The sequence below is a fragment of the Atractosteus spatula genome, chromosome 7 (assembly GCF_055471065.1).
Source record: "Atractosteus spatula isolate fAtrSpa1 chromosome 7, fAtrSpa1.hap1, whole genome shotgun sequence".
Lineage (NCBI taxonomy): Eukaryota > Metazoa > Chordata > Actinopteri > Semionotiformes > Lepisosteidae > Atractosteus > Atractosteus spatula.
In genome coordinates, this window is record NC_142712.1 from 31,137,053 (window position 1) to 31,209,141 (window position 72,089).

The 72,089-nt window shown below is 37.0% G+C and overlaps 2 protein-coding genes across 3 annotated transcripts in view; both read right to left on the reverse strand.

Annotated features, from left to right (window-relative positions):
- The window catches only part of LOC148830779 (uncharacterized), an 8,554-nt gene extending 4,367 nt beyond the window's left edge, over nucleotides 1–4,187 (reverse strand). Inside the window, exons 1-2 of the mRNA XM_088921323.1 lie at nucleotides 3,852–4,187; nucleotides 1–338 (exon numbers count right to left, since the gene is read on the reverse strand). The exon at nucleotides 1–338 is cut by the window's left edge and continues 276 nt beyond it. Of these exons, the coding sequence (XP_088777449.1) occupies nucleotides 1–338; nucleotides 3,852–4,127 (614 nt within the window). The 5' untranslated portion in view covers nucleotides 4,128–4,187. The remainder of the gene's footprint in view (nucleotides 339–3,851) is intronic.
- A 5,307-nt stretch (nucleotides 4,188–9,494) lies between these two features.
- Nucleotides 9,495–57,905, reverse strand: LOC148830780 (immunoglobulin-like and fibronectin type III domain-containing protein 1). 2 transcript variants are annotated; one of them, XM_088922215.1, is made up of 25 exons: nucleotides 57,749–57,905; nucleotides 43,345–43,428; nucleotides 42,222–42,272; nucleotides 41,299–41,421; nucleotides 38,644–38,783; nucleotides 38,374–38,473; nucleotides 36,807–36,848; nucleotides 34,948–34,996; nucleotides 33,745–33,925; nucleotides 30,712–30,825; nucleotides 27,766–27,934; nucleotides 26,667–26,939; nucleotides 25,049–26,014; nucleotides 24,353–24,477; nucleotides 23,616–23,757; nucleotides 22,434–22,727; nucleotides 20,838–21,137; nucleotides 19,572–19,745; nucleotides 18,996–19,124; nucleotides 17,413–17,715; nucleotides 17,043–17,131; nucleotides 15,874–16,066; nucleotides 13,708–14,004; nucleotides 12,667–12,993; nucleotides 9,495–11,858 (listed from the first exon to the last, which is right to left on the reverse strand). In XM_088922215.1, exons 2-25 carry the CDS (start codon nucleotides 43,385–43,387, stop codon nucleotides 11,854–11,856), a joined length of 4,629 nt encoding a protein of 1,542 aa, XP_088778341.1. In that variant the 5' UTR covers nucleotides 43,388–43,428; nucleotides 57,749–57,905; the 3' UTR covers nucleotides 9,495–11,853. The 2 variants fall into 2 exon arrangements, with proteins under 2 accessions (XP_088778341.1, XP_088778342.1); XM_088922216.1 differs by lacking the exon at nucleotides 57,749–57,905 and adding an exon at nucleotides 44,392–46,647.
- Between the last annotated feature and the right edge of the window lie 14,184 nt (nucleotides 57,906–72,089).

Below are 72,089 nucleotides of genomic sequence, written 5' to 3' on the forward strand. Positions count from 1 at the left end.
TAATCTGTGACAGAATCTGAGAGGGATTTCAGTTTTTCTCCCTGCTGAGAGCTTGTGTTAATGACAATAGTGACCTGTTGCTTTAGCAAATCCAACTCTTTGGTCGTAACCTCCAATAGGCTCTGGAGTTCAATCATCTCATCTCTTGGGATCATGGTCTCCTGTAAGGCAGTTAGTCTAGTATTCATCTGTGTATGAAGTGTAGATACTCTGGCAGCTAGTTCAGAGGTTCTCAGCTCTTCAATAGTGGTGACTGACTTTTCAACATGCTTCTGCAACAGCCTGTGTTCTTCTTCCAGACTGAAGAGTCTCTGCTCATATCCCTCGGAGCTGTAAAGCTGTACAGAAATGTGCAAAGATACTGAAAGGTAAAATTTGGACTTCTGTCATTCATAATTTTTTACAGAATAGTAGCATCTATAGGGGGTTAAAGAGAACCCCACTGGTAAGAAAGGCCTCAAGCATGAATGCCTTTTAATGTATAAAATGGACTTTTTAACCAAAAATGCAAAGAGGGCTGATATACTATAAAACACAGACAAAAATACTTTATTACGTGTGAAGAGGCCCTTTCTGTCATATAACACTATTTTTTCCCATGTGAATTCACCTGAAGCATTTTTACTGGCTCCTAATGTGAATTATGTAACAAATTTATTTGCCAACACATTAAATATTTAATTTAATGCAAATTAAATATATACTGTATGCTGTATAGTATGTATAAAGTGAATACAAAGCAAAAGCATTCAGTACACGTGCAACAACAGTACAAACACAGCTAAATTAATGCATAGCACATGAAGTGTTTAACTGTAATTTTGTTTTTTTTTATTTTACCGTCTTCGTTCTGAGGTGCGTTTAATATTGTTTCTAATATAGTACTAACACTACAAGATAGGAAGAATTTAATTAAAAGGCGAAAGAATTAGTCATTTTTTAGCCTGACAAGACAAGCAAATTGGATTCAAGACCTCCTGTTCAATTTACTGTTAGTTTATTCACTTTTACAGTACTTCTTGTTCTTCCTACACCTCTTTTCTCACCTCATATAGCATTTGTTTTAAGGATGCTAGGCAAGCTACAGTAACAGCATTAGGCAGACTCCAAAGACTTCCTCTTGCAAAACTATTTTTATCTTGGGCAAGGAATAATTCTGATGCCCATGGTAAGGCTTTGATGCTCCTCTGCAGACATGCCGTAGCCTAAGGGTGTTAATGTCACAAATATATCATGCAACTTACAGTAGCTATACTTTACCTCATAGTAATGCTAGTGCTCATATCTCCAATAGTAACTCTCCTAGAGCAGTTCTAGTCTTGTATTCTCCCTCTATTCAATGGCTATCATTGTTTCTGTGTACATTTTATTAAACTTAAACAAGGTAGGTGCCATGCCCTAAGTGATATTACTCTGTATCAATGATTCATAATGTGAATGCATGCTGTTCAGTGAATAATTCAACGCATGGAGTAAACAATTCGTATTCACAATGTTCACAGCAAGCTGTTTTTTTAATCTATTGATTATAGATTATGTGCCGATAAAAATGAAAATAAATCTCTTAGTGTTCTGAGCATTTGAAAAGCTGAAGATTAAAAATGCTGCCTAACAGTTTACTTAGACAATTAAACCTCACTTGCACAGATCCTTGTTGTACTGTACATTATTATTCTAGGGGGCTGCAATACTGGAAAATGTCGGAATGTACAGAACAACAGTATGATAAATACTAGCACTCAAAGGCAGTCTAGCATGTTTAACAAACTGAATTAACTATGCAGTAAAAGGCTTGAAGGTTTGTTGCCTAACCAGGTACTTCCAGGTAGCTGTAAAGCTCTGAAGGCCAGTCTTTCTTTAGTTCTTTTCTCACTGTGTTCTTATGGGTTTCCTCTGAGCACTCTAGTCTGCTTCCACCTTCCAAGGACACACTGACCAGGTTAATTTGGAAGTCCCGAAACTGGGTGTGTATGGGTCTGCATGCTCATGTGTTTACGCATGCATACATGTCCATGCCATCCACAGTGGAATCCCGCCTTGTACCTGTGCTGACAGGATACTCTGGGACACCAGTGCTGTGCTTAATTACCGCCAGGCTGAGAATGGTACATTGGAAGGATCAGCTATATAGAGGGGAAATAATTTGCTTCAATATAGAGATATATTGTATATGTATCTGCTATGCAATATAAAGTAGGTGTAGCAATTGTTTTTTTAATTCTTTAAACAATAAAGGCATACATAGTCTGTAAACTGCACTGCATATTATTTACAAAGTGAAAGGTGTATTGCATTTAATCTATTTAGTACCTGACAATAGACACTAGCACTGTTTACAGTATATAACATTTGTAAGTAATCGTCAGTACTCTGAAAGCTCAGGTGAGGTTGAGGTAGGGCATGTTTCTAGGGAAGTTCAACTAGGGATGAACTGAGGAAGGCTCCACAGTCGAAACGTAGTGTCTCTTTTCTTTTCACATGGAATAAACCTTTACGTCTTTCTAGGAAGCCTAATAGCCACTTGGTAGTAAAGGTGGTGTTATAAAACCATTGTTTGACCCCCTAAAACTGTTGCTGGATTAGACTTACAGTTAGTCTTTGTGAGCACAAATAGCCTCTGTAAACGTGTTGCAGGTTCCTATTTTTGAATAGGGTGCCAGAGGTCACTATTTACAAAAGCATAGCTGTGGTCTATATTTAATGATCTCTGACCTGACAAGTGGTTTAAAGTTTCAGTTATTACAGATGCAGGGCACTATGAATAGCAAAGAAAATACTCCATTAAACCAATTCTGTATCATAGGGGAATGAATAATAAAACTATTTAAATTACATTGTATACTCTATACAGTATATTCCCTTTGCTGATTTTACTTACATTATATTGAACTTACCCAGAGATAAAGTAGCCCATATTCTGCACATGAACTTTCATGTATTGAAAAGGGTTCAATACGTTTAAATAATATGGTTGCAGCAAAAAACTTTATTTCATGTATTTTTTAATCTCTTGAATTTCATGCATATAATAAATACATTTAAGGATCTGAAAGGAATTGACTTGCTTTTAGATTCTGATTTTTTGGTAAAATCAAGTGACAATAACAGTTGTGACTGTGAGTTATCACTCACAGGATTTTACAGGAGCTTTAATTTAGCAACTGAATAATATTAGAATTATGCAGTTACTTGCTAAAACTGTTATACATTATATATAGTTTATATAACATACTGTATAGTTAGGGCAGGGCAGATGCATATTATGTAAATGTATAGTTTATATGAAAGTAAATACAAGTATCCTTTCTAATGTTTAAATAATATCTATACAGGGTATGTACTATTGAATACAGTAGGTTGTACTAGCCCTTGTGAGGATAAGGCTTAAAAATATTGGTATTGATAAGATACTGTTATTGGACTGCATAAAGTTAACAGAGCAGATCATAAGCTATGCTTTACAGTAACACCTCCACCCTGACACACCACCAAAAGGGTACAGAAATCCTAGATGTCTTTCAAGTTGTAATTACTGTAAAATACGATACCAGAAATTGGCCCCGTTGTTAAAATAATTGCGCTATTGACCCGATGACAAATTCAAGGATCCTCCAAGCTGTGATCTCTGATTTTAAAAATGGAAAAGCCGAGTTCATGCTGGTCAAACGATTCGCAAAATTCTAAGGAACTTTTTGACAGCCATTTTGAAATCCACCGTTATCTAAAAAATAATAACAATAACATATCTTTATGTTCCGATTTGCACTTTTATTTTTGGGCTAAATATTAATATGTATCCGGCACTGTAAATGTATGCTCACTGTCACTGATCATAAAAAAAGTCATCATACCTTTGCATTAACCTTTTGGACTTCCTCCTGGAGGGTTTGTAGCTGCGCTATTTTCAACTGCACGTCCCTGAGGTTGTCAGTCAGGTAACCTATGGTCTGGAGTTGCTGGGTGAAAAACCAGGCGGAGGTGACAACCCCGACTACAATCAGGAAGAATAAAATGATCACTGATGTATTATACTTTCCATTTCTTGGTCCCCGCTCGAAAGAGTCGTGCTTAAAAGAGTTCTCTTCCTGCCTGTGGTTAATTTTCCCCTTCCGATGCTTAGCTGTCATTTCTAGAAAATATATATTCACCCACTATGAACTTTTAATTGAAAGCGATGACAACAATCAAAATTGACTAGACGTATTTCCAATCCACACACTACTAGCTTTTGGAAATTTAATTTCTTAATTACATAACTTAATTGTCTGAACTTTTTTTTTTCCCTACACAGTCCAATGAGTACATTTGCCATTCATCTTACACCAGCAACCCGTGGCAGGTGGGACAGGCTGGAACACGAATAAAGAAGGGGCGGGTTTATCAAAACCAATTGGAGGAACGCAGTCAGGCTAGTTAGGGCGTTAAGAGATTGGACCCTGCCAATCGCGGTGTCCCGTTTGTACAGTGTTATCTAAGGAAGAAGACGCGTGCATGCTGGAGTTGTGTTTATTTTTGGAGTCCTGCGGTATATTTTTAAGCAGTGCTGGTGGGAGCTACTTGTTTATTGTTTCGTGGAGTGTCTCTAAGCTTGTATTCGACAGGGTTGCAAAACACGTACTGTACGAATGTTTATCTTTCTGTATACTGTATCTTTCAATAGGACGTTCTTGCAGTGAACATGACAGCTGACAGTACAGTTTGGTTCCAGTCGTGCTTTGCCATACTGTATATACAGTATACATACCTTAAGCGAAAATGATATATGGTCAAAAGCAGCAATCACCTCTCTTAAGCAGTAGCCGGGTCACATTCTTAATAATTGTGATCCAGCTACATTGTGCTCTACATATTTTGACATGTTACCACCTGACTTTTGTCTATTCTCTAATTTACCCAGTTATTATTTCAAATATATGGTTTTCATAACACAATGGTGTTGTTATTCTCTTGGTGGGTTTTTGTCTCATCACCATTTGGTCACATTTAAAGAGTAGATAGCCATTAACCTCACCAGAATTATATTATTGTCTGCAGGAGAATGAGGTATAATAAAGGAAAACACATGAACTGATTTCTTGAAGATAAAAAGGTTTCTTGGAGAAAAAGCAGAGTGTGGACTAGTAACAGATAGTACAGGGAAGTGGTGAAAAGAAGATAATTTGGGGGATTTGTCAAAAAGTAGGAAGTGTATGCATTTTTTGAGAGACAAAAGTAGTATGTGAACCACAGAAAGATGTTTAATGCAGGTGCAAGAAACCTGCTGTATAATAAAAAGATTTAGTGAGAAAATAATGAATAATTTTTGTGAGTTCCGCTAGAGAAAATCAGAGCATCAACAGAAATGTATCACTCTTTTTATACATCATGTATGTTCTATAAATATGAAAGATACAGACTTTGAATATTGATTAAATATTTATTTGCCATTTTAAGTATTGGATTATTCAAGGTGGACTTTGGTGATACTCGCAGGTGAGGTTGTTGCAAAAGCAGTGGTGAATTTCTGACAAACATTCCCATTCTTGTTCTTGAAGACTGATTCTGCTGCACTTTGTAATGGAAAGTTACCGAAGAAAAGTGTTTTATCCTAAAAATGTCGTTTACAGCTGTGTTGTAAAAGCAGGTGGATTCTGTGAACAAAGTGTGATTGTACCCAGCAAGTCAAGGGCACGGGATGTTCTAAGAATATGTTTATCTCTGCCCCAGCAAAAAAAGTAGATACAAAACTGCACCTAGCTGTCTTCTCTGTCCTTCAAGGCTAAGACCTATAAGGACTGTAAAATTACTGTCTTGTCTGTCTTTGTATTACTAACCAACCATAATGAAGTAAACAAGTTGAGGCGTTGCATCAGCTAAGTGTATAAAATAAGAGACTTTTCTCTATTTTACTTTGGAAATCAGCTCGCACTTGCTGCACAGACTGGTGGTTGCTGTCTTTCCCTATTGCGCAATATGAATAAATGCCTTACTGAGTGAATGAGAACACCTGTCCTGGCTCTTCTTTGATAAAGATTCCACAACAACTTCGCTCTTGCCTATTGAATGGGCAAACTGCATTCCTTGACAGTAAGTTTTAGAAGTAAGGTTCTGGCTTCACTGATATGCAAGCAGTACCTGGTGCACTGGATTATCCACAACATCTATTTGCTACAGCTACTGTGGGACACAACCTCAGTTACCTCTTGGGCTTTATTTGCAGGTGTGTCCTTGAGAGTTGTCTGCATGGCTGCTACTGTATGTGGTCTTCTCCTTCCACATTCATGTCCATCCTTCAGAACCAGAACACTGCTCAGGCTCAGCTCAGGCTGTCACATGCCCTGCAGCTAGTCCCATTGGTGAAGACTGTATTCCATAACAAAGGGAATATCCTTGTGTTTTCACAACTTTTGCTTCCTGAAAAGGAATGCAGACATTACACTTTTTTTCCCGCATAGCTGACCTATCTACTCTTCAACTAGAAATAACAACACCCAAGAATGAAGCATATTGAAAAGTTTATGGGGTGATTTAGTTACAGTACAATTTGTTTTAGTCCACTTGGCTGAGGGCTGACTGCTTGGCCATAGGACAAGGAGGCTAGGACCTGCATGCAGATTGAGTGACCAAGGGGCAGCTGCAAAGGTGGAAATGGGGTGGAGATGGGATGCAAAAGAGTATGCGAGGGAAAGAAGGGGAATTATGTGTATTATATATAGTACAGTATATTTTTAATGTTTTAGGTGAGGAAATGATGTCAGGAGTGATTAAATTATTCACAGCTGAGGCTGTTTGAACTTGACTTTTGTCATCCCTCCCAAACTTTCATTATAAACTCCATGTAAAAGAGCACAGCATAGTCCCTGTCATCATGATTTTAGGAGCCTGGAATATCTTCCCAGGATGGTATAGCTGGGAGCCTGCCTGGTATTTGTCTCAGTACTGAGTCAGTGATGTTATCACTTTTCCATTGGTAATGACTGCATTCCTTTTTAGGGAACCAAGATTATAGTAACAGTTGGAAATTCCCTGCTTTGGGGTTAGCGATATTTCGTAGGTTGGTGGCTCCTCTTTGGAAAGAAGAAGAACAGGAAGCATTTTTTTTCTTCAAACTCTTCCCCACAGTTTTTGCTGAGTTTTATGAACCTGAATGTTCCTTCCTAATTCTAGTCTTACATAGTATTCTAAACCCTACTAGAAACCAGTGATCGAGGGTAATAATACCACATTTCCTATTATAGGGAGCCGTGTGACTGTACAGTATGTACAGTATGGTATTGTTCGAATTAGGGAAGTTGTTACATAATAAAAATATGTTAATGTTTCCTGAGAGGAAGTCTGAGTTTGTGGGAACAAAATGCTAATGGGTAATTACACAAATACGTAGTGTGTGAGTTGGTAGAATTTAACTATACATTGAAATATTTTGGGATTACCAGCAAATCACAGTGTTCACAACCTCCTTCCAGGTGGCGAACTGTGGAATGTTTTCCTGATTAAGCTTTTGTCCAGGTATAATTATTTATGACAGTTACATTTTCTGGTTTAGCTAGCCTCTCTGAATAAAGTGGGAATAAATATGCTTTTAATAATGTGTCCTTTTTTTCCAAAATTGTGCTAATGCAAAAAATGAATAATATTTTTATCTGTGTATTAAATATATAATAAAAACTATCCTCAAAATCGCATTGTGCAGAAGATTGAGGTATTTAAATAGATACAGTACAAATGATAGCAGGACTTCAGTTCCAACTTCTCAAACCGGTTATTAAATCTCGGTAACAAAATAAATCCAATAACATTCAATTTTTTTCTACAGTTTTCTAATTAAGCACAAACTCTTGTGAAAGTACTGAAAGTTGCTATGTTGTCGAAAGCTCACATTCTAGTTCCCATGAATTGCAACCTGATGCAGCTCCTTCTTGTTCACTAGTCACTGTAATGACTCATGTAATGTGACTTATGAGCGGATAAGTACAGGTTGTGCAGCAGACATTTCACCTCAGAAATGTTCCAACGTGATCTGTGTAGCGACAATGCTTATTACTAAGACAGAATTAGGTGTGCTGCGCTTTCCTAAATTAGGCCCCCATTTCTCTTCCTCATGTACTTTCTGATTTAAAGTGTTTTCTTTCCAATATGGAGCAGCTCCCAAATGGGGATGTGCCCAGCCATGACTATCATGATCAATGGCCATTCCTGGCGCCTATCTGTCTGTGAGATTCTTGGGAACATCTGGATTGCAGTCCTAGATGCCAGAGGTCATTGTTACTCAACTCTCACCTTGATCAACCAATCGCGAACCTGCAGGGTGTGGTAACCCCACATGGGTCTCAAATGCCCGCCAAACTCTCAACCAATCATTGCCCATCTTTGTTCTGGATAAAAAGACAGTGCACAGCTCAGAACCTTGCTTCTCTGGCCATTTTCGCACACCCTCAGAGACAATCAAATTACTGCCAGTGTTGTCTGTATAGGGACTGGAACCTTCAGCAAAGCGTCGGCCTGGGGAAAGCCTGTACGTAAGAATTCTGATTCCAATTCTGCTGGAACAATCAGCCACCAGGAAGGCATTATCAGCGCACATGCGTTTGCCTGGGGAGAGCTCTCTAAGGCAAGAGTCAGGTAGAAGAGGCTGTAAGATGTCCATCAGGCCGATAGGCCTTCACTGCTAGGGAATAGGTGTGAGTCTATAACGCGCAGTGGAAGAAGGTGCAGTCCCCAAAACTCTCTGCATCCTGGCAATACCCCTGCACTGTGCTTGGTCAAATATCAGATTTGGTTTACCAGGTGAGGACCAGGCACCTTCGCTGGGTGGTGGTGCCCTGACTGGCCCCCCGTAGAAAGCACGAGGACTCAATACCAGCCAGTGGCTAGGACCCAGACAGGCCAGAGGATCCTGGCCCGAGCAGTCCCACACAGAACCTTCCAACAAATGGACCCTCTGTGGCTGCTGAGGTTCCACTTGGGCATCTGACATGCACCGGAAGGCCCCCAAGCCACTTAGGATTGAGTATAGCTTTGTGAGACTGTTTGGGGCCGACAGGGACATCTGGTCTTAGATGGGGGGCAGTGTGACACCTAGCGGCCTTGGGGTGAATCAGCAGACAGTGATACTAAGAAACTGACAAATACTAAGAAACTAAAATACAAAGAAATATTACACTTTCAGGTACATTGAAAGCTAATTCAGATCATAAAAAGCTAAAGCCTGACCTATTAAATTATTTTAACTGGAATTTGTCATTGAAGGTCTTAATTTCATTCACAGAGTTTGTGGTGTAAAATCTTGAACAGCATTTACTGCACAGACTTAATCAAAGTCAACAAAAAAAGACTATAAAGTTTCCAATATATTTTTTAGTTTTGGTCATGTTATATACAGTACTTTGCTTATACAGTATACTGTACTATTTATTATATTATTATAATATACTGTATATTATATTATATTTATTATATTATTCAAGTGCACTTATTCTTCTAAAATGATGCACTGGAATCGTTGGCTATCCTTTTAGATTTTATTAAAATTTCATAACAGAACAAATAGCATCACATTTCTTGTTCAAACAAACATAACAAAGTAACAAAACATTTTTGTCTTTATAATGCATTCAGAATATAAATTTGGCCACTGAAGCCTGTCGCAGTTCTCTGGTTTATCTCAGGCACTTATGCTCATTAATATAGTAGTTACATATTTTAGGACACCTCTGAAAAGTATCCAAATTTTGCTCACATGTTATTTCTTTTCATGTCAAAATGTATCACAATATAAAAAACATGATTAAAAATGCATTCTCTTTTGTGTCAGGGTAGTTTTGCTGCACTCATATAATTTGTTAGAGATTGTAATTTATTAAAGATTATGTCAAATAATGTTTCTGCTTTGGTTTTGAAAGTCACCATCCCATGTGATTCATTTTCATAGTGTGCTCTGCCCTTGGAAATAAAAAATAAAACTTTTGCTAAATCTTCAAAACTTCAGGTACCAGAGATAAAACTTCATATTCTCCTTGGTTCAGAACACAAGTTTTCAGCCCTAGAGGATATGCAAAACTATTTGAACAACAATCAGAAATGAAATAAATCAGCATTTAAAGTTAGAAATAAGATTGGTTAGTAACTATATTAAGATGTAACATAAATGTGATTACATAGAACACAATTAGTGGAGTTAATAAAAGATAGTCTGCCTGACTGCGGGAAGTCAGGATAACACAAGAACGAAAATCAGTTCCCAACCCAGCTAGTCCAAACACCACAAGCTGTTTTTTTTATTTTAGAAAACAATGAATGTATAGTGAAAGTACTGCTGAGATAGCATAAGTATCATGCAGGGTAAACTAAACAAATACGATTTATCTGCAGATTTAAATGCATTAATATTTATAATGAGTATACTTTTGATTGCATAGGCATACCATTTAAAAGAACAGAAAAAGTAATTGTAATTGTATTCTCCATATAATTATGATATTTATTATCTGCTTTTGAGATGTTATAAAATCTGGAAACCCTACTTATAATGTGTCTTGCAATGACTGAAATTGCTCATTGCTTCACAATTTATGTAGAGCTCATTTTATTTCCAGCCAGGAACTCTGAGATCTACAATACTAAGTAAATTTATGTCAACTTCCTAGGTTGGATTGTGATCTTGTACAGTATATTTTAGACTTAAAAGATAATTGGGGTGGCATGGTGACACAGTGGTTAGCATTGCTTCTCCATTTTCTCCATTTGTTCTGTTTTCCTCCCATAGTCGAAAGACATGCTTGTAGGTTTAGTGGCCTCTTGGAAAATTGGCCCTGGTGTCACTATGCGTGTGTCTTTGTGTGCCCCGTGATGGACTGGCGTTCCATCCAGGATGTATTTTGCCTTGTGCTCGTTAACAATTACAATTACAAGAATTACAAGGAGTTACCACTAGTTACTGAATCTCAGAGTTCATATTTTTACAAAAGCTTATTTGGTTTTGAATTATTTTGTTAATCAAAATCCAGATATATCTTATATATTTGTATTATGGATTCCATCAGGTTATCTTCATATTTTGTTAAGACTTTCATGAAGATTTAATTGTGTTTGATGTCTAAAATATATGAAAATGTGGACCAAATTAGGAGGCTGACAAAATTTTTCTTGTCACTGCCTATAAGATAAGATCATTTTATTAGCCCTATACAATTTCGTGCATTAGGAATTTGTATTTTTGCATACCCCAGCTTGCTCTCCATGAGACACACAGACAGGGAGAGAGAAGCCTAGGTTTTAGAGTGCAGGGTCAGCCATTGTACAGTGCCCCTGGAGCAATGGGGGTTAAGGGCCTTGCTCGGGATTAGAGTAGGATTCCTCTGCCAGTCATGGGATTTAAACCAGCAACCTTCCAGCCACAGGCACAGATCCTTAGCCACAGTACCACCACTCTACCCTATGATATTGTATGTTAATCAAATTTGTGAAAAGATTTTTAGATTTACATTTTTTTTATTGTGTTTTTGTATCTAATGTTGGAAGCTGCAGAAAAGCTGGAGACATTGGAATAAGGTCCTAGCAGAAAATAATGTCTTGGAATCATCAGCTGACTTTGAATACCCTAACAAACTGACTCAATCACAGACACTGCACATCTCATGCACTGCAGGCCGGGAGTCTACTGATTTCCTGACATCCACTAGGTACTGTACATGCACTACTGGGAAAATAAAATTCATTCTTTAGCCTGTAGCATAAGTTATTGCTTTTGCTCATACAAATTATACTTAAGAATTTTTACACAAAACTCAAACCAACTTGAGAGGAATTCCAGGAAATGATAAATTGGAAAATAACAGAGGCAATCTGTGACATCTGCTTGCTTTCCTTTCCACTTTATTCTGCAAAAGAAAGGAAAGAATGACAGTTTAGGAGAAAGACAGCAAATAATTTTACTGTAAGACCTTTACTTGGGTTCTATCAATTTGTCAAAGAAAAGGTAACACAGGATTACAGATTCTGTGATTCTTGATCAAAAATGTTAAAATTCCTGAATTTTAGAACATGTACTAGCCAGAATTGTTTTTATTTTTGGATGCTCATAAATGTTAATTGCTGTTTTATATAAATCTAACAAAAGCCAGTTTGTAATTATTAATTTTGTAACAAATATGATCTTTTTAGTGGGATCAGGATTAAAAATGAAAAAACAACAGAAATCAGCCAGTATTCAATATGCAGGCTAGGAGCTCCAATGGTAAAAGAAACATGGTGTTACCCTAGGAAAATTAGTTTAAGCCCTCTTCCCCACTTTTTGTTACCCTGCCAAATTGTTTTTAACCCCCTTGTTTTGTCCCTTACAAGAGACATAAAGTGAAGGTCATACAAGTTATTTTACACCTGGTTGCTGAAAAACCAGTACCATGCTGAAAAACCGATGAAGCTGTTCTAATGGGAATAATTTTTGATAAGACAACTCAGAATTGTTATTCAAAAGCATAGCAGCAGCATTCGTTCTCTGGGATTCCACACTGTCAGTCACTCTGCTCTCTGCTGATTGCTTTATCTATCAATCAAATGCTAGTTTAGTTTCTGTTCTACCAACCTTCATAAACATGTTTTGGCTGTAATTTACTTGAACAATTTCTGTTTCAAAACTCTTATGCTTATTTCTTAAGGATATCGATTCCAGCCACCAGAGGCCTGTACCTCTGACTGTGAGTCTGGTGGAGCACTCTGCCCTTCCCAGGCTGTTCTCTGCGACGACAGTGTAGTCCCCGCTGTCTCTGGGGCTGACTCCTATGATGAACAATGACCAGACGCCATGCACGTTGGACACCAGGTAGTGGGCATTGTGGTTGAGGCTGATGTTGTTGTGATACCAGGTGACGTGTGGCTTAGGGGTTCCCCTCACGGCGCAGCTCATGTGACATTCGTATCCACGGGGAACAAAATGCGTCTTTAAAGGAACGATGAAATACGGTGCTTGTCTGTGGTCTTTTTCCTTATAGCTGGGCACATTCACTGTGAGCTTATCTGAAAAAAGGGAGAGTATGTTCTCTTAAGAACCCATAAGAAAGATCTCCTTAGAAATCTTGTTACTGTTTTTTTTTAAAGTAACCTCCTATCTTTTTTGCTGGATTAGGTAATCAAGGTAGTCAAAGAGATTAGTGTTGTTTATATTTAGAATGGCTAACAGCTGATGGATGGGCTGTGTTTAGTACTGTATTTTTATAAGTAGCATGTCTAAATTTGTCAGGTCTACCTGCAGAACTAGATGATAAAAACATTTTATGTTCTAAAATTAACATAATGTACAGTGCTATTTTGTTGGTTTTCCCAATCATAGGGTTTTCATTGTTTAGCTCAGAACATTCAGAATGATAATTGCTCTTGGGTCATTTCATAGAGGTTTTAGTTCCAGCAAATGGTCAAAAAGAAAAGGTAAACTCTCAAGTATCTCTACTTGGTTTTTGCTTAATTATTTTAATTAAATAAGTGCTGTGAAGATGAGCCACTGCAGCTAAGTTCAGTCCAAGCACTGAAGTAAATGAACCACAATATAACAAAACTTTAGCAAATTAATTCTCAGACCTTTTTTTTCAGTGTACCCACATTATATATCATGAAAAACATAATTTGTTGGTATATTATTTTAAGAATAAACACCTTTAATTCTATTTATTATGGGATGCTAAATGCTTATGGGCTTCTCTTCTCAAAAGGTTTCTGTTTTGTGATTTTGCTAACCTTTCTTTTTGCCTATCTCCCAGGCTGAAGATTCAGAGGGCGCACTGAGGCCCATGTCGTTCTTGGCATACACCCGGAAGTAGTATGAGCGGCCAGCGACAATGTTGATAGCAGTGAACTTGTTGTTGAAGATGCCGTCTGCTACTGTATGCCAGGACAGCTTGCTGGAATCTCGTGTCATCACCATGTAGTGTAGCCTGTTGTCCCGTTTTTCATCCGGTGAAGGTTCCCAGGACACCGTCACTGTTCCAGACACATTCTCCTCCAGCTGCACTGGTCCTGGTGGCTTGGGCTCATCTGAGATCCAGAAATGAGAAACATTTTCATGACATAAAATGCGGTGACTTTCAAAAGTCACCTCTCCTTCCCAGCACAATTGCTCTTTACTCTGTGTAAAAATCTATATAGATACAAAGAGACAAAGTAGGAGTGGGGAAGATACATTCATAATTTATTCATTTAAGAGAGTTTTGGAATAGTAAGTATGATTTAATGGTGACAGTGGACAATTGCATCGAAGCACAAATTTTGGAAGCCCTTTTGTCAGTTACAGCTTTGAGTTGTTTTTTATTTTTCCATTAATTTCCCTTTTTGTCTTATATCACTGAATAACAAACTATTTTAGCTCAAAAATGCAAAATAGAGGTTTTTAAGTTCCTAATATTTTTAGAATTCAGTTTCTCCTATAAGATGCTTTAGAGAGGTTGCTCTTGACTGTTCTTTTCAAGTTCACTAGTGTTTTTTAAGATTCAAGCAATGTTCTGCTGAGTACTGCAGATATGGGTGAAGGTTTCTGAGGCTGCTATAAGAGTCCTAATGTTTGTGAAATCTCAGCTTGAATATTTCTACATAAGACAAGATCACCTTATTAGCCCCATACAATTTCTTGCATTAGGAATTCATTTTTTTGCTTACCTCAGCCTGCTCTCCATGAGACACAGAGAGAAGCTTAGGGTCAGCCATTGTACAGCACCCCTGGAGCAGCTTGGGTTAAGGGCCTTGCTCAGGGGCCTTACAGAGTAGAATTCCTCTGCCAGCTGTGGGATTTGAACCAGCAGTCTTCCAGCCATAGGCACAGATCCTTAGCCACAGTGCCACCATGTTGGGTATCTCACAGTTTACATTTTTAAAATGACTACATTGATTATTTTCAAGTGCACATTTTTGCAACTTTTAAAACAGATTGGGATGAGATCTTTTGATAAGCTTTCACACTTCAAACTTATCAGAAGTAGCCCCTGATTTAAAGGAAATGTCCAAAAAGCTGGACACCTTTTAGCCTGGAAGTTGGTGCAGCAGACATCTTCTTTTAGCATCACCCCAGAACATAGATCTCCAGCCCTGGTCCTGAAGAGCCCCAAGCCACTTAGTCTTATAGGTCACTTACTTCTAAAGATTGGGAACTTTCTTTAGAGCATTGATGATAGTTAGCGTTACTTAATTGATAACTGATCACAGTAAGATAGTTCCTTCAAAATTTGACCTGTAATATCTGCTGGATTGGAGCTCTCCAGGACCAGGGCTGGAGACCCTTGGTCTATGGTGTAAATTATGATAAATGTTTTATATTTGTCCAGGTATAGATTCATGTAGTGTATACAGTGTATACTTCTAGATTTTAGTTAATGAGTGTTTGAAGTATCGATTTAATGTTTGAGCTCATGTACATCAAAAGTCCATGTCATATTTATGGTTTTTATTTTGTTTAATGCATTCTTGTGTTAAAAAAACTGTTGTTTATTTATCAATAAATAGAAAAGTAAAAGATACCTTGTGACTTAATTTGGTATTTCTGACCTTTGGAATTAAAATATTATTATACTTTTATTATTTAATGACTGACTATTCTCATCTCCTGACATAACAGTAAGAAAAAAACATCAATTAAAGCCAGTATTAAACAAAATCCATGTATTTATCCAAGTTGACACATTTTCATTATTAGAAGTGTCTGTGGATATTTATTTAGAGGTATTTGGAATAGCAACCTTCATATTTACCTATTGTTGAAGCCATGAAGGCAGAAAAAACTTCAATTTGTCACTCCTAGGAAGATATTATTAGTATAAAATATTTATTTTTTTCTGAATTGCATGAGGCTTACACCTAAAATCCTGTTGCTGTCTGGGACAAGTGTTACCCACTGCAATTTTGAGACATGATTACCTGTGACTCTGATCTCAACACTGAATGATTCCTGACCAATGCAGTTCTTGACATTTATGGTGTAGATTCCTGAGTCAGAGTGTTCAGAGGAGGGGATGAGTAGCTGGGACACCCCATCAGAGTTGGTAATAGTGGCCCGTTTGGACACAGGAATGCCATCCTTCAGCCAGACAATTTCTGGTATAGGAGAAGCCTGTGGAATACAGATAGATGATCATGGTCAACACATACAGTATAAGATATTATGCATCACATACTATACTATATGTGTGATTTCAGTAAGCAGAGCACTTTGCTATGGCTGTCAGAGGCAGACGTTAGCACTTACTAAACAATGTTAAGAGAGCAGGCTTTCATGACAGTGGTGAAAAGTATGGTATGAATGTTTTATGATAATTATGCAGAAATGTTGAATTTTGATGGCATTGGCAGCAGTATTATTTAAATATTTATAGGGTCCGATGCAAATTGAAACAAGATTATGGAACAATTGAGGCATCAAATAAAAATTGTTTTTTATGTGTTTGTAAGCATGGAACATGACATTTTAGACTTATGACTTTTATCCTCTCCTGAGAGAGCAATTTAGGGTATTATCTAGTATTGTGAAGAGTTTGTGGATAACAAGGTTATAGGTAGAAATTATTACATAACACTCTGTAGTGTCCTACTTATAGAAATCAGTTCAGAATGTTAATGCTTCTGAGAGCTATACTTTTAAATTGGACAAATTGAAACTCATGTAAAACTTGGTTAATGCCATTATGCTATCAAATATTGTCAACAAATTTTAACTGCATATAATTTGTAGAATTTTTTTGAATCCCTGAGAGATCTTTTTTTAAAATATTTTTTGTTTATGGCTGCCATTTGATTCACATATATACACTTTTGCACTGATTTTTTTTACATGGTTTACTTATATAGTGGTTTATTATTAAAATTATTTATATTATACAATTAATATAAAATTGTACAGTATATTCTATTCTTTGGCACCATGTAAATGCTGTTTCTTCTGTTTGATTCTTAGTAGTTCATTGAATTTACTTTCCCAATTTTGGTGCATTTGCGTGTGTCAATTCAAATAATCCAATACTATGTTATTGACAAGACAGACACTCCAGAGTGGGGAGATATTAAATTCCCTGTGTGGTGGGACTCCTCACCTCAAAGTTCATGTTGACTCGGACTGTGTTTCCAGCTTTCACTACAATAAAACTCTTAAATTTGGAATCAATGAGGAAATGAGGCCTCACTATAAAAAAAGCAAAGAGGAATGTATAGGTTAAAAAGATCTTTCTAAGTAGTGCCAAGAAAAATAATTAGTACTTACATACAGTATTTTATTCAAACTTTATTAAAACATGCCATGATTTAACTGTAATTCAGAATTTCACAGAGAGACTCCTTTATTTCTTTTCACAATCTTTTTTAGATTGTGGCCTCTTTGTAAGGAGCAGCTGCTAAGATTGTAAGCGAAGAGAGACATACTGTAACAAGTTTGTGAGGAAACCTCCAAGGACTACCAGTGCTCACCTGGAGGGGGCATGGCGAGTACGTAGTTGTCCAGCTCTTGTGGTTCCCCGTCACCCCCGTTGTTGCTGGCGACCACCCTTACAAAGTACATGGCCATGGATTTGAGGCCCTTAATCGTGTAGGAGCTCATGCTGAGCGGGGCTGTGTTGCAACGTTCCCAAGCTTGGCCATCAGCTGGCTTCACCTCCACGTAGTACCCTTTGGCCACATCTCCATCATCCTCGCTGGGTTTAGCCCAGGAGAGGGACAAAGAGTTATACGTAGAGTCTGTCACCTTCAGGTCTTTAACTTTGCCAGGTGGCTCTGAAATTCCACACCGTGAGAGTTAGAACCTGAGCTTTTTTCAGCGTCCTAGTCAATAGTTCAGATTTAGAAATTCAACAGGATAAGGAAACACCAAGCAATTAGCCCCAAGACCTGGTCCAGGGAATACATATAGCTAAACACCTAGAAAATTATTTCCTTTCTCAGGATAAATTGTTTGTCTATATAAGCTTCACTTGTAATACTATGCAAGCAACTTTTGTACAGCAAAAAAGGAAATGTACAAACAGGTAATTCTCTGTGGAAACTAATCGAGAGGTCTAGAGACACTCCTATGGAGTTGCAGCCATTTTAAGTTGGGATGTTACAGTATGTTGATTGCAGAAAGGTTTTCAGGAAATATGAATGGAAGAATATATAAAGTTCTGTAATTAAAAACATGAATAATATGTTTTTTTTTATTTCAGTAATTGGAGGTAAATGTTTACTTTGGGATAATGTTTATTTTATTTAAAGGGAGTGAAGGCCCTCCTTTTATTTTTATGATTACCTAAGAAAATGTACAAACAAGGGGGGGGGGGGTATTTTGCTAATGTACCCCATTTGGTAGTTACTGTAGGAATTAGTCTGTCATATGCAGCTGCTGCAGGTACAGTAGTATAAGCAGGGGCATGTTTGTGTGAGATAAATCCAAGAGCAGGAAGAGAAACACTAGCTAACAGGCAAGCAGCAGTGTGAGCTGGTAGCACTGTGTTTACAATGGACTAGACTGGAGCAGCAAGGTGAGCATAGGCAATCGTGGTACAGGGCGTAATCCAACTCAAGATGGGTAAGCACAGCACAAAGAGAAATCCAAACTCAGAGCCAAGGGAAACAAGCAGCATCAGTAAACTAACAGACACAGTACAAAAGCACGAGAGGAGAATCCAATGAACGTCATTAGGACGAAGCGATGGCCTAGAATCCAGGAAACACACAGTGAGAAATAAGAACTCAGGGCAAAGCTGGAAGTGCAACAAACTCAGACAGAATTGCATAGCACTGCCGGATCACATCTTATGTAGCTTGAACCACCTGATGCGGGCATGGGAGATAATGTCAAATTAGTAGCCACGGTAACAGAAGCTTGAAAGACAAGTCAATGTAGGAGTGTCTGGCTACCGTGAAATACTAGCTCATTCCACAGCACACCAGCAGGGGTAAATATAACAATCCCAGTATCTCATCCAGAAGTTTCTTGAAAGCAGCAATGGTATTGGCATCCTGCTGAAGAGAGAATCTGTGGTCATTATTTGCACTGTCTTTTCAGTGTTACTTACTCATGGGATCTCGTGCAAATATAAAATCTGATGGAACACTGGGCTCTCCTATCCCGGATGCATTGACTGCAGCCACCCGGAATTCATACTGCTGCCCCTCAACAATGTCCCTCACTGCAAATTTTTTCTCTGGAAAAAAAATAGGTTAAACGGAAGATATTAAACATAAAGTCTCATGTCATAGCATAGATTATTATTCAGAGATTATGACCCTATGGGAGATCTATGAGATCTATTGGAGATATGCAGTTTTAATCTCTTGATTAACTGATTAATGAGAATTAACACATGTGATTAGTTCCATAACAATGTTACTTCCTCCACAGCAATATTCTGAAGTTGGTTAATTCCCTGCTGTGAAAACCCAACTGGGTGAATGATTCAAACAAAATGTATTATTTCATTTGCAAGCTAAAACTGAAAGTAATAACCTACTATAGGAATTTGATATTTCGGTTTACTTGAGACTCCTGTGTTTAAGAGCACATTGAAAAAATCCTCATATTAAGTTACCCTTTCTATTAAATTTCTTTATTCTGAGTCCAAAGAATTGACAAGAAACAAAAGGTATCCTACCAGTAATCGGCGTGTCTGACACAGGGCTCCAGATGTTACTTCCCTTCTTCCGTTTCTCCAGGATGTAGCCAGTGATACGACTTCCCCCGGTATTGTGAGGGGGCCCCCAGGACACAGTGATGCACTTGGAGGTAGCACTGATCACTTTTGGAGGAGCTGGGGGGCTGGAGTAAGCTGTCATGAACAAAAATAAAAACTGTAGCAGGACTATTGTCAATAAGAACAGGAGATGTTTCAGGCAGGATGAATGTGATAAATGAATGCCCTGGTCCTCAAATCCAGTCCTCAAAGGCCACAGTCCATAAGGATTTTACAGGCTTAAGTGTATTCCTGCTTTTAGCTGTCAAATTATTTTTACTTACATGAATAACTAGTTCAGGAGAAAGGCAAAGGATCCTTATGGATTAGATTTGAAAAGCTGTGTGGTATGATTTTTTGCTCAGGCTCCTGTTGTTTAAACAGTAAATGCACTTACTCTATGGACTAAAGGCCACAAGCTCAAACTTGGGTCATGTCAATAGTCAATCATGATCAGTGGAAGACAACAGACACAGCACCACCAGAGTAGGTGCTTTAAGGCAAATAGCAACTGCTGGGTACATGCAGGCTTGCAGGGGAAACACCTGTAAGGCGCTACACTGCGGAGCTAACACACAAATGGTAGAGTCTACCCTACCTCATCTTTCCTATGAAGTTCAAAATATTTACACTACATTTAAAAGTTCAAGAGTACATAAACCTATTCCATCTTCACTCAATAAAAAAAAATGAAAAAGAAAAGCAAATAAACCCTTTCCACTTTGTTATTGAATACTACAGTAATGTCTCTGAATTATCTTGTTCGTTAAAGACTATAGGAAAAGTTTAGAGTTTACACAAAGCCATTGTGACAGTGGAGCACCCCTCCCACTGCACTCCCAAATCCACGGCGCGTGGAAATGCGCAGCTTCCACACCTGAGGCTAATCAGGTCTGCTATTTAAGATCCCCCATGCGTCCACGGACTTTGTTCACCCTTAGAACCAGAGTATTTGTAAGCTACAAAGGATTATTCTTTGCTACAAAAGGATTATTCTTCTCATTGTATTCAATCTTCTCGTATACCAGAGAACAGACGCCTTCCCAGACGACTACACACCGTCACACTGCTCAAGGATAGGAAGCGCTCTGCCAGTGCTCAGGCAGCACCCTTTAGAACCCAACACTATCAAACCATGTTTATTACGATGCCATAAAACTGTCAAGTGATTGGAAAGGATTGCTGTACCCTTTGTGCCGGCAGTGATGTCGTCAGTCTCCAGCACATTGCTGACACCCTCTGCTGTGTGAGCCCGGATTCTGAAGCTGTATTTCTTGCCGTGCTCCACTTGGTTAGTGGCAAAGGTGGTGGTGGTGCCAGGGACTTCTCCCAGCTTCAACCAAGTGTTGCGCCCCACCTGCTGCCTCTCTAAAGAATAACTCAGAACTGGGGAGCCACCATCATCCCGTGGAGGTCTCCACTTGATCCCGATGCGTGTGGGTGAGCTCTCCAGCACCTCCACTGGACCTTGTGGAGGGGTGGGCTTATCTGCAAGAAGAGAGTGGCAACACACTATCCTGGTTATGAAAAGTGATATAGTATAGGGCACAGATTTACAGTATAGCATATTATATTGCTTGTCTCATGCTGCTGGAACAAAGCGTGAAATCTTCAAAGATAAAGATCTCCATACTTTGAGATACAAGAGCAGCCCTATGATGTGGCTTATGGAGTAGGTGCAAGTTACATTATCCCTAGTGCCACACTAATATTGTTATTACATAATAATAGTTTGAATTGCTGGTTTTTGCTTTTTATTGTTTGGTACATCCATGTACTGTAAGCACAAAATGAAGCAAGAATTACTGCCCACTGTCTTGAATCTGACTATCTCAAATGTCATTTTCACTGTTACACTACATAAGAAAAATATGTTCATATTTAATATTGTTACAAGCTGAGGTAGATAACAATGGAGGTCTCTCTAAGAATCTAGACACAATAGGTAACACTTAACTAGTGTCAATATTTCCACTTCCCAGAGCTTCATACCAAGGAATGTTTATTCAGTCGTGCTGGGTGTGACTAAATTCTGGGTAAATGATCAGATCAGGCACGAGAGGGAAAAGGAGAAAAAGAATCTCAGCCCACGAGAGAGAGAGGAGAGAGGAGAGGAACTTGACGCTTGTGCCAGTTCTTAGTTCAAGATCATCTGAAAACACCCAATAGGCTTCCATTTATTCAGGGTATCCAGGTTTGCAGAGAGAAAGATTTAACTACAGGTTGTATTGCACTTTGTTCAGAAGTTTGCATATCTCTTATTTTGACCTCTGTAGACTCTAGGTTGCAGTCTGGGTTTTTCTGTGTGGTCTAGGCGTAGGTCTCTGAAACACATTGTCTGTAAACTTGTACATAGAGAAAGCTGTGTTTTGTGTGTTCATGTTGTGTGTAGTGTAGTTCTACATCACTTTCATTGTTAATAAATTTAAGTTTAAATTTTAAGTTTAAGTTTAACCAGGTATGCCTGAATTATTATTCACCAAAACTGTGTCAGAGAATAAAGAAGTCACATGAATCTATATTACACTCTTTATTACACATGACCCAATCACTCGGGTATATTCTTGGAGAACTCTTTACAATTTGGGTGTTCTGATTATTTTAGTTATTGACTAAGCCACTTGGTCCATTCCTGCTTATTCTCCATTTTCGTAACCCTCCATTGTAATAATGCTATAACATTTTTTCCACTAATAAAAATCAACAACGTAAACAACTGTATTCATTGATGTGTGCTCTGAGCTGCCTTCTGTCTCTCAGCAGTGCTCTTTCAGTTTTTCTTACCAAGAACAACAAGCTTGGTCGTGGCCTCGACAGCACCGCTCTCATTCTTGACCTTGACCTTTATGTCTCCACTGTCCTTGCGCTGGCACTTGCTGAGGAGCAGGCGGCTGTGGTTGGGCCCTCTTTCCACCTTCACACCGACGTCATCCTGAAGCTCCTCGCCATCTCTGAACCAAGAGACCTTGAAAGGCTCCCGCCCTTCGAATGGTATTTTGAACACGGCGTTGTGCCCAGCCTTCACAGTCATGGGCTGCGAAAATGTCTGGAGCTCTTCTTTGTCCAGCACAGGAGGATCTGATTATGGGGGAATAAAACAAACAAACACTGCAAACCAAAGCTTGGTGAGGTATTTGAAACTGTATATTTAAAATGTGTTCTGTTCCTTTGGGTGTTTGAAATTTATATTCTATGTCTATTCCATTTTCATTTGTATTTGTTTCTATTTTTTATGTGAAATATCATAAAAACATAAAAATAAAAACAAAAGAATATGTGGGTTATGTTTCTGTGTCATTTTTATTTTCACAGCAGTTTCTTTTTTATTCCTCATGTAAGAAAAGTGTTTAAAACTTTTGCCTGTTTTATCATCAGTATAATATTGAAGTGCAGGAAAAGACTGATTTTCACCAAGATTATTTTTGCAAAGTTCAGCATAGACATGAAATAGAGTAAACGTTGCTTATTAATTGCCATTTTGTCAAGTTAGCACATTTTTACTAATTGAGTTTATAATGGAAGCTCAAGAGGGATGATAACCGCCAAGTTCAATCATTCTCAGGTGTCTGTAATTTGTAATCAATTATGACAACATTTCCTCACATTTCCTTACTTAAACATTATACATACTGTACATACTGTACACTATCTCCTCTCCCTTGCATACCTTTTTGCATTCCTCCTCCACCCCATTTCCACCTGTGCAGCCACCCCTTGGTCACATTCCTACTCTGCTAGGGGGTTCTAGCTTCCTCATCCTATGGCCAGGTTAACCATCAGACAAGGAGGTTAAGACAAATTATTGTAACTTTAAAAAACCCAAAGGAAACCTTTTAATATACCTAATTGTTGGCTTTTGTCATTCCTAGTGAATACATATTTGGGATTTGCTTTGAAAATTATATTTTATTTGTATATTCTGAAACAAATTCTACATATTAAAACCAAACAACTAGATACACAAACCTTCAACAACTATATGTGCTTCTGTTTTTCGTCCCTCTGCTTCAAACTTGTATTTCCCTGCATCAGAGTCCTGAACATTGGACAAGATCAGCTTATGGATAGCTCCTTCTTTGGAAATGGACAGTCCATCCTTGGGTGATAGCTGTGGACACATTTACACAAAAGTCAAAGGTTAAAGTGTCTCTGTGGTCTATATTCATTATAGTGTCAATACCAAATCACTCTGACAGGGATTATCAGAACCTTTGCTTCCGTAAAAAAGTGGCACATTTTTTATCTTTATCATGTTAAATCCATGTTTATCTTGGATTGTCTACATTGCCCACATGGATGTAACAACATGGAGACACACACAATCCCCTTCCAGTCTTCAGTCATTGTAATTTTCAATTTTACTTTTCATCTTAATCATAATCTGCACTGGAAATATATTCCCCTAGATCATGGTTTTCTACTTTTGATCTTGGACAGACAGTTTTTAACCCTGTGCTATCAAACTATTAAACTCCCAGCCTCTCTCACCTACGATCTGAACCCTCACTGTGCCTTCTCTCTTTTTCAAAACTCAAACATACATTGAAATCTTCCTCTACCTCACATGTCAAGAAGTTCACTCCCCATAATTTTCTATCCTTTATTTCATTCTGTTGATGTATGATTTTGCACAACTGATGTTGTTTTGCACATTGCCTGTTACTTACTGTATGTCTGTACTATCGTGCAGAATTAATTCTCACCTTTTCTCCATCTTTAAACCAGATTCCCTCTGATTGGTCACTGCTCAGCTTGCACACAAGCTCAGCAGGGTGCCCTTTACAGGCATGCACATCTGACAGCCCACAGGTGAAGTGAACTCCAGGTTCTGCAAATCAGCAAAAGGAGACAGTTCATGGTACATTCTGCAAACATGTCTCAAATTATTAAGCAAAGTTGTTGTTTTCAGCACCACCAGTAGAAATGGTTTGTAACCCATTTTCCATGAAACACAAATACTTATAGATCATATCAACTTTATCTGCATTGTAGCTGTTATTTTTAAATAGTAAATTCTATGACCCTATAAAATACAACAGTAATTACATCTAATTTATTCATATTGCTATATGCACAGGTTCCTTCATACAAATTGGATTAAGTCAAAAGGTCAAGTTCATTTATAACAGTCTATAACTGACCTTTCTGTAACTAATAGTTGTATTAAATAGTTTTCTGCATCAAAAGTTCAAAACTTGAAGTATTTTCTGTATAACAACATCTGTACTTAATTGAAGATATAATCTGAATGAAAGAAGGAACATAACTGGGTCAGCAAATATACAGTAGCATTGTGCATTAAAATAAAATAATATGGTCTGTAACAAAAAAGGGTGATGCATGCTTGAATTAGTACAGCTGCCATGCAGCAGGCATTGTGATCATTGTAGAGCTCATACCAACAATAGTGTCCTCGATTAGCGGCCCACGTCCAGCATGTCTTTTTTTCCTGTTTTGCTCATCTATGAGTCCTCTGCCATCCTCCCCAGATCCTAATCGCGTACCACCAAGCCCTGAGTTGCCACCCTCTCCTCTTCCATTTCCTGATAGCCTGGCCCCTTCCAATCCAGAGCCCATTCCGTGCTGCCCAGACCAATCCCCAGTACCCATTCCACCTTCTTCTCCTGGACACCCTTTGCCAGCTCCTGATCCATCTCCAAGGTCTCCTTTTCCACTTTGGCCATGACCCAGCTGTCTATCTTTTCTACCTAATCCTCCCTGCCGATCAGGTAATCCCCCTTGCTCTACTTTACTGTCTTGTAAATCACCTTCTCCTTCTCCTAAGCCACCTTGTCCTGCTCCAGACCCCCCTAAACCTCCACCTCCACCTCCTAAATTTCCCATTCCATCCACTAGCTCTCCCTTTCCTCTTTTGCCATCTCCTCCACTTTGGTCACCATCCACCTCAGTTACCCCTAGTACTCCCTTTCCTCCCATCCCTTGCCCTACTCCTCCCTTTCCCCTGCTGTCATCGAAACCATTAATTAGGTTCTGGTTCCCAGCCCCTGTGCCTGCCCCTACCCCTGCACATACACCTGCCCCCAATCCTGCCCCTTGCCCTTCCCTTCTTTCTGCACCTGCTCCTATCCCCGCACCTTTACCTGCTTCCCCCCCTGCACCGACCCCTGCCCCTGTACCTGCCCCTAGCCCTGCCCCAGCTCCTGCAACAGTGCCAGAACCTACTCCAGGTCCAGGGTCATTCCCTTGCCCAGTTCCAGTCTCATCCTCAGCCTTACACCACAGTTTTTTCAGCTTTTCTGCTTGCTCTCTGGCTAGACTCTCAATCAAAGTCCCTCCCCCACCAGCTTGGGTAGTTTTTCTGGCTTTCTTCTTGCCGTGTGCACTTGGATCGTCATCTTCATCACCTTAGCCAGAAACAAAATGGAGTACACAGGAACAGATGGAGGAAGAGGAAATGACAATATGTGAGTGATGAATAAGGAGATGGCTAATAAGGATGATGTCATACAAGCATTCAACATGTAATGATCAATCCTTTTGACTGTATTTATGGGTAATCAAGACAGAAGCATGAATAACTGAATGTCTCCAGATTAGAATTGAATAAAATACAAGAAAAAGACCCAATAATATATGGCATGCTTTGAAATTTCAAATGGTTTCAATGATCTTCTTAAGATTTTTAGTTAGTAATGGCCATGAATTTCTATTTGCTTAATACATGGTAATTCTCTGCTTGGATCTACTGCATCTACTGTATGTACAGTACATGCTATAATCAATCTTTTAATGTAACATCAACATGTTAAACAATGGTAGAGGGATAGCAGGGCTAAAATCAGACACGCATGGATAATGACATAGGGATTTAGTTAAGCTGACAAGAAGAAATGCCTTTGGACGGTATTAATTGCAGTATTCTTTTTGCTTTGTTCCACAACACAGTTGTCTCTTGTATGCTCTTAAAATAACAAATCCTTAAAATGACATATCCTTGAAAACATTTTTGGTAATTTTTGTCAACCACAGTGGATCAATAAATGACATTTGACTTACTTTCCACCACTAGCCAGGCACTGGAAGATTTTATGCCAACCACTATGGAGTAAATACCCTTGTCAACAGGCATGACATCCTTCACAAGCAGTCTGTGAATCAGTCCATCCTTGGACACTGTTATTTCATATTTGTCACTATTCTCGAGTGGAGTGTTCTTGCCCATCCACACTGCCCTGAAGAGTGGCTGGGAGAGGACACACTCAAAGAGAGCATCCTCACGTTCTTTGGCACGCACCTCCTGAAGCTGGCAGAGGAACTGGACAGGAATAACTGGAAAGGAAGCAAGAGCCAATCTGGTTCATTTAATTTTTTCTAGTGCATGATGTACCAAACTTATTTTATAATTGGCATTTTTTAATTGAAGTAGGCTCAATTAAAAAATGCCAATCTTTTTCATCTTTTTAAAAATGCCAATCGTTTGTTGAATCAGATCAGCTGGTTTGAAGGTAATATAACTACTAACCTGAAATCTTTTATACATATATTGGTTCTAAAGAATTTAATCTGTATCCTGTTCTGGAATTATATTGTGTGGTATTAAGATTTCAAATATCTTATTGCACTACTCCTTTAACCTCTGAACTTCATATAGTGTACAAACACAGGCTTTCAAAGACATTGGTAGCCAGAACAGTCCTTATTGACACCACAAAGAAAAATGTTTGGAATTCAGGAATCAAATGGGCACTCATGCTTTGCAGTGAAAAGCGGGAGAAGGTCCATATAGGAATATAGCAACCTTTGTTATCTTTTCCTATGCTTTTCTTGCTCTGCTTGTCCTGCAGTAAAGCAGCACATTTAAAGTGCAAACTGAACACAAAACACTACTGCCACTAAAATTCTCAAGATCCTGTCATGTTTCCTGAACCTTATTTACTCTGTTCAGTAGTGCTGCTGCCTGGAGAGCTTTTAACTGCTTATAAGGAACTCGCATGTGAAATCCATGGGAGGAATAGCTTGGACTCTAATATACAGTAATTGTATTTCAGCCTTTCACTAAGTGTGACATTTTGAATTCCTTTTATTTCCTGAACCTTACTGATTGAGTGGTTGTATTAAAAAAACAACTTGGTTTTCAGTTGGTACCTGAACTTACATTTAAATGGCAGTTCAGTAGAGAAGACATTGGCTTCCTCAACATCTACCTGGTATAGCCCAGCATCTTCAGGTCCCAGGTCTTTAATGCAAAAGATGTACTTCTTTCCAGCTTGCTTCAGAGAGTGCTTCATTTCCATTTCCTTGCTATAAGGAATCATTACTCCATCCTGCAGGGTAGAGAGAGCTTTAAAAACAATTTGGTTGGCATGAAAGAGTGGACTTATGGTAGCATTAAACTCAGACAAATGAAGTGCAATGAAGTGTGAGAAATTTGAAAATAAAAAAACAGCCATATCCATGCTTTTTATAGATTAACAGTGTTTTGTGTTATCATAAATTCATGTTGTCTATTAGCACTGTTTATAAAGTATACATTTCAGGAATAGATTCTAACACATTATTATTATTATTTTTAATTGTAAGTTTTATCTTCTCAGCTTTTCTGCTGGTTGCTAGTGCTGGTGTGAGCCTGGTCAGTACCTGGATGGGACAGGGACACTATACTGTAAGAAAGCTCTGTCCTTTGGATGAGACATAAAACCGAGGTCCTGACTCTCTGTGGTCATCAAAAATCCCATGGCGTTTCTCAAAAAGAGTAGGGGTGTAACCCTGGCCTCCTGGCCAAATTTCCCATTGGCCCTTACCAATCATTGCTTCCTAATAATCCCCATCTATGAGTTGGGTTCATTACTCTGTTTTCCTCCACACTAAAAGCTGATGTGTAGTGAGCATTCTGGCGCACTATGGCTGCTGTCACATCATCCAGGTGGGGATGCACATTGGTGGTGGTGGAGAGTAGCTATTATCTGTAAAGCACTTTGAGTGGAGTGTCCTGAAAAGTGCTATACAAGTGTAAGCAATTATTATTATTTATACAGTACAATCGGGGCAGCAATGTGGGGTATTGGTTTGGACTATAAGATTGTGGGTGCAAATCCATGGTTGGGAGCTGTTGTTTACCCTCAAGGAAGGTACTTCACTCTGGTAAATGCCCTGCTGTATAAAAAGGCACTCTACAGGTACTGATGGGTTTAAATAAAATATTACTTTTATAGTCCATCTATTTCAATCCCCTTGTTCTGGTAAAAGGCACCTTAAAGGAATAAATCAGCTATTTAAATATTAAAGTAATGTGCGTTCCCATAACATAGTCACTTAGTGAAAAACTGGCTGATATAAACATAAAACTGGACAAAAGCACAACATGGTGCCTGTCACGTGGTACAGGCAACACACTATGAAGCTTAGATGGCATAGACATTGCAGACATAGAGCTTTGCAGCATTGGATAAAGTGTAGAGTTAACCTTTCAGTGAGGGAGATTCCATGTGCAATTCAATATTTTCTCAAGACATGATGTTCAAACCCATTGAAAATGGACATAAATGTAATATAGACATCATGACATATACTGTACAATATGGCTGGCAAGTGACACCACATGGTGTCGTATTGATAAAAATGCAATGTTAAGCTGCTTTACTTAACATTATAAGTACCTTGTACCTGCCTGTGCACATCATGTTACTGATCTCACTCATATTACTTTCCACATTGACATTGTTTAGGTGGCATGTCCTTATGTGTGAATAACATCAAATGGTGTATCTTTCGTTTTCACAATTGAATATAAAAACTTACTTAACTAGATGTACACAGTGAAAATACCCAACTGATCTCTTCACCACAGCTGGAACCCAGCAGCTCCCTCCTGTTCATGAGCACAAGGATGCCATTAAAAGGGATTTGAACCTTTGTTCTTGTTATCATTTGTGCTTTCAAGCCAGTAGTTTAGCCCATGGAGCTACAGGTTCTTCACTCATCATTATGTGGGCTTTTTTACATTTCAACAGCAACATTATTACCCTGTAGAGAGGTCTTGTCAGGTCTCAGTATCTAAGGAAGAGTGGGCCTGATCAGGGTTGGAATGGGGGATCTTTCACATGATGATGACAAATGTTAACTCCACAAAAGAAGCCTGCTTTTCCATTTTTAAACAGATTGACAGCATGTTTACCTTTCCTGTACATTACATGATTTTAGCTGTTTCAGAATAATTAATGAAAAGAAAATAATATATTTCTAAAAAAAACATTTATTGTCATTAGTATGATACAATACATACATTTTGTATGTAAGTTAGTCAAAATGATCGTGCTGTTAAATTACCATCTCATTTAAATTCAAAATTAAACTAGGATTATTTATTGAAAGAAAGGTTTCTTTGTTCTTGCACTATAGTATGGAAGCTTATTAGTGCCATAAAAATAAATATACTTTTAGAAAAAACATATTTTTATGTTTAACAAGATACTATACTCCCATACTTCTGAACACCTGTTAAGAGCAAAGACTTTCCTGTATATGAGGGAAAGATAGGACATGCAGAGCAGACTTTCATGATAAACAACAAAAGGGATTGCAATTAATTTAGCAATACTTACCACAGTTTGTCTTAGTTTATTTGATTTATTTAAATATAAATCCAGTGATCATAAAAACCGTTACGTATCATGCTTAATAGGAAGCGGGAAGGAAGGTTTGTTAAATTGTGATGATTTTAATTTTAAAAATTGATATAATGTGAAGTTTTAATGTTTTGAGGGGAAATATAAAACAGGTGGTATTTTTTCTGTGTATGTTGCAGTGCTGTGATACAGTTTTTGTCAATTTAACTTTTTTTAAAATCATACAATATACATAACTATATAGAAATTGATATGGGACAGCAAAGAAAAAAAAAAGCTTTGAAGACTAAATGTCAATAACTAAACTGGTATTTAGATTTAGCACAGTCTGAGGAGACCTGTCCTAAAAGTCAGAGTTTTGTCCATGAGCAGTTGAAAGTTATATAATGTGTGGCTTAATGTGGTAAGGCATAGATCTGTCACCATTAAAAGGCTGTCAGGCCGTTAGATTTATTATAACCGTTAACCCATCTCACCTTATATAGGAAAATTCTGCTGCTGGGGTCTTTCAGGTCCATGTCAAGTTCAAACTCCGCTAAGCCCTCTGAGTTAACTTCGATGTGTTTCAGGTTACTAATGGCTTCAAGGTACTGGCAGGGGGCAGGGGTGAACAGGTGAAGGGAGAGGAGATGAAAGGTGGGGAGAAAAAGATGGATGTTTTAAAACATGATGGTCTACAGGAGAAACAGATGCAAAGAAAAGGACTTAGAGTAGGGACTGTCACTGCTTTTAAAAAGAGGAGCAGACCTGTTTCAAACAAGCTGTGCAATAAATAGTTTGTCTTTGTAAAGGTCTAGAAGTTTTGTTTACTCTTACAACTCAAAGTATTAGGAACCCCCATGTGAATAATCTTTTGGGTCTGAGCGAGAGTTAAAAACTGCTTGAACGCACTTGAAGTTGCTGGATTTAGAATGCAGAGCTTGTTCTCCAATGTTTGTGAACCATCTCATTCTTCTAACGCGATTAGCTTAAGTCAAGATTTCATAAAGGTAACAGTGTGTAACATTGAATTGGGTGTTCCTCCAGCTCCTCATACTCCTCAAACTAAAATCGCATTGCTTGCTATTCTCCATTCCTTTGTTGAGTGATTACTAATATTTTTACCAGTGTAAGCATAATGTAATACCCTTGGCACATACAATACAGTACAATATAATAAAATACAGTAAATATAATGAAACGTCTTCATTCAACAATGTGACCATATGAATTGCCCAGGAATTCCCATGGGCAATGAAATGTGCCCATATGAATTTACTGTAAATTAATTCAGATTAAATGAGTAATGGGTGTGTGTTCTTAAATGCTAAATTATTATCACCCATTATTATATATACTGTACATATTTTCCATATGAGTTTTGTGATGGAGTGCAGAATGCAAAGTTGTAAAGAAACAGGCCTTTGTTAGGAAATTACTGATTAAAAGATGGTGTAACAGTGGTTTGAAGGTAAGATAATGTGTTAGTATTGGGAAAGCATGAGAGATAAAGTTCCTTCTCATAAATACAGTATGTAAGATTGGTCTTCCATTGCTGTTACTTAGAGTACACATCCTGGTTCTCAGTACTTGTATCAAGTGCTAAAAGCATCATATTTCTTTTCAAAGGAAAGGAAATATATTGCCATATTTTGAGGTCAGTTATACTTTGTACTTCACAGAAAAAAAAACAGGTGCTCATGTAAACCCTACATTTGGATTGATTTACATTATATTTAGGTATAAATACAGTATGGGATAACATGTAACACACCTACTGTATACATATACTGTAATAATAGTATGAACTTTTTTCAACTGTTTTGCTTTTTCTTCCAGAGAAAATTAATGAAAATGAAATGTATTCTCCAAGACATCCCCATAATGCCAGACCATCCATCTCAGAATCCAGTACAACCTTCTAAAATGCACTAGTACTCTACTGATCTCACTGACACATAATTCAGGGACACATCTAGAGGTCTGAGATTACAGGAATTGTGTGGCAAAAGGTGTCTCATATGTCACTGTGGCATGATTTTCTGCTTTCATTCATAAATTTCATGTTGCATCTGTGATGATGATTGATTGAATACTTTAAAGCAACAGTACAGTACCTTTACCTAAGGGGTAGGTTTATATAAATCTACTGTAAATATATGGGTATGATAATGAGTATATTATATGTTGTAGATTAATAAATAAAACATTTGTAGTTAACTAGGCTACCACATTATAAAGTATGATATACTTGTTGAAGACAATGAATAATTGCAATTTTTATTCAACCATAATTAAGTATGGTGATGATAATAAAATCCCTATAAGGGATGCATGTGATTGATCTGGATTTTATTCTTTTCATCTGTTACACTGTTCAACAATGGGTCTTATACATTTCAGACTAGCACACTTCTTTTTTTGTTGCTGGTGTTGTCAAAAAATTCCTTGCCTTTGGTTTAGCGCTTTTCACCCTAAAAGACCACAGATTGCAATAAGATGACATGTACTGTAGCAGTCACACTGCTCCAACCATTAAATCAGCAAATTAGGCAGAGAAGTGATCACATCATCAGGTTACTGATCAATGGAGTCTCATTTGTTCTGATATTTACTGTAATACTGTACTTTCACACAGAATGTAGAATTCATTATTTTGTTTAGTTTTATACTTGATAATTTAATTTGCTTGCTTATTTATTTTCTCAGTACTCATATTTAAAAATGTTAATAATCTTTAAAATGTTAAATACAGTAATGTAACTGCTCGCTAGCCTTTTGTGTGTAATTTATATTAACTAAATATGGTCTACTAAATTAAACCCCAAAAGAATTGCAGAAGGTATCTGTTTGGCTTAAGTAGTTGCACCAAGAGGACTTGTTTGTGAAATTGGCAGTGTAGCATCACAGAAATGTCTTGGAGCTGTAACTGAACACTGACCTAACACAGTCTGAACCATAGTTTACGATGTTTGTGTCTGATTTTTGTTTCACTCCAGCATTCTTTAGTCATGAAACTCTGGTTTAGTACTTTTTTACAGATTTACCTCTGTTAAAATAATTTTGTTCATCTGGTATTTCAGGTTGAGCTGGTATTTATACAAACATATACTTTTCTAAAAAACTCAGCCACATCCTAAACACTATCTATTCTAGCATATTATTCTAAAATAGTGTTTTTGTATTGTTTGCATAACTTTATAAACCCACAATTGGGTGACAAAGATATACTATTATTGCTATAAAAATAAAGAATTATTCTAAAAACAATTGATGGCAATCTAAATAGAAATAATGGTTTTAAATATAATGAACAGACATATAGAATTTATGTGTAAAACATGTTCTGCTTTAAAGTCCTACTATTAGGTAGAAATAAGTAGAATTTGTTATTTATAAAGAAGATATGTGGATTAAACATACTGGACAGAGAGATAGGTATCTAGTTATATTGTCATATTTATATACTCATTCATTTTTGTCATTAAATGGATGTTTTCAACTAGTGTTTTGGTGAAAAACACCTATACCTTTGCTTGCTCCTCCTCTCTCTCTTTCTTCATCTCCTGCAGTCTCTTGAGCATTCCTCGGAAGTCAGTGACTCCATGCTCCATACAGATGCGCTCATAGTCTTTCTTGTCAGCATTCAGCAGGATATCCCACACTTTTTCATCAATCACTTTCTCTTCTTTTTTGACTTCATCTTTAACACTAAAATACAGTATACACATATTAAATTAACTCTGATAAAGGGATATGGGGCATTTTATAATAAATATTTTATTTTTGTCTCATGTTTTGTTTCACTTATGTTTTTAGAAATTGCAACACATACAGTAGATCTGGTTTATGCACTACAGGTTCATTGAATTTGACCTCTTTATTTTACCCACTATTGGGTATTCTGCTTTTTCTAATATTTGATTGTCATTTGTGTAATTTTCAAAATGTGAGGTTGTTAGCCTCTCCTTGCAAATGAACTATGAAGTGTAGCTTTCAGCTTTGCTTAGTTGGCTAAAGTTCTAACATTTCAGACAGGGCTCTGTATTTATGAAATGCTCATTAAATCATTTAATCTAAATGCTACTACTGTACTGAAAAAAAAACTTTAACTGAAAAGTCTTCTTTTCCTGTGTATAGAGGAATGCATGTTATGCATGTCGAAATTATCTTTTGTAAATTACCAATGTAGAGTATAGTATGAAGACATGGTTTAAGATCTGACTTCCATAGCACTGCGATAAAGCATCTAGCATAACATACTGTATTTGCATGTTTATGGTAAAATTAGTAATTGTGAATTGTGTTTCTAAAACATGCAGTCACTAGTTTTTGTGATGTCAAATGCTACTACATCTGTTTGAGAAATATAATGATTTTGACACCGTAGGCTTATTGTAAATTAAAAATATAAGGTATCCGTATCCTTACATTCAGAAAAAACATACAAGCAACTACCTTCCTAAAATTCATGACACTGTTTTTGCTTTCTAAAGCTATACAGCATGCTGAGCTGATTCCAAAATCATTAAAAACAATTTAAACAGAACTTATCAGCAAGAAATTGTTTCTGGTGACTGATAAGATTTGCAATGCCATGTAAAGTATGTCTAACAAGACTTAAAACATTTGTATTCTTTATTGACATTTTTGTTATTATTTACTGACATGCTTTTCATTGGATGCTTTTCAAGCTTGTTGAGCATCCAGGTATAAAGATCATGCCAACTTACCGTTTCCTAAGCAGCTTCCTGAACTCTGCTGGGTCCTTTGTCACTGTTGCTGTAAATGGGTAGAATTTCAGGTTGTCAGAAGCATGATCTCAATTTGATAAGCTATTAATTTTTTTTTTATTCTTTGTTTGTCTGTGTTCAAAATAAATAGATTTCAACAACACATTCTTAGTCAAATCACTGCATTGGTGGGTAAGGGGTATCACAGCAGGCTCATGACGTTCTCACAAAATAAATAAACTAAGGAGGGATAGAATTAAAGTGAGCAAGAAAACTATGCGAAAGTAAACATCTAGCAGATTAATGAGAAAAAAAGTATAAACAATTATGAATTTATGAATATCTGCTGACTTATAAGGTTCTCTGATTTGAATTTCACCTCTGATTTTATTTTTAATGATCTCAGGAAGTCAAATTAACAGTTTTTCTTTTATATTTTTAGTACCTATAAAACCTATAGGACTCCAGCCCTTGAGGTTTGAAATCATCCATTAAATCTATTTTCTGTTATTAAATGCATGACACTTCATTTGCAGAAATAGAAGGATTAGTGAACACTGCAGAAGTGGCAAAGAACATACAAAAAGATTTAAGCTAGACTTCAAGCCTGGGACTTGAATGGTTAGATTACATTAATGTTGATTTGAAAATATTAACGTATAATCAGCTAGATTGCTCTTATTTATTTTACAATGAAGTTGTTAAGCCATGTTACAATACTGGCAGATGATGTTTAATGTAGCCAAGAAGAGAGCATTACATGCAGGAAGCAAAATCATAAGATGCAGATACTGTACAAAATACGAAACAGTGAACATGTAGAAGGTACTAATGAGAAAGCCTTTAGTGTTTATGTCGACACACAATTTACATCTTTTACTAGACAATGTAGAAACGCTATAAAAAATGGAAAGAATGTTAGGGTAAATAGTATAATTTAAAACATTGGATGTTATAAAAGCTGTACAATGCCCTAACAGGACCTTATTTAGATTTTTTATATAATGTTGGTCAACACATTGCAAAAACATTATAACTGCTCTGTAACCAGTCTAAGAGCAGAGCAACTAGATACAGTACATTTCTGAAGTCTTATACTGATTGCCTAAGAGAACTAAGAACTTTATAGAAATAAACTCTTGAACAAAGAGAAGTGGATAATGATTCCAGTATTCAAAACCCTGAAAAAAATAACCCAGTTGACATAATCAACAGTGAAACACAAATATGGAAACTGTGTAGAAGTGCATTTCAATATGAGAACAAGAGGGACTTCTTTAAACAAAGGGTTGTGGGAGAATGTAAGAAGGTACCCAGCCATGTTGTTGAAGCCTGGGTTGTTTCCAGAAATGGATGGATGAGACAGCTATTTCAATACAAGGAAGTAAACATTTCAAGTTTTAAAATTTCAAGTTACATTCTTAGGAGATATTACTTTTTGAATAAACACTTTATGTTGTAGTGAAAGGTGGCTCTCTGAGGAGCCACCATTTTGGCTCAGAACCCAGGCCAAAATACTGTGTTTACCTATGAAATGAGAAAAGATGCTGAATAAGGCACAGCTACTTGAGTGAGTAAGAGTGAGTGGAATTCCATGCGAGGGAAGCACATGGCCCTGTGGAATAAACAACTCCTCCTAGCACCCAAGACTCAGGCCAGCTGTGCTAAATTCTGCAGCATTTCTCAAGTGACAGATGGTCTTCTTGTTAAGACCTGTGTTTTGAACCAAGATGGTGGCTTATTCCTGGAGACAACTCTTCCTACAGTACATTGCATACACTTACAGACACAGTTATGGAGACATCTCTAAGTATTAATTCCTTCTCTGTTTTTATATTGCTACCAAGATTGCGACTCACATTCTTTCTGTTCTTGGGGCTTCTTCTTTTTCTTAAATCCAACTGAAAAACGGCAACAGAGACAAGAAATATTAATAATTTCTTTCAAAAAACTAAAATCAGCTTTTCAGTTTGTGAAAATGGTTATTAAATATGCACAATATAATTTATTATCAGTGAAAGATACCATGATTTGATTCTTTATTTGTACTTAGGACAATGTTCATACACACCGACCACATGTTACACCCCATTACACGCTATTAGGCGGGAATACAAATGCAGGGACTCAGTGGCCTTCAAAGGCTGACAATGAAAGCCGAAGTTGGATAAGCTCAGGACTCAGGAGACAGTGTTGAATTATAGCAGACAGGAGTCAGGCTGTGGAAGATGATCACTGCAGAGAGGAGGTGGTCTGGACTTCAGAGTTCTAGGTAATTGATTGAGCCAGCGGCCATGTCAGCCTGTCACTTACATCTGGCCACCCACTGAAACTAAGCAGGTGTGAGCCTGTTTAATACCTTGATGGGAGACCTCCTGGGAAAAACTAAGGTTCCTGCTGGAAGAGGTGTTAGTGGAGCCAGCAGGGGGTGCTCACCTTGCAGTCTATGTGGGTCCTAATGCCCCAGTATAGTGACAGGGGCACTATACTGTAAAAAGGTGCCATCCTTTAGATGAGATGTAGAACTGAGGTCCTGACTCTCTGTTGTCATCCCAGGGTGTTTCTCAAAAAGAGTAGGGGTATAACCCTGGCCTCCTGGCTAAATTTCCCATTGGCCATTACCAATTATGGCCTCCTGCTAATCTTCATCTATGAAGTGGCTTCATCACTCTTTTCTCCACCCCACTGAGGGCTGGTATGTGGTGAGTGTTCTGGCGCACTATGGCTGATGTCGTATCATCCAGGTGGGGCTGCACATTGGTGGTGATGGAGGGGAGTCCCCATTACCTGTAAAGCACTTTGAATGGAGTGTCCAGAAAAGTGCTGTATAAGTTTAAGAGGTATTATTATTGTCAGAGTTCAGATTGTCAGACTGATGCATCTCGCAGATCACTACAGTATTGCAACTTGCATCTCATGAACATAGCAGTGCTGTGAGTATCTCAATATCAGAGCCCCATTCCAGTGGCATAACAGGATTTAAATAGGGAGAATGTGGATGATCAATCGGAGGATTGATTGGATGAAGGGGGCACCAATAAATGGCCTGAGAGTGTTCTGAAGGCCCTGGAACTAATGGTCACTTGTTGGAATTTGACCATTGTGGGTTCCTGGGGCAACTGAAGACTGCAAGCTCCCACCCGCCCAGGTGCTCTCCAGGTGCAGGACAGAGTCTTCTGGGGTGTGGAAAGATATGATAAGATTTACATCACGTTCCTCAAGACCTTACTTGTTCTAATTTTTATTGTTGTACAATACAATGTATTTGTTAATTGTTATAGTAGTCTTTAACAATAATTGATAATGTCAATATTTTGCTGATTTAAAGGTCAAAGGAAGCAAAGTTTTTGTTTTAATGAAAGAGTTGTAGACTCAGTTCAGTGGTTTATTCTTTGTGAATATACAGTGTGGCAGTAACTTACTTACCTTCAATAACAATGAGTGTGGCAGTGGAGACAGCCTCTCCATAATCATTGGTAGCATAGCATTTGTAGGTGTCTGCCTCATCCCCAGTGATCTGGACTACCTGTGAAAGCATCGACGAGTTTGTATATGAAACACGTGACAGTTTAAGTGCGAATTACCCTCTGGATACACCTTTATTACTCCTGTTATTAATATGCAGAATGTAAATTATTGTTTTTCTGTTTTCAACACTCAGCTTTTACCCAAAGTATTCCAGAAGATTTATGTCACCTGTAACACATATTCATTGGAGAATCTGTCATATGTCATTTTGAATTTATTCGGGTCATCCATGTTGCCCTTAGCCCTTTTCCAGGTAACCACTGGTTTGGGCTCCCCCTTCACAACTGCCTTGAATGTAGCCGTTTTACCTGTTGAAAGAGACATACTGTATATAATGGATTGATGGTATAGGAACATTTAGGCAAGGCAATAAGTGTTCATATCTGACAAGGTCAACATTTTGGACAAGACATAGGTCTAACCTCATACTGATTAATCATTACAACATGGTGTTTGATTATTGATCTATTCATTTTTTAACTGATTCTTCCAGTTCACGGTCTCAGGAGAGCCTATCCCAGCAAGCAATGGGCACAAGGCAAGGTGCAACCTACTGTACACAGGACACCAGTCTATCCCAGGACAGACACAAACACAAACACAGACATGCACACACTCATGACCAAGGCTAAGCTTTCCAGAAGACAGTTTATCTACCAGTGTGTCTTTAGATTGTGGTAGGAACATGGAATAAACATACAGTACATGCACATAGCACACCAGGTCTGGAACTGAACCCAGGGCCCCAGTGAAGCAAGGCAGCAATACTAGCCACTGTTCCATTATTCTGCCCGGTGTTTGATTATGCAAATCATAATTAAGGATGCATGAACTATGGCACCCAGACCTGTTCTGTAAATGTCTGAAAGCATTTAGAGTACATCTAAGTAGTGTGTTTTCCGCAGTCAGTATGTTGCCCTGAATATTAGTCTGTGTTGCTCGGCCAAACACAAACCCCTCCTTCTGCTTATGAAATAGGCTTACATTCTTAAGATGTGTTCATATTTCTGAACTGCATCTGGTTTAGATATGTAGGGTGTAATGAACATTACAGTATGTTTTTTTTCTCACTCCTCTGCTGAAGTTATTAGCCTTTGATTAGATGCTTAAACTGTTTTTTTATGCTACCACTATCAAGACCGTTGAATTTGATCCTTCAGAAAATCTGAAATTTTGAATTTACAAAATTAAGTTTTGTTAAGGGTTCAATTAAGTGAAGAGCACAGCTGCAAGAAAATCCTGTGGGTGAGTTTCCTCTTTGAACCAGGAATTGGGAATCCTGGCAATAGGGAACTGAATAATATTTAATTTTTTCCCCAAATTTACCTCAGCATCTAGGGCTCAGTGATCAATGAAAAATCATATGATTGTCCAGGATTTACAAGGGAAATAGAAAGTCAGTGATATTCTTTATATACCTATAAAGGATAGAAAGCCCCACGGCATTAGTTTACAACCTGGTTAAAAACATGCTTCACAGATCTCCAGACTGTACTTAGTTTCCAAACTAAAGTCGTGCCTGTTCAACAAAACACCAATGCATCTGTAACAAAAAAAAAACACTTTTTTCCTGACAATAGGTTTGTGAATATGATACAGGTGAAAGCAATGAGTTTCTTTTTGGGATGCTTTGTATTACCTTTACTGTACTGTCTGTACTTACTGTGGCAGATTGTTCTATGGAAACACTGTAATGACACTGATTCTGCCACCAGAGGTCACAACAATATGTTTTTAAACACGTGTGTAAAATGCTTTTGTCTGTGTGAACAGTTGCACCTGGATTATTTTTCATTGATAGGTGTGCATTCTCACATGGTTAATGGGTAATTAAGTAATTTTCTAGGTATAAGTGTATCTCAGGGGGGTGCAAGTAAGCAGTATGGACCAGTGCTAGTTATGCACTTAGGTGAAGTGGTCCTGATTTACTAGTTTGTGTAAGTTATAGTTTTTACTAATATTTTTTTTGCTTTGTTAATAGCATTAAAAAATAAAACCAGTAAATTTCCTAGAAAGATTCCAGTCATGTTCACAGGAGTCTCTGTGTGAAAGTCCCCTGAGCCATGCACCTAAAAGTAAGGATGTATTATACTAGATTTTTTAAATATTATTTAAGATCCATCTTCTCTCTGTACAGTCTCATGCAATTATATTTAACAATTCTACTAATACCGTGAATAAATCCTTCTGATAACGAGCTGCAACATCTTCAAAATGCAAACTACAGTACTTATGCAGTTTGCAGTTTTCTGTTGTATTTATTTCAGAGCAAACTTGTCTCTGCACATTGCTTTAATTTTTCTCTGTTGTATGTCTGAAATTTGTTGTCACAAGGATTGAGTTACTTCTGTACTGTACATAGCATAATCTATTACAATGTATTGTACTGAATCCTGACACAATGTGGTGAATCATAGTACCCCTACAGAGCATACAGTATAAAGTAAATTACAAATCATTAAGAGGTAAGATCTAACAATAAATGCTTGCTTTTGAGTATGTTATCGATGTATAAGACTCATTTTGCAATAGAAACATCTAGATTTATAACTATAACTTCAACATCACTTCCAATTAAAAAAAAACACGAATACCAATGATCTGGAAGATTTATTTTACAATATCTCAGGAGAGTGCAGAAAAAGGCCCTGGGAAAGATTACTTGTAATTGTAGATAATCTGAATCAATCAAAAACAATATTGTACATACTGTATCTAACAACAATCATATGCATGCAGTACACTGGATGTCAATTATTTGCTAGGTCCTCTTGTTTCAAACCCAGCCCAAATCCCAGGTTAATCAGACTGATGAGTTCTCACCTTCCTGAATGGTTAATGCGATGGGTTTGCGCTCGAAGTCCGGAGTGCTGCATCCATTTGGGATGTCTTCGGTGTACTGTGTTATCATTACCCCTGGAATCTTTGATTTTTTTCTGATACCAGCTGATAGAGTAATACCAAAAAAGAAAGTGTTAGAGTCACCCTATTACCTTTCTAAAGCAGTTATGTAGACCCACACCCTTCTGCCAGTCAGTTTTCTTTTCTTACTCCTTACTCAAACACAGCCAAAGGAGATGCTTTCAGCTGTGCATCAGGTAAACTTAAATTATGTCTGTGCTCAATGCTAGCTTTATGTAAGTCAGCTGTTGCTGCTGTAGGGGATTTAGTACAGGACCTGATACGTTTTTGTGGGGAATTGGATGGTTGGATTATTACCAGTATAAAAGAAATTATTTTTCCTGTTTCAGGAAATTGTCAATGATTTTTAATTATATACCCCCCAATTTGAAATGACCAATCATGTCTTTACATCTTGGCTCACAGCTACAATCGCTGTGCCCACATGGGGAGAATGGAGTGCAGGATTCTGTTCTACCCACACATCAAGCCATTCTTTACAGGCTCTGCAGAGACATACAGTACAGAAATTCAGTGCTGATTGGAGAAGAGCTGCATCCTCCACTGACATCACTGCCAGCTTGCAGTTAGCAGGAAGAGTTTTGCTCTTTTGCTGATACTCAAGAGAGCTGGAACTAATTTGGCCGATTAATTTCAATCCTGCCTCTTGCAGCACTGAGCCAATTGCACACTATGGAGCCAGGTGCAAACTTCAATATCTAGAAGTACCAGTTAAGACACTTAGTGTCTCTATATTATTTTTACAATGAAACAAACACAAAAATGTCAGTACAGAATGCTGTTTGACCAGTCCCGTTCATAAACCTGTGTATTTGACTTCATACCTCTTTTCTTGACAGGGGCATCACTTCCAGTTCTATATGACTGGGCATGATCTGGAGTTGTAGTGGATAAAAGCATGACAAGAACATGGAAGGAAGCAGGATAGGAAAATGTTAATCATAGCAAAAGCAGCAAAGAGCACAGTGGAAGGATGATGAAGGATAGTGTATTGTTACATACAGTATGGCATGTGAACGGGATATACAAATAAAATGAGAAAAACTGTTAAAAAATATATGGACAGCAAATTAAAAATCTAGAGTTTAAAGTTGAACAAAAGTGACAAATTGATTTAATATAATGTTAGTACAGTATATTCACTAATGAAGCCTTAGTGGCACAAAGGGACTCAATACACGTAGTGTATTTAAAATCCTCAAAGGCATTAACACTGTAAATTCAGCTGAGTGGGTTACTTCAGAAGGAACAGTGAAATATGAACAGTGGGCAAAAGTGGAAAGTGCTTTTGAAACCAAGAACACGAGATATGTTTTCACCTAAAGGGTTGAGTCTGGAGTAAGCTATCCAGCCATGTGGTTGAAGAAGATACTCAGGTTTCTTTAACCAAACAATTGGATGAGATGGACCAATTAACTACAAACTACTAAATCCACTATCAAAAGGCTACATGAACTGAAAAGCCTCTTCTCATTTGTAACCTTTCTTTTGAACTCAGTGAAAATGCTGTACTACTATTAAATCAACTTTAAAAAAAATTCATTCAATATCAATATCTTAAATATCCCAATATCCCACCAGTAAAAGTGAAGACATTTTGCTTCAGTCTGTTTAAACACCTGGATTTTTTCCTACTAGAGATGATACATTTTTAATTAAATCTATGACTGAATTTTCCAAGTTAGCACACAATGCCAAAACTGTGAAACAAAGGCTGAAGCTAGAGAGCAGCAAATATGCAATGACTCTTTTTTTCACTTTGTTTTTGCATGTACAATTACAACTAAATTGATATAAAACACACAAATCAACAGAAACTGTGTTGTGTTGATTTGCTACAGTACAGTAAGTGTAAGACATTGTTCTTCTGTGACACAGGAAGTAAGATGTTTTCTTTGTTCTTGCTGTAGCTCTGGAAGAGAGGTGGAAGAGAGAGAAACTTCTTACCCTGCCCTGAGGCTGGTTCATTTGTTATTTTTGATGTCTTCATTTCCAAAACCCAAAATGCTCAGGGTGAGTAATTCTCAGGAGCTGCGAGGTGGAAAGAAAGAAACACTGGGAAGTGTGCAGCTCATCGGTTTGTTTCAGATAAGTTTACCACCAAGTCAGTTTCATATTTGTACAGAGGTGTATAAATAGGGCTGCAGGCGGCTGAAAGGACAATGACCATCAAAGAAATGTTGGAAATTGAATTTCAGCTGTACAACCTTGTAGATTAAACAAAATAGGGAATTTTGTTTTCACTTTCAGGACTTCAAAGGCAGGAACAACCACTGTGTGTAAATGAGCACTAGACAGTGACACAGAAACATGGGTCAAAACACTAATAACAATGGAAGGAAAGGAGGCTGATTTTTCAAAAATGCTAATTGAAAACCCTTCTTTATGTGTTCACTTCCTCTATATGTTGTAGCATGGAAAAGGTACTGTAGAAAGAACTTACACTTTCTTGCTTTAGACAGGTTTTAAGCGACATGATGAAACATGATGTTTTATTTGATAATAAAACAAACAAATTACAAATAATTGCACTGAAATAAATTGTAAGTGAGCAGAAAATCATGATCCAGTAAACTTGTTTTCGTGGAAACAAGGGCAACTACCTTAATGAAGAAAAGAAAAGAAAAGGCACTATAAGAAAAGAACGTTAATTCATAGACATTAAGCCACAGATCATTTACATTTAAATAATATCTAAGATGATAGGTTGGACCCATTGCTACAGCCAACCTGTGATGATACAGCAAGATAATAAATTACTTTCCTGACTACATACTGTATAGAACAGCCGATGTACAATACACTTTATTAGATCAAATGTTTTACTGTTAAAGGTCTGTAGGTGTCACTAAAGGCATGCTGTTTGCACTGTTATTTTGAAAGACTAAATTTATCCAGAATAAATTGCATGGTGAGAGACTGTGGTAAAAGTGTGGAAAAAATAATTTTCCAATGAGAACAACATTTTACAATCCATACTTTTCATTCACTAACCATTTCAGGAACCTTTTGTGCAATGCAAACACAGAAGATAATGGCAGACTTATTTTCAAGTTTTGGCATTGCACCAACATGCTGTTCTTCTCTCCAAACTTGTCATTTTTTACATCCTTTGAAATGAATCAGATAAAAATTATAAAATCCATTTAAACAACAAGATATTATTTAACACAAAAAAAAAACTATGTACCTGTGTCTAAGCACATCACACAACAGAAGCATTTAACCTACTACAGAAAAGAAAAATAAAGTCATATATCTGAAAAATAATGTCAGATGTTTGGGGACTAGGAAGACAAGAAAAAAAATAAGATGCTTGGTGAAAAACATCTGCCCCATCCACATAAATCTCAAGGACTAACCCTGAAATGGAAGGAAAGTTGAAGTAAACATACTAATTGTAAATGTAAAAACCTAAATGTACGGTACGTGTCACATAAGGCCTTTTTTCTATCAGTTCATCAGAAATAATGACCTAGACGAGCACTTCTAGTTCTTCACACCACTCTTGATCGGGTGGGGCACCACTGTATGGCTAAGTTATAAAATACCAACAGGGGTGCTGAAACTAAAAAACAATTTGTCTTCCAAGGCCTTGCACAGTCAACAGCAAATGTCATTAAGCTGTCGGCCTTGCCACCAAGCTACGTATTGAGGTAATAAGTCTGCTGAAGGAATTCAATGTTGACATGTTTTGAGTAAACCCTGGACTTGCTTTGGTCTCTACTAAATTGCAAAGAGGGATTTAACTTACTGTAGGACCTAGAGCTAGAGCTGCACAACAAACAAACTGTATATAGATGGCAAAAACAATTTCAGAAAGCAATCCTTTTCAAGAAAGTGGTGAAGGGATTACACATCACTAGACTCCTATAACAACATGTTTCTATGTTCCCCCCTCTTAGCTGATGTGATGAAAAGAATGTGCTGAAACTTCAACATGCTGTCCATTTTCAATCTTTTTCAATCATCTCAACAGTTCTCCATTTCCAATCTTCATTTTGATGTCACTGCTGGTTAAAAGTATTTTGTTTCCAAATAGTTTGTAAACATGAATTTGACAGTAAGGGGTTGAAATACTCTTATAGAATGATAAAACTGCTTTTTATTAGAAACCAGTATTGCTCTGCAATACAGTACGTATTAACTGAGGACCTACAACTTCAGCTGCAGAACACACAGATATTGATGGCAAAGACAATAGCAAATGTCATTCCTTTTTAAGAAAGAGGTGAAGAGATTTTTCTTCCCTTATATACTCGTAAAAATAAATCCAGAAATATATCATTGTCAGTTTTATGTCCCTAGACCTGATCTTAAAAAGATCTAACTTTAACACATTGCTGTTATTGATTGCAGTCGCTTTGTGTAAGAGTGAAATGATTTAGTGATTCCCCCAAAGAACTATATGTATAGCTGCATATTCATTTAGTTGTTTTTTTTATTCTGATGTTTGCGGTTTAAAACTATAAACAAAGAGAACTGGTTACCTTAGCCACGAGCAAAATACATTTTCATTGTACCTTTAAGGAAATAGTAACCTACTAAATTTGATGACTTCTTTTCAACAACATTGAATAAAGCCTTTTCTGGTCCCTTGTGAGCTATTTATCCCAATCATTAAAGAAAAGGCTTGTTTTAGTTTTCTTTCTGTTGTATTCGCTGCTGAGCTCTCAAATGCAGCATTATCAATAGTCTTTACTAAATCAAGAAACTATCTCTTCTCCTCCTACTATTACCATTTCTTCCTATATGTGTTTGACCAGAAAAGATCTCTGACTCATTTAGTAATAAAAATATATTAGGGGTGTGGAATAATGTTATGTTCTGGAGGGGTAATTTAAAACTGTAAGTAAACACTTATATGATATTCTGTGGGATCATGAGATATTTAGCAAGTCTGTTGCCAGTGTCAGAAAATGTACCCTGGGCTTTCTATGCCTGTAATAGGTCACATACCTCATAAATTAAAACACACTATAACAAACAGGAGTCAGAACTCAAGGGACAGCTGGTACTGTGGGATAAGCAGACCTTTGATAAGGGAACAGGAAGAATCCTGACTTCTTCCTTTTGCACACCTTTGCAGCACAATAATGGCACACGTTCTACAGCATGCCCTTGGCGGATCTCTAGCGGAAACAAATACTTAAAATCATTACTCAACATTTGCAAATTCTGAGCAAAATCTAAAAGATTTGATTTATAGGGGAAAAAAATGTATTCTAATGTGAACTGAGTAATTTAAATTGTAGTCAGATAGAGTACTGTATGTGAACATTATTACATTTTATGATGTGGATTTTTTATGAGACCTATGTTAATATTAAAAGATGTTTGCTTAAAAATAATGCTACATTTTCTGTGATTTATATTTAAACCTCTGGAAATGTTTATTATAAGCACAATTTGAAAGGTATTTGACTATATATTGCAATTTTGAATCATATAGTGTCTGAGTGGCTACCAGTGAAAAATTATGACAAAGCTGAAGTAGGCTTTAGAAGCTCAGTGTCTATTCAGTTATGGGACCAATATGTAGATAAGACATCTGTTTGCTGGAGTCTTGAAAGTTTGTGTAGAAAACAGCTTTAAATTATACAGTTATTATTTTGTAAATTTGTTTATAATAGAAAGTACATGCCCTATTGTCAAGACTAAAAACTCAGAGAGGAGGCAACATATTTGCATATACTGTACTTTAAGAAGTGGAAAGAATAGTAATGTTAGAGGCTTGGTCATCTTTATATAAGACAACCATTGCAGAGTGACCAATGTGTATTAGCAAAAAAACAGAATAATTAAAAATTATTCAAATACATCCAACAGTATCTGTGTACAGTGAAAATTTCCATTACTTAGTTTTCAAATAAGAGAATCATTCAATTATTTTTTTTCAGAATGAGTCATGTTTCACATTACCATTGTGGTAGTGGTACATATTTCCTAGACAGTATTATGTATATGTGTATATGGTGTGAACAGTAATATGTATTTGATATAAGAACCCTTCAAAACCTGCTGGAGTAATTACTTAATTATTGTTATAAATTTTCATTTTAATGCGAATTAACAATACTGTGTGAGTTTAGAAATCTCATTATAAAAGCACATCATCACTCCGCCCTAACTTGTCATACGATATTCATAAGTCATTTTGGATCTTTCAGTAAGATTTCAAATGTCTGTGTACTAAAATCACAGAGCACTTATTTTCGGAAGACACTGCTAATTTATCTGAATACAAAGCCAGTTTAACAGAACTCTACATCCATTCAGACATACTGTAGGAATGTCAATTTTTAGTCACTTAATAAAACTTTTCAGCATTTTCATTTGGCATTATACTGTATATCTCACAATTCTAACTATATTAACATATAATAAATCCTTTCTTGACAAACAGTATAACATACTGTATGTGTTTAGAAATAGAAGAAACAGTCAAGCCATGTAGAGAGGAAAGTTTCTTGTCCCAAATGAGTTGCCTATCAACATTTTTAACAACTCTCTCTTCCGTGTAGGGTACTGTGTCAGTGCATGAGCTGGAAAGGAAGAAGTAGAAGTTATTTTAACTCTAAGAAGTAAATATAAAGAAGAAAAATATGTTGCTTGGCCTGTGGAGCCTCTTCAGGTTTTTGATACCTTTCCTCACAGCCCTGAAGAAGGTTTCATGGTTGAATCATGGTCCATCCATCCATCTGTTTTCTAACCTCTTTACTCTTTATCCAGTACAGGGTTGTGGTGGAGTAAGAGCCTATCTCAGCAAATTACAAGCCAAAGGCAGGATACTCCATTGCAGGGTAGACACAGACACATCACTCAGTAGATTAACCTACCACTGGTAGTACCAGTCTGCCTTTGACTTTGGGAGGAAACATGGAAAGATACCTGAGGAGAATATGCAAACTCCACATAGATCACACCAGAATTGAACCCGGGGCCCTAGTGCTGCAAGGCAACAATCCTAACCTATGCACCACTGTGCCACCCCATGAAACATCATCTTTTTTATATATTTTTTTATTTTTCAGTGTAGAACTTCCCTCAGCTTATTTGTAATTCACTCTGATGTCTTCTGTGTATCAAACCTCTCAGCCCTGTCTGTCCTAGAATTAAATAAACACACAACCCTTGATTGCAATCTGTCTCATTTAGAAGTAAGTCTGTGCCTCAAATTCACCTTAATTGTGTCTGACAAGTTATGCAGAGATTTATTTTGGAACATGGTCTGCCACAATACAGTACATCATTGATATTTTCCAAAACGCAAAACTATTTATACAGGATGACTTTTCTGTAAGTCTATTTGACACTACTTTACTGCAAAGGAGGTAAGGTTTTTCTAATGGGTAAGGAGCACTTGAAAAGGAAAAATGACAATACATGGCAGCTGTCATGGGTGCAAACTCACTGCAGTAAAGTCAGTATACTGCACAAGTTTAAAGGTGTTACAGTGAAACAAAGGGGGTGGAATGAGAATGTCCATCAATGTAAAATAATTATTCCTTTGAGTAAGGAAACAGAAGCACAATTTAATTAAGAGACAAATTTTGTTGAAGGTCTGTAACTGTGATGTATTAAAACGAACACAGCTAAATATGGGATAAAACCATTATTTCTTCAGTTCAGTTTTTCAGCAAGCTCATACAGTATATTACATGTACTGCAGTAAGGGAGAATTTTATTCCTACAGTATACAGTATACGTAACCTGCAGGTAGCATTTACAGTAAGTAATACCTGTTTGCAAAACTGTTTGGTGTTTTCATTCATTCTTACAGGTAAAAAGTATTTAGTTGATATGCATCAATTAAAAAATGCTCTTGCCTGCAATTAACTTTTCACTCAAACATGCTATCATTAGGGCTAGGTGCTGTTATATTTCTTTTTTCAGTGTTTTATTTGTGTTATCTTTAATATTGTGGAAAACAAAATATCATGCTCATACCACTATTCCTTGCAGTGGTAAAAAACACAGCCCTCCTGCATGTATTACCATTGCATGTTCTAGATGATCATGTTCACTTCGTTGCATGTACTGTACTGTACCATCAGCCGCTGGATTCCTTCAACCTATTTGAATTTCCCACTTAGCCAAAACTGTAGTAAGTATACCTATTATACAAGACACTCACACTCACAGGCCACTCATGGCTGTGTTACAGTATAGCACTTTCAGCTTTGTGTCCTCATTCACTGCAGGCTGCTAAAAGCAATAAGATTGTTTTGAAGCCAAAAGAACACTTGTGACTGTAACCAGGAACCACATGTACGTACAATATCTTACTAAATGTACTCTAAGATATAGCTATCACATAACAGTCCACAAATCTTTAATTCATTTAGAATGACGTAGTCATTAGCAATTCATTCATTGGTTATCTCTTGAAGTCAAGGATGATTTTCTTCCACCTACAGTACTTGAAGGTTACTGATAAGACCAATGTGGGGTATTCAAAATCACTATCTCAGGAGATATCTGGTCATACTGTATATATGCAATCTGGTCATTGTGAGCCCACTTTGATCCTCTCCCTTTGTTTTTAAATTTTAACATCTCTGGGTTACAACATGTTGAGCTTATTCCCAAATATTCTTCCTCTATTAGTCTTGTTAAGGGGCATAATATCCCAGGTCTTCATAGTGATATTTCATTTTTTATTATTTTATGCTAAATCTTGGCAGTATTCCTTCTGCCCTCCTCTCAGGTGATTGCCTTGGTTAAGATGGGAGAACAGAATATTTTCAGGAGCCTGGATTCAGATTATATTGACATCGAGATTATATTGACCAACCCAGTACTGGGTGATCACAGCTTCAATCTCGATTATATCTACATATCTACTATCAGTTGCTCTGCTGTTCAACTGGTTGCCAAAGCTTTGTTTACTCAGTATGGTGCATATAGGAATCCTAATAGATTCATGGTAACTGAAGTATCTTTGGGACTGAAGGCATCACTTTGTTTATACTGGACCTGCATTATTATACTTTTTGCCCAGGTCTTACTGCATAGATGAAGGCTGGACTTTGGAAACCTAATATTAGTAACATTTACTGAATAACAGCACAAATAACAACAGCAATAACAATTAACCATTGTGTATTGTATCACAAAACTAACTGTTAAATAAGGAACAAGTGATAGGTTTATTCCATGCTGAAAAGAGGAGAAAGAAAACACAATATTTCGGCTGTGGAGCCTTCTTCAGGTGTTTTCTTTCTTCCCTTTTCAGCATGGAATAAACCTATTACTTGATCCTTTGCAGGCTATGCATGTTGATGCAGCAACCCACCTGAACTAACTGTTAAAATATATAAATTAATACTTTCCATTCAAAGCTGAAAGTTCAATTCATTTTTTTTATCGAGTATAGTTCTTTATACATTGAATTGCCACACAGATCATTAACCAATAGATGTACATCTAGAGTTTAAAACTAGAAACCAGTAGGCGCAGAGGAGAGAAAAACTAAAAAAACAAAAGAGAATAATAAATCTATAAGATGCAATGTCCAATGGGTTTTTCTGTTGGTTTGGATGACAATCAAGAAATCCAGTGGTTAGTTTATCAAGTGAAAGATGAGCTTCTTCAGACTCTTATAAAGGGTTATAAAATTGTAGTAGTTGTGGCCCATGTCTAGTCAAACCCAGTTTGTTTAGTCTACCATCTAAATTGTGTAAAAATTTATTCCAAGAACACATTATAACACCTTTATTATCCTAAGCATGTGCATTTTTATAAAATGATTTAAAACTTGAGTCCATCCATCCATTTTCTTAACTGCTTCATCTTATTCAGGGTTGTCAGGGAGATGAAGCCAGTCCTGACAAGCAACAGGCACAAGGCAGAGTACACCAATCCATTGCAAGGCAGACACACAGACACACTCACACCAGGGCAATTTTCCTAGAAGTCAATTAATCTGGCAGTAGCCCATGTGAAGAACACGTGGAGAACATACAAACTGCATGCAGATAGCAACCCAGCTCCAGAACTGGACCCAACACCCCAGGTCTGCAAGACAGCAATGATAACCACTCTGCCACTGTGACAGTAACATGAATCATTTATGATTAAAAGATACAGAAAAATACACTTAACACCCCAGTCCTGGCACTCTGCAGACTGCTAATCCACTTCTTGATTTAGTTCCAAAAACTCACAATGTCCCTTCCACCTTTAGTATCCCAGCATTCAGCTCCCAAATTATTCTAACCCCTCTCATGTGACAGTCAGACCATGCATGTGGGTCACATGTTGATGTGCTTTTTAATGAACATAGACATCATAATGGTTTTAAAGGAGTACAGGGAGTTAAGAGTGTGAGCTGTGAAAAAGTATCACAAACCAGGAGCTAACAGATCTCTCCAAGGTTTTTCTTTTATTTTGGCTGCACAGCACCAATTATAATACTTCAGGTTATGCAAAATAACTTTAATTTTCAAATTAAAAAAAAGAAAATCTAGAAATTGTATATGTGGGAAATTCCTGTAATTAATAAATACATTAGGTATGATGAATGTTCTGTGGTTTCTCCTATTTTGCCCCCAAGTGAATTGCAATTTTTCATGTATTTGCTACTTGGTATGTAGTCCTATTTACTGTATATGTATAGTTGAATATAATACAGTAATTAATTGTTACAAATACATTTCACAAAAGAAATTCAATATAATGCATTTTTAGAGAACAGTACTATTTTATCTTAAGAGCAGGAATGGGAATTAATAATCCTACCTACATATAAGTATAAGATACTTCAAAGTGTATAACATTTTATTATAAAGCAAGATACATTGTAAATGCACAATCCACACCACATCACACCATAGGTTAAATTCTTCAAATGTCAAATAGCAATATAAAGTTACTTGGGGATTTTTTTAGTTTTGTGAAAGAATTTTCTGTTATAGAAGATAAAATCTTCTATGCTAATGATTCATTTGATCTGATGGATGTACTGACAATTTAAGTTAACTGATGTGGCCCTTGATAGGCATTTAGTGTAAAGCACAGCTGAAGACAGGCTAGAATGCAGGCAATGGAAACCTTTCCCTATAGAGTAACACAGCATTTTGCAGAGGCAAACCTGGTGATTCCTCAAACCAGCTCAGATATTTTCTAAATAAGGCAAAAAAGGCACTGTAAGTTAAAGTCACAAGCCCCTGATTCCAATAGAGCAAATGCCGAATTAGCTACAGTATCAATTGCTGGGAGATAGGTAATTCATAGTTTATGTATCATCTTTAACAAACCACACCTTTCTACTTAAAGTTTAAAACACAAATTTCTACTTAAAAGAAAATCTAGCACTAGGACAACAAACAAGAGACATGCTCATAATTTCTCTGTATACTGTACAGTATGTGTATATTATAATATGAGTGCCAGTATTACCAGTCAGTATTCAATTCAGCTCACAAGGATCTGATTGAAAAAATATGAATGCAGTATACTCATTTCCTTTCTGTTTACCATGACAAAATAAATAGGATTCTTGTCTTTAGACTGAGATTTTTTTGTAGTGATTACTGACCATGAAATAATTCTGTGGTAAATTGTTGAGAAATGTGCTACATCAAATAAAAACTGAATAGTTTTGTACCCACAGTAGACACCCAAGGTAACTGACATGCAAGGCAAATAAACATTTTTGACTGATGTTATTAATTTACAAATGTGAAAAGTAATTATAATACATAACATATATATTAGACTGAACCTCAATTATGGATGGGGGTATTGCTAATAATTTACATGAAATGATGCTACAGTATGAGGTTCAGGATTGAGGGGTTTCTTATGATTTACATGAACCTCTTCTGTTGATTGAAAATATAATTACTTTGAACTAAAAGTACATATTAATGAAATGTTAAGACATATAGCAATTAAGCCTACAAGGTTACGTCAGATTAATTTTTATTTTTTAATATATAAATCTTACAGTATGTGTGGAAACTAGAATTTTAAAATGGTCTTCCAATTACCACCGTTGTTCAGAAAGAAAAGGCTATTAGTTTTAAACCTATTTATTTTATTTTAAGCAGGAATATTGAAGGTGCTCTGAGTGCACTTTACTTTTAGTGTAAAGCATTACTCCATTGCTAAAGACATATATTATTACTGAGGAGTTCTTTAATGACAAATAATGCCAAACATATCACAAAACATTATGAAGAAAAGAAGACATACAGTAAATTTTAAATATGAAACAAGACAGATTTATTAAGGTTCTCAAAGAGGTATATCATAGTCATAATGTATCATCATGACAAATGATAAATGTAATGGATTTGTTCCTGCCCACACTTTGCTTCAAATTAATTCAGTTTTGAAGTGCATTTTCCTTGTTGAGCAAAATCCTGCATAAGCATGTTTCATAAATATTTGTCTTCATTTTGAGATGTGTAAATGCATTTCTTATTCTCTTTTACATGCCATTGCTGTTTGTGAAATGCTTGTGACAGGTTCTGCCCACACATATAGCTTGTAAAAAGACTTGTTTTGCTTGGCACCAGCACTAGCTAACTCCACATTAAAGCCGTAAGAAGTTAAATCGGGACTATTTTTTACTGACTGGAAGCCATTTTTATCACCCAGGCAGCTGTTAATTGCAGCCACACACAACCCCAGCTGTTGTCGCCTTTATTTGTTGTATCGACACATATTAATGGCAAAGTTATGGATTGATGTTTTAGACAGAAGTGTTGGCATGGCATCTGAACCAAATGAATGCACCTGGAATTCTGAACACTACTCACTGGTCTTCAATAAATTTAGAAAGCACTATATTGACTAAATCAGATATTTTAAAAAAAACCTGTGTACAACATTAAATGAATTTGTAATTAATTTTCAAGCATTGTTTACTAATTAAATTCAGCAATACTTCTGTGTCAGGGCATCAATCAATTGATCCTATATCTACCTATATACTATAGGTAGCATGCAAATCAAAATCTAAAAAGGCAGCCTTAATCTTTCACGAATCCAAGGTTTTTCAAAAGGTTTCAATCTATGAAAAAAGATTGACCAGTCAGTATACAAAATAAAATCTAATAGAATGTCAATACTGTAGTATTATTAGTATTATAAGTGGAAAAAATCAAGCCCCTAGGTAATACCAATTTCCATTAAAGTGTTTAGCAAAGCATGAAAATAAACTTTTTCATTGGAAAATTGCTTTCTGCATTTAAATCCATATTGTTTTATGGCTTTTCAGGATCTGCTTGGCCTGCATCTAAGGTATGTGGTTGCAAAGAGATCTTAATGATTCTGAGGTCTACTTAGGAATACTACAAAATTCATTTCTATAGGTATATGCATGTATAGTAGTGTTTGCTTGCACAACAACAAAGATTAATTCTGAGATGGTACAAAATACCATAGGATGTCTTTATTAATAAGGACTTTTTAGGAAAGGCATCTGCTTTTACACTTAGGTAAACTAGGCAACTGCTTAGGACCCCAGGGCTGTCAGGGGGCTCCCTTAATGTGCAATACATCATTAATCGGCATTCACATGTGAGCAAAAAATTCCCTCCAGTGGCTCTTTGCTGTTACTGCCGTTCTAATCTAGGCTGTTAAATACTGTTAGTTGTATAATGTAGTGTATAATCGTTAGTTGTGAATATAAGTGTAGTAGTTTATATTGTAGTAGTTCAGGTGGGTAGCTGTGTCAGCATACTTAGGCTGCAAAGGAACAAGTAATAGGTTTATTCCATGCTGAAAAGAGAAGAAAACACAACGTTTTGGCTGTGGAGCCTTCTTCAGGTGTTTATGTTACTGTCAATGTACTGTAGTAAATGAGTCTCATCTTAACTGTAAGATGACAATATGGTTTCAGCTGCTAATACACTTAATGCTGCTACATCGACTGTTATAATGCTGAACGTTTAATTTGGGAAAGTAGTAAATGTTGTGATGATCAATTTTATTAATCGTCATTATATCTAACAAGTAATGAAACATTACAAGTGACCTTTTACTTGCATTGCAAATTATGTACAGTACATGTTGTTTAAAGATTTAAAATTGAAATCCTGTACAGTAGTTGCAACTGGTAATTGACATTGTCCTCCTAAAGGATAATATACAATTTCTATATCTTGTTTGTTAGTTATTTATCATGTGTTCTTCAAAGCTAGTTAATTAATACAAGTTTTCTTGTATTAAAGTAAAATAAGGTTGTGTCGGGAGCTAAGAATAGTAGTGTACTGTATGTGCAAATCGTGTTCTGGAGTGGCCCCTTTCCAAGATCTTGTCTAGGGCCGCCAAAAGACTAGGGCTCGCCCTCACTATATCAAAGATTTAAACACCACAATTTTGTTAAGCAAAATCTTCTTAACTTGTTTGACAGTGCATACCAGTAATTACGTTGTGTTTTATAAGCTGCATGTAAAACAACTCACAGACATTGGGCACTTTAATAGGGTGATTCGTTCTGATGAAAGGAATGCAGTTTGATTGGGTGGAAATCTGAAATTGCTATTGTTTTATTTATCCCCTTGCATTTCATAATCTTGCTTACCTGCAGTTCCCTCTTAATCCCGTTAAGTGAAGCAATTTCTCACTTTTCTACTTGATCTGCTGAGTAGTGGGGCACAGAAGCTGATGTATTGTACAGTACAGTATGTTATCAAAATGGGTACTACACTTCAGTGGTGAATAAAGAGAGTACCCTCTTTTATGTAAAATGTTTTTCCAAAATGACCATTCATGGTCCGCAATACCAATGTTCCCTCAGGTACTGAGTTCCAGCTTTTACAGGTTTCGGTGTCAAGAGTTCAAGTGACAAAGAAACCAGAGGACTGCAGCTTTCAAAGACTTAGCAAAACCTTAGCCTTGGTCTCAAGATTTGAGTGGAAAGCAACAATTCAAATGCATTTTTTGGTCCTGGGGTGAATACTGTATGGTGTGTTGTTATTCTTGTAATTAAAATGTTAATGTGATCAATTTTTAGAGCTTTTTACATAGGCTTTTTATCAATTAAATCTATGTGACACAAGCTACAAAACTTTATGTCTTTATAACTGGTAAAAACTAAAATAATTATATCTTATCAGCCTGGAAAAAGTAACACATTTTGGTAGCACATTCCTTATTTTTAGAAAAATCTGAGTGAATTTTAACAAGGCCCCTTTCCCATATGATAGATTTTAAAATATTTTGTGTATAATGATTCCAAAAGCAGAAAAATTAATTCTAATATATTGTGCATCACTAAAATAAACATTTGAAAGTACCCATGAGATTAGCTTAATATGAACATTTTACTTGTTTCACAAAATGAAGATTGCTCTGCTCTGTGCTTTCTAATTTTGTCTGTCTTCTCCAAGGAATCTCCTCACTCTCGTGACACTCAGGCTGTAGGCTCTTCCTTCTATAGTTAGCAGTCGTTTTACAACTCAATAGCAATGACATCATGCCACCTCACTAAAGTCACCATCCAGCTCTGGAGGACCACAGCTCTGACATTCAAACTGAGAAACGCATCTCCTCAAAATGATACTGTGTGATGTTTCCAGTCACCTCATCATCTGTGTACATCAATGGGTGTAATACTATTCAGGCATACAAGCATGCTGTATGATGATTTCTATAATAGAATTGTCTGTTTCAATATACAGTAATCATTGTAATGATTTCCTGAAATCAGTAAAGAGATATAAGAGATATAACACTGTATGTCAGGTCACTTTGCATTTTACACTTTGCAGGTCCAGTGATGTTGCACTTTCACAACCCTTGAAGCATTTTTTTTAATGTGCTGTAGTATGTTGTAAGTATATTCACAGCTGAATTTGTCATTTAGTTGTTTTTGATATGAAGTCAAAATTAACATTCAAAGCTTAACAGGATTTTGTTTTTAATTTAATGATGGCACTAACAAAAAAAAACATCCAGCCAATAATTTAGGCAGTAATAGTGCATTATGATAATATTTATAGTGTTTTATATGCTTAGGTTCTGTATACTGTACTTACTGTATATGAAAATTGGACAAAACAATTCTTTCAAGAATACTTGAAGCACTAGTGAAAAACTATTAGACTAGCAGTTTGTGCATACAAACTGAAATAAAAAATCTAGAAAGTCACACACAAACATATTGTACCTTGAAAAGTAGAAACGAAGAAACAAGTACAATACTGTACTTACTGTATATGCATTATAAGCAATGTAATAACATATATTGATATGTTGTATGTCAGATAAATATTTATATATTACATTTGCTATGTATATTGTATATTGAATTGTATATTGCATTACGTATACAGTATGTTACAGACATATACATTACACTATATGGGAGCAGATAATATGTATATAGCCTTACCTGCCCCCTGTCTTCAATGCTGTCAGCTCACTTCAGCTCAGCTCCACTACGACCTAGACTTCTGACAGGGTCTGGTATTGGTGTGCCGCCTCACTGTTCTACTAGTTAATAAATCCAGTAAGAATATGTGTGGTTCTCCAGCAAACTCCCTCGTGCTTTGACCCAATGAGTGGTGAAGAGAGGTCTGTCTGTTCGTATTTAGGAGAGGTGAGGGGGCTGAGGGGGGTGAGGGGGGGGAGGGAGGGAGGGTAATTACAAGAGAATGATTCCTGGGTTTTTTAACTTCCAAGAACTCAGAGTGCCCTTTGATGGTCTATCACACCCATGGCTGTTTTTTAAGGTGAACCCCAGGGTTACATTTTTCTTTACCTAAAATACTTATTTGAAAAATGCGTTTTTTATATTGATTAACTGTCTGATGAGCTGGTTTAGCACCAGCTAAATGAATGGTCAATGGCAATTCAAAACCAATTAAAAGTATTAAATTTCAGCAGGTTCTTGTAAAGAAGCTATGATTTGAAATGACAGCAGCAGGCAGGTTTCTGTCTAGGGTTCTGTTTTATCAGCTGTTTGGAGTGGCAGAGTTGAGTCAGAGATCCAAATATTGTACATATGGCAGTAGTGCAGTCTGAGACGAGCTAGAAGATGAACATAGCAAAGGGAACACATTCTGTCTTTGAAATGGAATGACATGTAACAAAATGAAAATAGAAATTAATACCAAAATATATACAGTACTTTCCTTTGTGAGTGCAAAATCTCCAATGTACTTTTCTTTAAAAAAAAATAAGCTGTTCCAGTCTCCAGGACAAAAAAGCATTTAAAATGTATTAAGTTATTCAAGTGAACAGTAGAGTGCTAATGTAAATCAAATGTATTCAGATATGTTTTTTATTTAAAGTAAGGTGTTAGAATTTTTTTGCTCTGAATCTTAGATAGATTCTGAATTTATTTACATTCTGTTCATACTTTACTTAAAATGTATCTGAGGTATCTTATTTTAGCAACAGAGACAAACTGAGTACATGTGAGTTTGACACTAAAGCCAAAGGAAAAAGGCCAGGATAATGGAGGACAGAGATCAAAGTACATTACCTTTACCTGGATTAATCCTCTCTTCCTGCTCAGCAGAAGATGTTTAGGCACAGCAGAATAGCTGTAATCAATTCACTTCTCAAACTATAGACAGTAACCGTAGAAACTGCTGTGTTCTGCAAGACCCTTTTTCAACTTGCAGTTAAACACACCTATCCAAGCTATCAATAATTAATTTTAAGGTCTTTGTTGCAGTCAGTAATGATGATGATAATAATAATAATAATAATAATAATAATAATAATAATAATTCAGGTGGGTAGCTGCGTCAGCATGCGTAGGCTGCAAAGGAACAAGTAATAGGTTTATTCCATGCTGAAAAAAAGAAGAAAGAGAACACAACGTTTCGGCCGCGGAGCTTTCTTCAGGTCTGACACACCTGAAAAAGGCTCCACGGCCGAAACGTTGTGTTCTCTTTCTTCTTTTTTTCAGCATGGAATAAACCTATTACTTGTTCCATAATAATAATACCTTAAACTTATATAGTGATTTTCTATATACACTCCACTTAAAGCAAATTACATGTAATGGGGATTCCCCTCCATCACCAATGTGCAGCCCCACCTGAATGATGCAACGGCAGCCATAGTGCGCCAGTTCACTCACTGCACATCAGCTATCAATGGGGAGGAGAATGGAGTGATGAAGCCAGTTCGTAGATGGGGATTATTAGGAGGTCATAATTGGTAAAAGCTAAAGGGAAATTTGGCCAGGGCACCTGGGTAACACCCCTAGTGTTTTTGAGAAACTCCCTGAGATATTTAATGACCACAGAGAGTCGTGACCTCGATTTTACATCTCATATGAAGAACAGCTTCTTTTTACAGTATAGTGTCCCCGTCACTATACTGGGGCATTAGGACCCACACAGACTGCGGGGTGAACGCTCCCTACTGGCCCCACTAACATCTTCCAGCATCAAACTTTTCCCAGGAAAACCTTTTCCCACTTTTTTTCCCCAGGAAGTCTCTCATCCAGGTTCTGAAGAGGCTCACACCTGCTTCACTTCTGTGGGTTGTCAGTTGTTAGTTGCAGGGTGATAAGGCTGCTGGCCCACTAATACCTTCGTATTATTCAGGAGTGACATGATTCCAGAATTAATACACCTATGTTTGTTAGGCAGTGAATTTCAAACAAAGGTTAAACCATGACAAACAAGGAGTTTTCAAAACGGCCCGGGGATAAAGTTGTATAAAGGCACAGGTCAGGGGATAGAAAGATCCTTAATATTTTGTTGAGCATGGTTCAATGATCAGGCTGTCCCATCAAACTGAGCAGCCAGGCAAGGAGGAAACTGATTAAGGATGCCACCACAACACCAATGGTAACTTTGAAAGAGAGTTCAGTCGCTAAGATGGTAGAAAATGTCGACGGGTTATCAATATCCAAGTCACTCTACAAAAGGGGCTTGCATGGAACTTCACATAAACTCAAAATTCCACATGGGTTTTGCAACAAAACTCCAAAGCATGCCATGCAAACATGGCAAAGAGTTTTGTGGTCAAACAATACAAAACATACTTTATATATATTTAATTTTGGTCACAATTTAAAGAATTACAAAATCTAACACAGAGCATCACTCAGTCAACACCACTCCTATGGTCAAGCGTTGTGATGGCAGAATTAGAATAATGTTGTAATTTTGCTTCTCATCAGCTGAGACTAGGACATTTGTCAAGACTGATGGGAACATAGAGTAAAGCACTATTAAATTTACTTCTAACCTAAAACTGAGAAAAAATGCACCTTTCAGCAACAGAATGGCCCAAAGCACATGGCAAACGTTAAACTAGTGGCTAGTGTAGTGGCTTATGCATAAGAAAGTAAATGTCCTAGAATGGCTCAGTCCAGGTCCTGACCTGAATTCTATTAAGAATTTGAGGAATGAAAATAATTACTGTCCCTAAGTGATCCCCAAGCAACCCAGCTTGAGCAAATCTGAATAGAAAAGTGGACAAACATTGCATCGGTTCTACAGTATGTTAAGAGTTGGTAGAGACTTACCCAAAAAGACTTAAGGCAGTAATTGAGCCAAAGGTGCTTCCAGCAAATATTGAATTCAAGGGTTTGAATACTCATGCAAAAAGCATATTTATTTCTTTATCTTTAATTTCTGCTGACATTTTTTGTAACCTACTGTATCTTATCCTTAGACGTTTTCAGATTGAGCATTTGGGATTTGAATAAAATATTAAAATAAAAAACGTGATACATCAGTTTGTAATTTCACAAAATAGTACACCATAGGAAGAATTTGAATGCTTTTGTAAGGAGCTGCAAAATGTAGTGAGTTGACATTCACTGACTACTCAAAATTGGAAAACACAAACTTATTAATAGAGATACTAGAACTACAGATAATATTGCACTTTTTTTCTTTCAGACCCCCACTTTCATAAATCATAAGTCATTTTTTTAAAATAATATATTTATTCATTTCTTCTACAGGTATATACCATTGATTTTATAGGTTTTATGTGTCACAGCACCAGCTAGCAAATTAGCATTTGAAGGAGGAAGGTTGTGGCCCTCATTGATAAAACTAATATTGTGTATATCCCTAGATATAATCTATGCAGAGATAACAGAAAAAAATGAGAGTCCCAGTTTTCACTTTTACTTACAAATATTATATATTTTGTGGATGACTTAGAGGTGGTGGCATAGCAAAATCTTTAAACAGAAAGGTCTTAGGGAAAGTATACAAAAAACACAGTTGAAGGAAAAAAAAAACAATGAATTTCTGGAGTGCGAGGAAATTCAAAATAACACAGAACATGTATTGTTAGGAGTCTAACTGCACTTGAGATACACTAACAGATTCTATAGGAATCTAGGCAGCCGATTACCTGCATAAATACGTAAGTATCTCTTCAAAACTCTTCCTTAAAACATAAACTATAATATCCTTCTTATAATAATATATAATACAATATTCCTCAAACACCTCACATCCACTGGCTTGTTAGTTGTTTCTCATTCCTTTCTCCCTTAAGTGCAGCTGATAACAGAAGCTACTCTAACTTCCCAGCTAACACAGGAAGTGTCACCTGTAAGGAAGCCCCTTGGAAGTCTGCTTCCTGGTTTTAAGTATCACCTAACCAATTTACTTCCTCCAATTGGTTAGTTGATTGACAGTGACAGGTACTTCCTCATTGCTCTTACAATTTGTAGGTACTGGATAAATCCAAGACTCAAATCCCCACACTTTTACAGTGGAAAATTTAAGACCCTTTCAACAGGTCCTGTTTGGTCAATCCAGCACTAAATCAGTTAAAACAACAAAAATAGGGTCCATTAAAGACTATTTGATAATCCATGAAAGTCCAGTACAGAATTTCCTTAAAAGAAACCATGTTGATGTTTCTTACCAGATTGATAAAACACATTAAGGGTGTATGTTGGCCTTAAGGAAATCCCCAGCAAAGTTCTTGGATTTGCCTTGGATTGTCCCTTTCACCTCACAAAAATATCTGAACATCAAATCTTTGAAACAATAATCCTAAAATATTTATTAGAAAATTCTCAACAAAAATGACAAAAAACACAAATATTCTGTAAATCCATGTCACAAGAAACATCCTACTAGTTCTCATTTACTGTAGATTATTTGCTTTTACCGGTTATTTGCTTTGGTTTGTTTGTTGTGTTGTGTTGTGTTTGTTGTGTTCTAACATCTAAAATCTCCATCCATCCATTTTCACTCTTTTCATGGTGAGGGTCGCGGTTGCAGCAAGCCAAGTAGATCAGCTCAGACTTCCCTGTCCCCAGCAACAGATTCCAGCTCCTTCTGGGGGATCCCCAGGCGCTCCTAAACCAGCAGAGAGATAAAATCCCTCCAGCGTGTCCTGGGTCTGCCATCGGCAGAAGTGGCTGGGAGGAGAATCGGTGCCTCCAAGACTGAAGGTCATGGTTTCCTCCTGGAAAAGAGCGGATTGCTCTCTCCAGGTGAGGGAGGAACAGCTGCCCTTTGTGGAGGAGTTTAGGTATCTCGGGATCTTGTTCAGATGGAAGAGGGGAGTGTGAGATCGACAAGCGGACCGGGGCAGCGTCAGCTGCTTTGCAGGCACTGTTCCGGTCTGTGGTGGTGAAGCAGGAGCTGAGATTGAAGACAAAGCTCTCAGTTTACCGGTTGATCTATGTCCCTGTGCTCACCTATGGTCGTGAGCTGTGGGTAATGACTGAAATAACGAGATAGAGGATACAAGCGGCAGAAATTAGGTTTCTCTGCAGGGCTGCTGGGTTGATTCTCCGTGACAGGGTGAGGAGCTCAGCAATCCGGGAGAGCCTCAGATTAGAGACGCTGCTCCTCCAGATCGAGAGGAGCCAGTTGAGGTGACTTGGGAATTAGGATACCCCTTGGTCGGCGTCCGAGCTGTTCCAATCACATCCCACTAGGCGGAGACATCTCATTTCTTTCTCTGCAAAATACGATAGATAGCGTGGAGACACTCCTGTACAGGTAATTTAAATTAAGAGAGTATTCACTTGGTAGATTTATGGTGTAGAATTGAATCGGTTAATTAATTAAAATTTAATTGGTAGAATTAAAGTGAATTAGAGTTTTCAGAAAGAAGACAATAATCTTCATGTTGTCTTGAAATGAAAATGATCTGACAGACCTTAGCTTTGTGATTCATTTTATATTGGAAATGCTGTTAAAATGGGCCCTGAACAATCAAAATATTCTGGGATTCTGACACAAATCAGACCATTCTAAATTTAATAGATTTTTTAAAGTGTTAAACTGTACACATCTTCAACTTTTTGGACAAACTCATTCCAAGAGGTAGGCAACTTAATGTACAACTCAATAACCTACTGACAGGGCTAGGCTAATCCACTAAAAGGGAACCTTCCGGGTGGAGAAGAACATTATACCCGATGACATCAAAACCCGTCACCACTCATGATGACCTGCCTAAAAAGATACTGCACAGCAATTTACAATTGCTCCCTTGCTCTCTAAACCTCTCACAGCTTTACAGTAAAAAGAAATATGCAACTGTTTGACCTGTACCTCAACCAACTTAGCTTCAAATGACTGCATGACAGACTGTACATGCTGTAAACCACAATACTACCCAAGACTTTCTCTGTAACATGATAAGTTTTGGATCACTCCCAATTACAATTCTGTCTGCACCCCTGAATATGAATGAATATTCAGCGTACAGTAGCTGCTACAACCATGGGTAAGCAGACTTCAAGTTTTTTTCCCATCTAAGTCTTGATCCGAGTTTTGACATTCCTTGCTCCCTCCAGGAAAGTCAAGGCAAAACACAGAATCCTTTCCTTTTCCTGTACCAATAGGACATACTTGGTGCTTATCCAGCAGACCAAGTTTAGACAAGGCTACTTCTGAATCCTGTATTCCACTCTCTGCAGGACTTTTAAATCTCATCAGGATATGTGCTAGGCCAGTCATTTAGTTTGGATGAGTATATTTCTTAACACATTTTAACACTCAATAATTAAGCTATTATTCAAAATTAGTGTGCTTGATGAAGATTAATTCCTGACACTAATTATTTACTTGTCTTTTGACTATATGAATAGTCATGAGTTACTGTTTATGAGTTTGACTCCTAACCGAAATAATGTCAATGCATGTTTAACCCCATGTATCCCCTTGATGGCAGCTGAGCGTGGGGGAAATCTGCCATATTAACCCTTGGTTTTTACCACACTTAGGCAGTACTCAGACCAAAGTTGTTGTTTGTACAGATGCAGCCATTCAAAGTGCGCGTTACAGACACGTACCGCAGGTGGCATCGCGCATTGTGACGCAAGATGACGCGCGGCACCGCAGTACGTGATTGGTTGACCGACAGGGGCACTCGTGGTCCGTTGGTCTGTCGTAGAAAGACTTACAGTAAACATCTTTGCTGTGCCCGTTGTAGATATTGAATTTTACCACTGAAGGGAAATCTTAGTAGCTGAGCATAAAAAGAATAGGAGCATACTGTAACGCGTGTGAAGGCCATAAACGATATTAATTTTGGAACATAAACATACAGTACTGTATATGGCTGGTCTTGGTACTTTAAAGAAAAAATACACACCAGTATTCCATTTCTCCCTAAACATTTTAAGCATCGAAGTCTTTAACTAAAGAGATACCGGAGTCAACAAGCATACTTTTAGAGTTTGATTAATAGGGAATATAATATGGAATCGCGTATCTAAAGAATTTAATAATGATATGATTATATTCGTGTACTGCGACAGGGCTGTGTAGGGCTGTTTCGCCTCCCTCTTCATGCGCCTTCCCCTGTAGCCTACTGGTCTACATGCCTGCTTACTAACTCACGGGTTGTGTGTTCAAATCCAGCCGGTGCTGGACTTTTCTTTTAACAAACATTTCTTCGAAAAAATAGAATAGCGATATTATGGACAATCAATTGACTTTTATATTTCAAAATATCACAACATGATCGATTCTAAGTCATTTTTGATAACAATGAATAGTCACCTTCTTCCCTTCTGACAACGGTCCCTGCTTCTGCTTCCTGCTTCTATTGTGTGTGTGTGTGTGTAATAGAGTACATTTTTATAGAGAAATGGAGGCTGGACAGTATGCGATACAATATAAACATTTATATTGATTTAAATCGTGTTTTGATTTAAATTGCAAACGCGTGTTTAATTATATGTGTTTTTTTAATCATAATCAGGCTAATGCAACATAAATTGATACAGTATCTCTGTCTTATTTTTAGTAAATAAAGTGCATTTTTGCACACTATATGTGCAAACGTTTTATGATATGTCGCTGTTGTGAATGTCTGTGGACATGTGCTGGCTGGACAGGAGGCTCCACTGTACACAGAGAGCTTAGAAGACAAAGATATCAATTTATTTTAGTCAAAAATTTATATATCACCTTTAAAAGTGGAATCTCAAAGCAAAGTAAATACCCAACACTGATTGAACCCATCTGCCATGCTAATAAAACACCTTGAATTGAATTGAATTGAATTGAGGGAAAGAGGGGGGGAGGGCGCGTGGCAAATAAGATACACTCCACAGGCATCCACAACAGCAACATATGAAACGTTTGCACATATAGTTAAGTTATTACTTGGTTTTCAAAGTCGGGAGACATTAGAGGCTTGCCACACCCGGACTGTTAAACCAACGCATTAGCACGTCAAAGCCCATTGAGGACCCGGGCGCAATAATTGTTTTGTCCCTTGATTTACTGATCTGCATTAATTATGGAAATCGAGTTCCTGCTCTGTGCAGACGACCTGGTCCCGCTGTCGCCCACAGAACAGAGGCTGCGCCAGAACCTGGCACTGCTGGAGCAGCACTGTCAGACCTGGGTGCCGACAGTCAATCTGGCAAGACCAGAGTTATGGTTTTCCAGAAAAAAAGCCAGACCTCAGGGAAACAGGTACAAATTCACACTTAACAACACATTAACACCTAACAACGGGAGCAGGGACGAATAAGGCCAGTACCCACTATTGTTAAACATACAGAAAAGGATATTAAAGTATTGAATATTAGTATTGGCTTTAGTATTAGCCATACAGAACATTAAAGTGCCCCTTTTCCATTCAGCGGGTGCCTGAGCCGCTGTGTCCTATCTTCTGACAGTCGCCGTTGTGAACAAACATTTCTTTGAAAAAATGAGACGTTTCCCTTGGTCAGAGATATAAATATATAATATATAAATAAATTAAATTTAACTAACATGTGAAATAGCGTGTGAAAAAGTGGTAGTTTAAGCTTTTCTGCTAATATAATATGGAATCGCGTATCTAAAGAATTTAATAACGATATGATTATATTCGTGTACTGCGAAAGGGCTGTGTAGGGCTGTTTCGCCTCTCTCTTCAGGCGACTGTACCAGGAAGAGGATTTCTTTCTATTTGAAACGTGTATTTTAAAAGTTTAAGAAGTAAAAACCTTACAGCGTACACAGATTTCTAAACTGATCAGGATCGTTATCTTTGTCTTATGCATAATAATGTTCACTGCTCTGTCCAGCAAATTAATAATAAACTTTATTTTATATAGTGTTTTAAACGAATAAGAAATTAGATTGCTCATAAACCTAATCACTTGCTTTTTCTTTTTATTTAGGCTCAGATTTCAACTATAGATCGTATTATTAATAACCATAATAACAACCAACCAACAAAAACAACCATATAAACATAATACCAACCAAAAACATAGATAACGACCACAATACAAAATCAAATATATCAAACCATTATACTCTCGCAAATTCCTCCAATTATCATAATCCCGCCCCTTATGCAAAGCCAAACCCTCCTCCCATCCCAGTTTATCCTCTTTATCATAAACAAAATCCACCTCAATTTTCAACATAAAGCATTACTGCTTACTGGGTTTTTGAGGGGGGGGGGGAGGTGTCTTTCGCTGGAAATCTCGCCTGCTTCTACTTTACGAGTACAACCCCCTCTCTGCAGGAGTGCTGGGTGTGACGAATTAAACCTGTTTCACAGGTATTTTCAAAGTAGGAAGTACAGTGTTAACTAGTAGCTGGGCTCCTCAATTAAATCGCTTTAACATGCTAATGCGTTGGTGTAACAGTCCGGGAGTGGCAAGCTTCTAATGTCAACTCGACTCGATTGGAAGACAATGAACGTATTTTAGCCCTAAATGAATTAATAGCAAACATGGTTTACATAAAATACATTTTTCCAAGAAAGTTTATAATAATGCGATCTATAGTTGAAATCTGAGCCTAAATATAAAGGAAAAGCATTTTCAGAGAGCAATCACGCTGTGTTTATGTAGAAAAAGCGATTAGGTTTATGAGCAATCTAATTACCTATTCGCCTAAAACGCTATATAAAATAAAGTTTATTTAGAGATGAATGATCAGTGTCGCAGTTTAAATAATTTTCGTAGGAGGGCTTGGACAGATTCCAAGTGCATTTTTGCAATTTACGTTGTAATACAGTTTAGAATACAGTTAGTCTAAGCTTTATCAGCTTTATTTATGGGTTGCAATTTAGAAAAAGTCAAAAACCGCACTCAAAATGCAATTTAGAGCTTTCTGGCAAGGGGAGACACCCAAATTATAATGTAACATGCCACTGTTTGTGCATGAACAAAGTTATACTGCAATTTTCCTTAGATACGCGATTAAAAAAAATAAATTTTTTGAATCCCCGGCGGAACACACTCCATAAGAATCAGCGCTTTTATACAGTATATCGCCTTTAAACACATATATTTAAACACGCGTTTACAATTTAAATCAAAACGCGATTCAAATCAATATAAATGTTTATTTTGTAACGCATAGGTGACTATTCATTGTTATTAAAAAGACTTAAATTCGTTGTTGTGATATTTAGAAATATAAATTTGTTTGGTGCGAGTGAGGTTTTATTTAATCTCTGACCAAGGGAAACGTTTCATTTTTTCAAAGAAATGTTTGTTAAAAAATAAAGTCATACAGTAGTTCCATGGGATTCAATCACAGACCATGTGACATGGGAGTCAGGAAACTAACACACAGCGCCACCAGATTTGATAACGCTATAAAAACGCTATAAAATAATGTGACCAGGCACAGAACAAGTTTACAGCACAGTACAATAATAAATGTTGACCATGACTTTAGAAGCATAAATTACCTTACACTCAATTTAAACACAAGCTGTCTTTAGCCCTCTAAGCTGGTTCATACAGAAATGTAGAGATCCAGGCTCAGAACACACAGCTTCATTAGCGAATACATATGCAGGACAACCAGAGAAGACGTTTTACAGAGGATGGATTTTTAGAAACATCCCATCAGTGACATCACTGAAGTCAACTCCTACTGTGGGTAACTGTCGTGTGGATAGTTTCACAAGAATCAGACAAAGGTTTAAACATCGCTTGTTCTAGATAAAACTGCAAAAAAAAACAACAACCCATAATGTACTTCTTTGAGCTCTGTTTGCCCAAATCATATATTCACAACGTGAAATTAGAAAATAATATTACGTAACCAAAATCCGCAATATGGAAACAGAACCTGTGTAATTGTTGACAGATGATGTTCTCGTAACATTTTTACAAGACAAACTACAACATTTAAAAAATAACTTGTATGTACTTGATATCTCTAATCAATCCACGGCGATATAGTTAAAGCAGTCCCCGCACAAAACGAAACTAAAACGCCCTGGGCATACCGTTTTGCGCTTCTTATCAGTTGCTCAAAAGTAATTTGACCGTATGAAATGCATAATATAAACCTAGAAACATATACAGTACGTGAGCAGTATTTACGTAGTATCGGTGTCAAGACATACCTCTCAAATACTGTAAATCAAGTTAAAAATATCTCAAGACCGATTCTGGTCATAATGAAACCATGTTTCGTGTATGTTTTCTTTAAAGTACCGAGACCAGCCATATACTGTATGTTTATGTTCCAAAATTAATATCATTTATGGCCTTCACACGCGTTGCAGTATGCTCCTATTCTTTTTATGCTCAGGCACTAAGATTTCCCTTCAGTGGTAAAATTCCATATAAATATTCAATACTTAAACGGGCACAGTTAAGACATTAAATATACATATACATACTGTATACAGTACAGTTTCCATACAGTAATATGTTTATGTTCCTAAATCAATCTCTTTTATGAGCAGGTGTAAGGCATGGTGAATCAATTCTCAAAAATTACTGTACTTTGCATGATTGGAAAAAAATGCGTGATTGCGAAATGCTGTGGTGTTACTTTTACAAAGACGGTCAATGAAAAAAAGAATGTGGACCAGGGCAATACTTTGAGTTTACAGCTTGTCCAAGGTCATTTATTATTAATACTATTAGTAATATCTTCGTTAAAGACTTTGATGGCTACAGTTCAAACATGAGAGGTTGAGCTTTATTAGCTCCACCTTGCGGAAATTCCGGATACTATTATTTTGCTAGCGGTATTTACCGGTAACTTGCGGTATTTACCGGTAACTCGCGGTAGACTGCGTACAGCGTACCGGAAAATAATGCGGTATTGCCCGCGCATTTTGAATGGCTGCATCTGTAGCTGTGTTTTAACCTTAAGGCAGTTCGTGTTTGCACAGTTTACTTAATCTTGTAGTACCATAGCGTGAATAACAGTGGAATATCCTCACCTGGTCACTTGCATTTAGGTCTGTCCCCTCTATAAACCATATTCTTTCTTACTGGCAGGCTGAGACTGAAGCACCCAAGGCTTCTACTGAGTAAGATCTTTCATTGCTCTCTGTACTCATATCTGTTTGTGGCTAGGAGCCCCCTACTGTTACTAACTCAGCCATTTGTTTCCCTTTGAAACAGAGTTTCCCATGAAACTCCACTGATTGCCTCACTTAACCTTGAATGAACCTTTAGTTCAAACAGCCCTCTCCCATAGAACAGGCTGTTTGTAGCATCACTCAGTGCCTTCCAGGACTGTTGCTGGAACCAACCCCTTCTGGGGTTAGATCTTATCTCGGCATCTCATGGCTGAGCCTGGTGTCTCACGGACACACAGTGAGGAACTTATATTCTTGCCTTTCAATGACATGTCTGTCAGTGAGGTAATCGCTCATCTGGCATCTAATTGCAAGACCTGGCTACTCAATGTCCCCTTGGCAATAAGAGTCTAGTTCCCCATGAGCTGACCATGAGAGTCTCCTCATGATCTCTGTTACTTGATGCCAAACCAGATAACAAGGGTCTGACTCCTCTTAAATGACTAGGACTATTAAAGGACTCATTAAAGCCTAGGAAGTCTGGCTTGAAACAGGTGAGGCTGGTTCTCTCATATGTGCTGTTAATGCATTTCTGTTAAACAATCTCAGACAAACTCAATGAATTTCATTGTCTCTTTCTGAATTGTTTTCCAAATAGATTCAAACCATCATCAAAGAAGAGAAGAGTGAAGGAATTGATTATTTAAGAGGCAGTACACTCGGTATTTACATAATGTTACTAAACTCATGTAAATGTATTACACCATTTAAAATGGAGGTTTGAATCTTATTTTGTAGAATTAAAAAAAACATATTTACAATTTCAGGAAAGCAGACTATGAGACAGAGTTTTAGAATGATACTGTCCAGTTTAATCAAAACCTACTCTACCTTTTCTATATCTATGATGACTATCCCATAACATCCTGTTTCCATATTGGCATAACATTAGTTTAGTTCTGTTTTTCACAATTATTCTTTCTATTATCTTGCATGTAACAGAATTAAGACATATAACTTTATAATAATTTGGTTCAGGTTTGTCAGCCTTTTTATGGATTCACTCTACACTTAACTACTTTCCTGTCAATGTACAATATATTATCTTTGTCTTGAGTGATCTTTGGAGACTTTTTCTAATGGGCTATGAATAACATCCCTTGATTCCTTCAGTACTATCAGGCCCAGGGGATTTTTTTATTATGTGCGTCTAATATCTAACACTTCTAATGCTTCTATGCTAATGTTATTTAATAAAGAACTTCACATTTTCTCATCCTGAGGCATATTGTTGATTTGATCCTAGGAGTATTTTATTTAATTTTATATTTCAGCTATTTCCCTTTCTAAAGGATTCCCATCCCCATCTTACAGTAGATGTACTGTATTACCTTTATTTATTTAGCCTTCATTGCAATATTCAATCTCTCCCATGGCCCTTATTACAGTATATATTTTATCAACTGTACTTGTACATTATGGTCTTCTTCTCTAACTTTATACCATCAATTTAATATCATTTTATAAAGTCCTTTCTTCTTAAAGAATTTAATGAATTTATTAAACCATTTGGGTCACTGCTTTCTAGCCTTCAATTTTCTTTTTTTTAAATGAATCCCTTTTGTCTGTATTTTAAGTAGAATATCTTAAACTTTTAAATATTTATCCTATCCCTTTGTGCTGCTCTTAAGAGGTTAGTGCCCCAGTTTAGGTAATGTAATTAATGGGGTATGCACTAAAACTACTGCTCTTTCAAATTCATATTAATGGTATATCAATCTATATCACTGACCTACATTCAGGTAAAGTATAGTTAGTAAACTAGTGACATTCTCAGCATCAGGATGGACAGTTGTTAAATGAAGAACCTGCAAAAGGAGATACAGTGTATAGCTACTCTGAATGAGTTAATCGTACTCAGAGTGAATGAAATTGTATTTAAAGGAATGAAGATGTTGCGATAGGCCTTGCATCAAATACAGTAATTTACTCTTCTGGACTAAGTAAAAGGTTTTTAAGACCACCTAGAGGCAAAGGGT

Excerpts from the sequence above, each read along its gene's own strand:
- LOC148830780 (XM_088922215.1), bottom strand. The coding sequence starts at position 43,387 with ATGAAGACATCAAAAATAACAAATGAACCAGCCTCAGGGCAGG. Across the intron at positions 24,478-25,048 it reads AATCGAGGACACTATTGTTG|AACCTGGAGTTCACTTCACC; the intron begins GTATGAGCTCTA and ends GCTGATTTGCAG. Across the intron at positions 19,125-19,571 it reads GTCAGACACGCCGATTACTG|AGAAAAAATTTGCAGTGAGG; the intron begins GTAGGATACCTT and ends TTTTTTTTCCAG.